The sequence below is a fragment of the Cyanistes caeruleus genome, chromosome 1, assembly GCF_971803275.1.
Source record: "Cyanistes caeruleus chromosome 1, bCyaCae1.hap1.1, whole genome shotgun sequence".
Lineage (NCBI taxonomy): Eukaryota > Metazoa > Chordata > Aves > Passeriformes > Paridae > Cyanistes > Cyanistes caeruleus.
The window spans coordinates 68,066,025-68,138,113 of record NC_141701.1 but is presented as its reverse complement, the minus strand read 5'-3'; the positions used below and the strand labels follow the sequence as shown (position 1 = coordinate 68,138,113).

General features: G+C 36.2%; 1 protein-coding gene and 1 long non-coding RNA gene across 5 annotated transcripts; one reads left to right on the top strand and one right to left on the bottom strand.

The window, feature by feature from the left end:
* Positions 1 to 15,720: 15,720 nt before the first annotated feature.
* On the bottom strand, positions 15,721 to 44,392 carry LOC147655563 (uncharacterized). The gene is made up of 3 exons (XR_015289110.1): positions 44,237 to 44,392; positions 17,015 to 17,143; positions 15,721 to 16,666 (listed from the first exon to the last, which is right to left on the bottom strand). It is a non-coding gene; the product is annotated as an uncharacterized LOC147655563 (long non-coding RNA).
* Positions 42,643 to 69,233, top strand: VSTM2A (V-set and transmembrane domain containing 2A). 4 transcript variants are annotated; one of them, XM_086897273.1, is made up of 6 exons: positions 42,648 to 42,829; positions 43,210 to 43,242; positions 45,484 to 45,650; positions 46,786 to 46,836; positions 50,200 to 50,536; positions 66,423 to 69,233. In XM_086897273.1, the coding sequence occupies exons 2-6, from the start codon at positions 43,212 to 43,214 to the stop codon at positions 66,509 to 66,511; spliced, it is 675 nt and encodes a 224-aa protein (XP_086753399.1). In that variant the 5' UTR covers positions 42,648 to 42,829; positions 43,210 to 43,211; the 3' UTR covers positions 66,512 to 69,233. The 4 variants fall into 4 exon arrangements, with proteins under 4 accessions (XP_023777583.1, XP_023777582.1, XP_023777581.1 ...); XM_023921815.2 differs by having other exon boundaries at positions 42,643 to 43,242; positions 66,163 to 69,233; XM_023921814.2 differs by having other exon boundaries at positions 42,645 to 43,242; positions 66,301 to 66,612.
* Positions 69,234 to 72,089: the final 2,856 nt, after the last annotated feature.

Genomic DNA, 72,089 nt, shown 5'->3' with positions numbered 1-72,089 from the left:
ATAAAAGATACAAAGGACATTGTAAAAAACAGTAATTGAAAGCAAACCAGAATTTTACATAGGGATACAGAGCTAAGAGCTTTCTGAGATAGGATGCTGAAATAGGATGATCCTGAGATAGGATGTTGAAATTTTGCTTCAGCTACAGAACAAGAACAAATATGAAGTTTAACAAGGACATGTGCTGGATTCTGCACTTGGAATGGGGCAGCCCTGGATATATGGACTCACTGGAGAATGAGATGATGGAAAGCAGTGCCACAGAAAGGGACCTGGGGGTCCTGGTTGATGGCAAGTTGAACATAAGTCAGCAGTGCCCTGGCAGCCAGGAGGACCAACCCTGTCCTGGGGAGCATCAGTCACTGCATGGCCAGATGGGCAAGGGAGGGGATTGTCCTGGTCTGCTGTGAGCTGGGGCAGCCTCACCTCGAGTCCTGAGTCTAGTATTTGCCACAATATAAAAAAGACATTAAACTGTTAGAAAGCATCCAAAGGCGGGCCATGAGGATCAAAAAGGGCTTTGAGTGGAAGCTGAATGAAGAGCAGCTGAGGTCACTTGGTCTGCTCAGCCTGGAGGAGACTGAGGACAGACCTCATAGCAGTCTACAACTTCCTCATGAGGAGGGGCAGACACTGATTTCCTTTCTCTGGTGATCAGTGACAGGACCCAAGGAAGTGGCCTGATGTTGAGTCAGAGAGGGTTGGGTTGGATATTAGAAAAAGACTTTTCACCCAGAGGGTGGTTGGGCACTGGAACAGAGAAGTGGTCACAGCACCAACCTGACAGAGTTCAAAAAGCACATGGACAATAGTCACAGGAACATGGTGTGACTCTTGGGGATGGTGCTATGCAGGGCCAGAAGCTGGACTCTGATGATCCTTGTGGGTCCCTTTCAGACTGGACTATTCTGTGATTCTGAGTGCTATGCTGGGTCAATTGGTAATTGCAAAAAGGATCCATCTTTTAGGAGCTCACCAGAACTTTGTTTTTTAGACTTTCAAAAGTTGTTCGTCTTTAATCTCTTGTTCTGTCCTTTCTTCTGGTGTTACATCTTCCTTGTAATATAAGCTAAGATATTTTACTGTCTAAAAGTAAAATAAAAATAAACTACATAAGCATGATTTTATGGGCAACAAAATTGAAATATTCAAATCAGTCAGTTCAATGACAGGTGTATATTTCCAAAGGACACCTAAAGGAATGCATTTTACTTCCTAATTTGTGTGCTACTTTCTGATCTCTGGAGACCAATTGAATGCTGAATTACTTTGGATCAAATAAAAAAAAAAAATATATATATTTGATCTCCGTACAAACTAAACAAACTTTTTATAAAGTATGATGGCACCAGAGGGTAAGGATCTCGATGGGAGATAATGAGCAAGTTTACTCTATTTTTCTAACTTTCACAATATGCCACAAGAGCACAAAGGAGCAAATATCTTCATGGAGAGCCCACTAGAGTCTTTGGAAAGACTTCTACAGAAGCATATATGTACACCCCAAGATGCTATATAATTGCTCTGAAAGATACTATGAACAGAAAGCCTCCATATAAAATGTATTTTGATGACCCACAACGACAAACTAGAAAAAGTAATTTTAGCCTAGGGATAAAGAATAAAATTCATGAGAACAGCCAAATGATTTAGAAGCCCATGTTGGGGCCAAGTTCCAAAACTGAAGTATGTTTGTAAGCTCAGATCCTATGGTGAATATTGGACTTATTACAGGATGCAATGAACTCAGTGGTGCCAAAACTAGATTTTGGTGCTAAAACCAGTACCTGAGCTAGTAAATTTAAAATTGTCACATCTGTGATTGCAAGACTACCTTAAGGGTTATTGACTCAAATGCCTAGTTAATTTATGAAAATTGGACATGGAATTCTTAGCTGGCTTAGACCCTTTAGAAACATATTGAATATGACTCAGCCTTACAAGGCCAAAAGAGTCTTTAACTACCATTGTCATCAGAGGAAAGTGGAAGTATAAGAAGAAAACCAGCAAAACACAAGTGTGAGAGTCAATAGAATGAAGAAAAGGGGTGGTTTTAGTTTGTTTCTTTTTAATGTAGCAACTTCTGTACAATTTTTAATATTTAATAAAATACAAGATTGATTTCATCATAAATTTATCTACAGGTAGAGTTGATGATCTTAAAGATCTTTTTTAAGCTAAATGTTTCTGTGATTTTATGACTCTCTATAAAATAGTGATTAGACATGGTGTTTATATATTTTTATATATATATGTCTGCATACATTATATATGTCTACATACATATATTATTGATGCTGCTAAGTATAATACTACAAACCAAGTGGTTAACCAGGCATAGAACCAATTCACTGTGCTAGGAAACATGCATACAATGATAAATGGACTGAATAAATACTACATATAGAATAATGTCCCTTCTGAATATTCCCAGTTACCCTAGATAATTAATTCATTGATTAATTTTTGATTCATCACATTTTACTGCATACTTTGTCAAGTAAAAGAATGTTTCAAAATATGTATGTACTATCAACATATTTCTGTTCTTCTTCAGTAGCCACGTATTGTTCAGCCTTGTCAACAAAGAGGTCAGATCAGAGAAATGCAGTTGCTTATACAGAAGCAATTTCATGAGAAAAAACTTAAAAACGGTATGTTGTGGTTGTCATGTTCTGAATATAGAAGATTTTTCAGAGCAAGATTACCTATAGTTTGCTCCAATATTAACCTGCAGCAATCATATGCAAGGATCGTGTTAAAAATGTTTCCATTTAATTTATGGTGAATACTATATCCTAATCCTAATCTATTGAAAGCAGCACTTCAGCTTAATTATAAGACTTTTCTGGGATGGCAAGGCAAAGAACTGCTCAAGAAAGTCAGGGCTCTTCTTTTGGAATTTTTGGAATTTTTGGACAAGCTTTAGCAGATCACAAGTTCTGAGTGATACTTGGACCTATTTTTCTAATTTGTTTTACCTCTTGCCCAATAAGTTTTTGTTCACAGCTGCTCCATCCTATATACTCTCCATCTGAAATTCTTTCACAATGTTTGATGCCAAATATTTTGGCTTACTGCTTGGACACTTGTGGAGTGACTTTTTTCTGGAATTTGAATTAATTTTCTGATCCTTAAAGCTGCACTAGCTTTATCAGTGAGGGGCATAATTGTGTATTATTTGGAATGGTGATTTCACAACAGTCTGCAGTAATGACTTCTGGTTTGCTTTTGCCAAGGTAGGCACATATTTTTTAATTCTTGCATTTCAGTTTGATATCATTGAGACCAAAATATATTTGCCTGGGCTCATTTAAGCTGAAGAGTCCCTTCAGTATTCACATTATTCCTTTTGTCACTTTCTTCTTTCTAATCTGTCCTGTAAGGATCTCATATATTAATTTGTCTTTCAGTTAAAATGGCACAGGTCTGATATTGCCCTCATTACCCAAACTGTTATTTCTCCCTCTGGCCTCACCGACTGTATTAAATGATGTTTCTTTTGGGGGAGTCCAGCAATGACATTCTGAGTAATGCTTTAAACAATGGGTCTCAAACTGGATTTAATTTACATTTAGTGAGACATGTATGGTATGGAAAATTAATTATTACTGACTGTTGAACATGAGTTTTGAGAATTAATAGTTAAGTAATGAATAGTATATTTATTATATTGAGGGTTGCAGAATATCAATTATATTTCTTTCCAGTAATGAAGTGCTATTTGTTTGACATAAGTTAATTATTTAGTCAGGTTTAAAAGAATAATTATCTAATCTCTGTAAACAGGCTCTGTTAATTAAAACAAATAGATTGAAAGCTGCATACACAAAAAAAAAAAATGAATGGATTTTTGTTTTTTAACTACCTTTTTTTTTCCTAAATGTTTTACTACCAGAAATTTTGAATTTCATGGCTTCTGCCAGGGTTATCCGAATTAAGTTGTGTCAAAATATATTTTTATCCATAAATTTATACTCAATCCACTATCAACAAGGGATAAAGTATTTTCAAGATACAGTTTGTAGGGTGTAGTTTTTGGTTGGTTTTTGTTTTGTTTTTTTGTTTGTTTGGTGGGGATTTTTGTGGGGTTTTTTTCTTGTTTGTTTGGTTTGGTTTGTTTTGGTTAGGGTTTTTTTTTTTTTTGAGTCTGCTTTGGTTTTTTTCCCATCTTTGGACTGAAGTAAATCTACAATAAACTAATACATTGAAAAGTTTCCTTTGCCTATTATACACTTCAGAGAAAGTTTGATTCCAGAGTTCTGGCAGCTTAGTAATTTCAATAAATAATAATAAATAATTTTCAATAAAGCATATTGGTTTGGTAATTTTGTTTGTGCTGTTTTTGTTTTTTTTAACAGTCTGATATTACAGTTTAATTTTTCATAGATTTAAAATTTCCTGACTGGCCTTTATATCATACCACTTCTACACGGCAAGTCTTTCAAAATTATATTAAAGTATTTCACATAGATATTAAATGAATGTTTCAAAAAATGTTAACTACTGGCAGTACAATGGACCTGACTGTTCATCATCTTGCTCCTTCTGCACTCATTGGCCTTTGAAAAATGAAGGTAAACAAACATAGAACATGACAAAATAATTTGTTAATCTTTACCCTACTGTTCATAGGTGTAAGTGCTTAAAGAAGAAGTAAAAGTGACCCCATCACTATAATATATATCTCTCCTCTTCCCCACTCCTGTTTGCAAAGTTGATCATATGCACTGAAGTGTAATTTTAATTCTTGTAGTTCTGTCAGATGAAAGATTTCCAAATTTTGATACTGTTTATATCCTTGAACTGATACATGTGTATGGTATTAAATTGATCTTTCTGTTTTCTTTTGTTTTGATTGGGTAGCCAGTCCACTTCTTCTTCTATAAGCCACTATAATAAGGCTATAAACAATGCAGGAGTCAAGTGACCACCCAATCAAAGTATAAAATATTGAAAAGGTCAAAAGTGTGTAGCTCACTACAAAGATTCATTGAATATAAATTAGACATTAAACTCATGATATCTCATCCCCTTGACTGAGTAGTAATGAGAATGGAAAATGGCAGAAAATTAATCCTTTCTTATTAAAAAGCTTGTAATGAAAACGTGAAATTTAGTAGTAACATAACCTGTTCTCATTACAGTCTTCAGAAAAAGATCTTTGTGGTCTTCTTCAGATGTCATAGCTGTGATTTTTCTCCATAATAAAATAGTACAGTGACTGTGGTTACATTGCATACTACTCCTTGCATAGGTTTCTGCACTGCACAACTGCCCTAAAGTGACAAAATTTTTCATTCATTGGCACTGGAATTTCTGCTGTATCTACACTTTATACCAAAATGCAAAAATACAGCTGTATAATATGCATTTTCAGTGCTGCCTAAACTAGTTAGATGCCCACATCCTATTGAATTTCTGTGTAACGTTCAGACTGAGGTTTCTCAGAGCATTTTCCGAAGTCGAGCTTGAGAGAAAATTAATAACCCAGGGATGATTATCCAAATAAATATGTACACATTGCCATTGATTGCAAATTATCAATGGGATAAACACCAGAAATGTGTTTACACACCTACACACAAACAAATTTCTGAAAGAAAGAACCCATGAATATCTATTTTCCACATTAAATTCCTTTGTGCCCACAACATCAAATTTATCACAGAGAATTTTACTGTCTTCTTGACTTTGAAGTGCTTCCAGACTTTTCCCTAACAGTATTTAGACTGTGAGACCAGGAAAAGTAATACAAAACAAAGTAATGCAACTGAAAAAAACTTTATTTTGCTTTCTGTGAAAAGATAGGTATAAAATAACTTACCTTGATGAAAGTATATTAGTTAGTGTTCATTTCTGTTCTCAGCAATTGAACACAAGTCACAGAAAAATGAGTACATTTGTTTTTGATACTGAAAAATTCATGCCAGAGCACTTTGGTTATGAAATATGAGGAGAAAAAAATATATCACAAAGTATTAAATTAAGTTATCAGAATTACCTGTTTCCTGCTCCAGAGAAGTGATGGCATGCATTTGTTATGGTAGGCAGGGCAATCTCTGCACACAGGCTCTGCATAGGAATGCCTCCTGGCAGATGGCCTCATATCTCACATATCCTGTCCTGGGACTCATGTAACAAGCATGATTATTTAGCCATAAAGGCTGGTCTGTTATGAATTTTACATGACCACATTGGTAATGAAACTAACCACAGTGAGCCTCTGCAACCCAGTTAATCCCTGATGCCATGGGAAGGGATTGTTATAAAATGTGGAAGGTTGTAATGAACTAGAGAGAAAAGCTCTTCTATAGGAGAAGAAATTCCCAACCCACTCATCCGCATACAGACACACTTGCAATATATTGCACTTGCACTTTATATATATTTTTCTAGGTCTATAAAAACTCACATGCCAGTCAGAGACAGCCAAACTGAAGGCCTTTCCATGCAAACTGCAGTCCACCATGTGCAGTGGGAAATGATGGCATGCAACTCTGTGGCTGCTCCAAATACCCTTGAGAGCTGCAGGTTGCAGAACTACCCACAGGCAACCCAGGAAAAACATCTGCAACAGCACAGCAACCTGGTCTGTCTAAATCATGCTGGCAGCAACTCTGGTTCTTTAAACACTCTACAACCTGCAAAGTAGAAAAGGGCTAATCTCACCTCTTCCCTCTGATCTGTCTGTACAAGTGTATGAAATGACTGCAACTATCAACCTACATATATTTTCTTGAGGTGGTTGGTAAGTATGTGCAATATACATATACTCATGTAAACACACACTTTCTTATGTATCCTCTCCAGGATTTCTAAATGGATTTGTTTTTCTCTGAAAGTGGCCATGAAAATGCCCATGTTTTATTTGCCATTTTTTGCAAAATTATTGCCAACTTCTAAAAGCAATCTCCTCTTCCTAATTTTTAAAGCTATCAATTTATTGAACCTTTTTTTCATTAATCAAATTTTTTTAAAATTTTTTTTCAAAAATTTCTTTCAATCAAAAATAATTTTTTTTTAATCTTGTTTTCTATTTCAGAGTTAATTTCATTAGCAAAGTATTTTAGTATATCTATGGAAAAAAAATAAAAGACTGACATTTAAGTGTTGACAGAATGCACTGCATTCTAGGATGGCAGAATTGCACTGCAGATCCAAAAAGGACCAGGTACACTGCAGATTTCTGTTCAAACCAAGGGACCCTGGAAGGAATACTGCCTGAATGAAGCCAAATTCTCTCCAGTATCCTTATGCAGCCTATGGGAACACACAACTTAGAGCAGATCAATGTCACTAGCAAACTATCAACCTAGTAGGATCAGCAAATCTACCAATACTTAAGACCAATGCCACAGATATATTAGTATCTATAATGTTCCTGAGACTTTGCTGAAAAGACCCACTTACTTGCAACAATTTTTTGTCTCTGTACCAAAAACACACTAGCATGAAAATACATGCTCAGTAGCTGTCTACCAATTTTTTGTCCCACAAATACTTCACAGGTGTTGGTAAATGTCTACGGAATATTTTCTCAAATGAAAAATTATATTTAACTTTTTTCTTTCAGTTTCCTGAGAATTAAACTACAAATTTCACATTATCCTCTGTCATGGGTATATATGATTTCCCACCTTGTATCTAAATACTCTCTTTCCAATACATATTTTGAAATAATTCTTATTTTATTCTGGTTTTCTTTATGTAGAGTCTCTGAGAATTCATCTATAGGACCAGAATTTTCCACATCATTTCGTATCAAGAGGTGCCTTCCAGAAGTGACTGCTTTACAGATATGCTCTGTGTAGTTAAGGCCTTGGTAGATGAGAGGTGAGAATAGCTCTCTCCATTGTTTAATTTCTACTCTAGTAATCACCATTCACAAATAGTATCCCTCCTCTTTGCATCTTCTGTCCTTGTAGCATCATATTCTTGCTTCATGAGGCATCTAATTTTCTTCTAAATGACCCTATCCTTGAGAATTCAGTGTATCAAAATTTGCATGGCCAATGGGAGCCATTAAAGATTTTCCTGATCTGTGAAAGTTTAGCATTACAGTTGTGCCCTTCACCCATTAACCCACTTGAGCAAAATTGATTAAACATCTTTCTCTGGACTCATGTGGCCAACAACTTCAAAAATTTTATTATTGTTTGAAAGTACAGATCCATAATTCAATGCCCTTTGCATTGAATGAAGCCATAGTTCCTGACCTGACTGTGTGAATTACTGATAGTGGTCAATAGAGCTGTGTTGCTTTTGAGTAACAGCAAAGATTTAGAGCCTCCCTCCTGAATGACAAATTTACTATTTTTAATATTATTATAGGAGAATGATTTTTAAATACATTTACAATTCCAAAGCTAATAATTGAATATAAGATTAAAATCTATTAAATGGAAACAACTTCTGCAAACTTAACTGTTTGCAGAGATAGAATGTGTTTAAGACATACTGTGCAAAGAGATGCTTGAATGGCTAACACCTGTGAGTGACTCAAAGAATACAGTGATGAAAAAATTCTTCCAGCTACTTGAATTAGTGCTCTTTGGGAAGAGGAAAAAAGAAAAGTTGTTAGACTGAAAACTATTTGTCACAAATCTCTTGATCTCTTGATCATTTATCCTGAATTTTATCATGCAAATTTCCATCCTTCCCCAGCAAGGCATGCTTACCTCAGCAGACCGCCTCAAGTAGGATTTAAACAATAATTATGCATGTGCTTAATAGTGGATAGAGAGCTAAAAAAAAACCACTTTGTGAGCACTCGTAATCTTAAGCAAGAAAGTATACTTTGTTTTAAATTTAACACAAAAATGGCTAGAACATACTCAAAATGTAGAGTCCAAAATGCAGTACAATCTCTTTTGGATCTGTAGTAGAGCAAGGATGATGACTGGATCTTCACCACCACCACCAAAGAAAACCTTTTAATGGATTTGATAAACAAAAATTTACCATATGATTAAGTTACTCCACCTGCTTCCTCTGGAAAAAGGCTCTTAAGCAAATGAACATTATTAAATTGATCTTCAAGTCAAACCTTTAAAAAAATATGCTGAGATTCTATTTTTGGGACTGGTGTAAACATAAATTTATACCACTGTATGGTGATATAGCTTTTCTTGGAACTTTCACCCATTGTCTCTTACAGATTAGTCTATGATGCAAAGACACAAAAGCTGGTATTGTTATAAAAACAATTACTACTTCAGGAAACTGGCCTTCTTGAGAACCTCTCTTTTCTGGGAAAAAATGTCCAGAGGAAGTGAACATGGTGTACTAAGGTGAGCAATTTGACAAGAGAAGAATAGGTGGTGGTAGAGAAAAGAGCAAACTATGACTATCCCACTCCCCCACTTCTGATCATCCCTGATTGTTGACTAGAAACTATCTTCATAAAGGAGAATGGAAAGTTACTCTCCAGTCTCAAAGCAGACACCTTTAGTTGTGTAAATTGTTGTATAACACAGATATACAAAAATATTTTTTTATTATTTTTTTTTTTGCCCTGTTGCCATTAAATTGTTGTTGATTAAGCAAAATTTAGAATAAAGTGTGTATTAAATGAGGATCCTTAGGCATTTGGCTAAAAACAGCATTAGCTTCTCTCAGGCTACTAATTCTCACTGTGAAAAAGGTCAGTACAATGACATTAGTAAAGCAGAGATATTTCTCAGCCTCCTACTTTGTCTACCAGGTAAAAAACCAAGAAAATTGTACACTATTCTTTGGCTAGCACAAGAGCATGACCTGTGAAGGAAAGCTGGGTTGGAAAGATATTAAAATATTTGAAATTAATAAAATCAAAACCAATCAAACAAAAATAAACAAACTTCTGGACAATCTTATTTTATTTTTAAGGTCAAATTATTCTGTCCAGGAATAAATGAGTTGATCTGAAGAAAAAGTCTGAGCATCTCATGGCTGAGTTTGGATTCTACATGTTGACAAAGTATCTCCTTTCTAGTCTCTAGGACCTCTGGTATTATATTGTTTATTATCTGCCTACTTGTGGATCAAATGGAAAAGGTCACTTGCATTAGTCAAAAGGTCTGTAATGCTCTCAGGAGTCAGAAATTATCTGAAATTACATGCTTGTTCTTTATAAAACTACTTCTTAATAGGCAGCAACACACACGAGGAGCAGAATATCATTTAGGTATTCCTACTTTACATGCTATGCACACTTACAGTGCACTACCCTGCCAAATGATTTGGAAATTCTTACTGTAATTCTTTGAATTACAATAAACCACATACCTTCATGAATGTGTGGTGCAAAGTTACTTGGCCTGAATATTTTAAAATGTGATACATAATTTTAACTCAGCTTTCAAGTAATGAAGCTGTTCTAGCTACACAAAGATCATTCTCTTAGAAACAGCAAATTTGAGCTACACTGACACTCAGGCATATTTCAAGGGCACCTTACAAATAGTCCATTGACTGTTCTCTAAGCTCTAGTTCATGAGACAAGAATAAACCAGATGCCAACTGATGATGTAGCTGGCCTGATGACAGAGACTTTATCTGAGATCTTTTATCTTTGGATTTAGTTTGGATTTTTATCTTTGGATCATTTTATCTTGGACTTTCAACTCCTCAAAATTATTCAAATGGCCTCAGCAAATACTACATTCTCAAGTTTCTTCCCTGCCGTAAGTAAGATGTGGGCAATAACTTCCTTTTTTCCATTTATTTTCTTTAAACTGAGAACAGTTGTTGTGCATTGCCTGGTATGGGCCAAGATGTGGGGGTTATGGTCCCATCTGCTCTTCCACATTCAAAAGAGCTGCCTGAAGGAAGGCCCGGGCAATAGCCCAGTAGAGAATGCTAACACACTCTCTGTCACATTTCTGGTTAATGCCTGGTCTTTGTGCCTTTTATTTCCATTGACTGCTAGAAAGGTACATTACTAACCCTGCTTTGCTGGAAGGGCTGCATTATACACGTCAACCCAAGTATTAATGTTTTCTTATATAAATAGAAACAAAAATCTGTATTGCCTGCACCCCTGAAAGCATTTTTTGAGCATAATTTGGAAATTTAGATTAAAGGAAAAAGATGTCATATTAAAGAGAAAGCCTACAGCTAACAACCTTGTCCTATGGCATGGGACCTCCTGAGACACAAAGTTCAGTGACAATATAATACAGTACTACAGTATTTTCAGTTTCTTTAAGGGGTTGCAATGCATAATGTGAACAGGTTATCCAAAGAGAGCTTTTCCACAATAATATTTTATTATTACTATTATTACTGTAATTACTGTGAATCTGTAATGATTGCTTTGTTGCTTTATATTTCCCACTCTGACTCGCAGGTACAGAAATGACAAAACACCTCAACAGATGAAAGGCTGTCCTTAGGGTATTTCCAGCTCAGTAAGAAGTGGCAAGTACAAGACAACTCACAAGAAAGCCTATCTTTTAGCAATTTGTAGCTATATTGTGCACAGCCTGAATCTTTTGAGCAGGATCTTTGGGCCACTCTCCTGTCCATTCTGAGTATATCTCCTTGCTCATTGTTCTTCTTTTTTCATTTTTTCCCCCTTTCCCTACTTTTTTCTTTAAACAAGGGTAGCTGCAGGCTGCTGCTCTAGTTTCACCAGGGCTTTAGACGTCAGTGTTAGGTCAGATCTGTGAACTGTTATGTTAGAAGCCATGAGACAAATCTTAAGTCCCTTGCAGCTCATGAGAATTCTGCCTTTGACTTCAACAGAACATAATAATTATACAGATGCTTTGTGCAAAGATCCAGGAAAGGAATAATTTATTTTACTCCACATTTAAGTATTTGACAGTTGATATTTTTGGTCTTTGGATACATAGCTCCTTTGAAATCATAAAATTATATAACTCTACAGTGTAGACTCTCTATTATATGTTTATTAATCTACTCTGCTGAAGGGGGTGGAGATCATTAGCTCTCCTTAATAGACATAACAAACAAAATGAAAGAGGCATTTACCTATGATCATCATAGTGACTGCTAAAAGGAAAAAGAGATAAGCTCAGGGTTTCTCATTTCAAGACCAGGACCTTACCCTAAGGAGCCAGAATAGCAGCCTGAGAAAGATGTATTTACTGAGGGTTCTTTCATTGTGTTAATTTAGCTAGTGAAAAAGTAATTGGTAGCTTATGCTCTGAAATAGGAGTCAAACTACTATTTCTGTGTCCAATTCTCATAAAACATATCAGATATTGCAAAAATCAAGGACTAAACACATCTAAATTTCATTCAAGTATCAAGTCCACAATTGAACTCAACAGGTAACTAGGTAACTAGTAATAATTTATCAGATGTAATTAATGAAGAACCTTTAATACAGCCAGGCCTAAGTTTCTGCATGGATCATAAGTGTGTCAATGGCTCAGTTAAACTGAGGTGCTTAAACACCCCAACAATCAAATGCTGCTGTGATTAATCCTGTCTCTAGTGGAAACTCATCGTTTTGAAAACTGGGGGCTTGCTACTACTCTAGGAGACCCCCCAAAAATTGAAAATCTATAGATTCATCTACATCAGAAGTGCTGCAGGTGCTAGAACTGACTATTCATTAGCTAATTAGTACTGACAGTTAAATGATCATTTAACCATGGTTCTGTAAACACAGTAATAAACACTAAGAGGAAGTATATATTGCATCTTTCTGACAGCAATAAGAAGCATGTCTCTGCTCAGAGCTGCCTTGTACCATGTCTGGTTTCCACTTATCAGTCCTCCACTTTATGCTCTGTTTTGAAAAAGGTATCAGTTGAAGATGCTCAAAGGTACCATTTTCCAGTCCAGTGCTTCAGAGCAAAAGAGGATATCACAGTTTAAATACATACAAAAAGTTGAGAGAATTCTATTCCTTGTGCAGTTTTTGTGCCACTCCAGAAGGATTTCAGGGAAGAAAAAAAAGGTAAGTATATTACTTCTGGTTTATTTTTATTGAGTTTATACCCAGTGAATGATACCAGTATGTTTTTCATTGGTTTCTATGAATTCTGTAGTAGAGAAGAGTTAATACATCTGGGAGCATTAAGATAAGCATTGACAGGAGTACAGAAGAGTATGTGACAGCATGGTTACAATGTTAAAAACCGTAATTTACGGTATTGATTGACTGTTGCCATGACTCACCACTGCTGTGCTGGCTGCACACAGTGTGCTGCTGCCAATATCACACTATCCTGTGTTCCTATGAGTACCCAGCTGTAATGTAATTCTGTACTGAGACGATAGCAAAAGAAAGGTAAGCACACATATATTAGAAGTACGGATATAGATTTTACAGAAAGGGTGACCTACTGGGTCAAAATTTGCCATTGGCTACTCACCTGTAACAACCACAGTGAGTGAAGAAATTGCACAGCTGAGGTTGTTGAATCTCATAAGAATCAGTTTGGCTTCCTTGTCTGTACATAGCATTTTATATTGATGCTACTCTTTCAGCCTGCACACTTCCACCTATAAATAAATACGCCAGAGTGCAAAAAAAATTAATTTCTTAAATCCTCATCTGAACTGGTAAATGTGGGTTCTGTTTTACATAACTGTGAAGGAAATGCAGTCCTTGCTTATTTTAATAAGACAATAGGATGCTTACTGAAAAAAGCCAAAAAAACTGTGATAAACAACAACCTAGGAAGAAATATTGATATGTTCTTAGATGTAGTCATACAGTCCCTCTACAAGTCTGAAGTTCTTCCTGGTTTGCCCTCTTGGATGACAACTTCATGTCCTCAAAATCATAAGACACAGCATACCCCCATGATGGGCAGACTCTTTTATGCAGCATAACAAAGAGAGCAAGGACAGACCGGGCATAATTCACAAAGCAGGCTCCTCTAAAATGCTGCAGATTCCCTCTGGCTTTGGAGAAACCAAAATGAAGGAGTATGGCAGGTGTATATAAATTCCCTACACTTCAGACACTGATGGAGGAAAACTGAAGGAGCACCTAGGAGGGACTGGAATACTAAAATTCCTGTTCTTTAGTTAATAAAAATATATTTACATTTGTTTGATCTCCAAATTTTGAGTAAGATTAGTTAAAATGATTGCAGTCAAAAACTTAATGGTTGATTGATCTTCAATTTCACTTAGTGAAAGTCAAGATAAGTTGTAGCATGAAATTGTTTTATTGACTCTGTAATGGACAAAGATCAGATTGTCCATGCTGAGTAAGAATCATTAAGAAAACATTTCTGATACTGTGGCTCTCCAAAGTAGTAAAGAATTGCCTCCAGACTTTCAAGAGAACAAATTGTCTCACAACAACTTGTCATGATTCCTTCCTTTTTTAAGAAACAACTTAGGTAGAATGGAAAAAGATACAGCTGTGAAACAAGTCTCTTGTGCAGGTTTTTGCAGATTTCCTTCAATAACAAAGTTAAAACAATTGAATTACATTAACAAGTACATACCACTACAATATATGTTCTTATGTTATGTGCATTTTTGCTGTTCAAGGGAAATAATCCAGTGCAACCACAGTATATATCACAATGTCTCCTCTGAGCCTTCAGTGGAACAATTCTGGTCCTTGGCTGAGTTTGAATAACCTGAGAGAAGAAGCTGTTTAAGACTCCAGTATAAGAAATAAGGATAGGCATGTACCATAAGATGGTGAGAAAATGAGAAGGAAACACTGAAAATATTAAGTAACTTGTTCAGCTTTGAAAGCTCAAGGTTATTTTTGTTTTACTTTGATGGGTAAGAATTCTGCTTGTGTGTCTGGTTGCAAAATCAGGAATTTTTCAGTCCCACTGCCAATGAAAGAATTGAGCATGACAGTCAAATATTCAGAAGTGTAGAGGCAAAATGTCAAAACTGAGCACCTATTCTAAGCAGAACTTTTGTACATTTCTAGAGACAAGCATTCATGATTTTTGTACACAAAGGTGGCAGGTTGGAGTATATGCTCTATATTGTAAAGACATTTTAGTTACAGCGTTTTTTAAAATAATAATTAAACTCTTAAAATAAATGGAATAAATTAGGTGACAGAATGGAAGGTATCAAGATATCAGCACAAGATAATTTTGGAAGGGAACAAAACACTGGTTGGTGCAAAATAAAAAAATAATAAAAAAAAATTAAAATATTTATTTATGTTTTGCTTGGACTTTCTGATGAAACAATCCCAAATGTTTTTGCTGGCCACTTAATGCCACCCTGAATCTAGACTTCAAAAGGTAAACAGAATTCTGATACCTGCCTCTTGCATTGTCTCCTTCACAGTCCTTTATGTCTGAGGGTGAATAATTTCAGGCTTTGTCTTATTCTTACAATGTGAAAAGCTTTGTGGAACAGCTTTGTCAAGTAACATTTCAAAGAACAGAGCTCTAATGATTTCATTAACATAAAGTCTGTTCACAGATTTAACTGTAACTGAGCCAATGTATTGCCATTGCAGTGAGATTTAACAAAATTCATTAAACCTGTATGTGTTCATTTATTACCCCTTAACTTAAATTTTAATGTAAGAAATGTACAGGACATTCATTTATTTGAAAATTTGGCAATTTTCACATGTAAACATTTTCAGAAGGATTTAATACATTTCTTTGTTTAGAAAAATTGTCTTTAAAGAGAATTGGTCAGTGTTGCATATTCTTCATAATAACATATGAAAATATAATTAAAATAGGGAAGATGATTGACAAAATTGCCTTTATTTTCTGTATCATCTGTAGAGTGAATAGCTAAGAATTATGCTGTCTTCTATTTTATTAACAAGTACAGTTTAGTCATTCATTTATTTCTTTTATGAATATTAACTGGGATGATTAAATAAAAAAGATTACGAAAGAAAAATCCATCACTTTTAAAAAGGGCATCACCTCTTTCTGACTCAAACTGTATTTCATTTGGTGTAGACATCGTACCAAACATGGCAAATAAATCCATATATGTTACTGCAGTTGTTCTAACTCGATAGTAGGTAAGAACTTCATCTGAAGGCTTTACATTGCTTCAGATGCTTTTTGCATTATAATTGTTTACATAGGTGGCTGGTAGAAGCAGCACCCTAATTCTGTGCTTCTTTTTTTACCTCCACACATTTCTAAATTGTACAGGTTTCTAGTAATCATTCCTCCACAAATATTCACATCAAGATCTTTAGAAAAGCATTAAAAGCCACCTTGAACATATGAGAAGGTTGAATTGCATCAGGTTAGCGTCTGGCAGCATGGTAGTTGATGATTCTTTCTGTAAAGTCAAAATACACTACCTGGCATCTGATTTACCATTGCATAAAGACCAGTCTTCCCAATTATAATATTTTTAATGATTTTCTAAGGCCTTGGGTGTCACAAGGAGTTTATTTTTTTTTTAATTGGTTATGAATGAAACTTTGGCAAACATTCTCTGAATTTTATGTTGTTCCAAGGGATCAGTGGACCCACCCACAGCTGCCAGCATCCTGTAGCAGCTGCTGTGTGTCAGCCTCCTTCAGCTGTTGGCTCTAATGCACTACCTCTTGCTGTGCAATATCCTTGCTGAGCAGGTCAGGAACATGCTTGAAGTGTCTTGTGTCCTTTTTATGACAGTGCATCCTGTATTTTTGCTATCCTCTTACTAGACCATCTCTTCATCCATAAATGTTCACTCTAAGTCTTTCCCTTCTGCAGTCATTTGGGACTCCTTTTTCCACAAAATCATGCTAATGCAGATTTTGGAAAAAAACAAACAAACAAACATACAAAAAAAAAACTCAACAGAAATCTCATTTTAACCAATCTCATTGAATCAATCTAGTTGGAAAAGGTTCTTGAAAAAAATCTAATTTCCCCCCTTTCACATGAATCCTTACTGAAGCTCATTTTATAATTGCCTGTCACAATAAGGTAACATTGTTTTTCTTTGGAGCTCAGAATCAATTTTTTTTTCTCATTCATACATGGGGTAGATCCATGTTTACACCAGCTAACGAACTTCTCAAGACTTCAACTGGGTTTATACTGAACTTTATCAATTTGGTCCCCCCATTTCCCCCATTTTTTCATCACACCTTTAGAGGTTCCTTTTTTATGTTTCTTCATATTCAAGCTATTGACAATAGTCATGGCGTCTTGTTTGCAGGGTAGCATGGCTGAATGGAGTTAATACCGTTCATTCTGTGCAATGAGAATCTCAGAAACTAGAGAAGAAAACAGAAATCATCATCAGTTTCTCATAGTGTAACATCTCGTTGCAAACTACTCATACTATTTATACAGTAATGTCATGGGGTAGCTTTATTTTTTCAAAAATCCATTTTTGAAAATCCCAGATAGAATCTTGACATCTTCATTATTCTAAATGTCACAAATCATAGTGACTTATGCAGACAAATGTTGTCCTTCTAATGATCATGGTCCTTCTGCTATTGTTTACACAAGAATTTCTGGGAAGTCTTGCATCCTGTAGCCAAAGAAAGCAATTCTACCATGTCTATGAGCTGGCCACTGATGCTCAAAGTCCTCAGGGCTGAGATCCCTCAGGCATGCTTTGTCAAAACTTGGGTTTTGTCTCCTGCAGCTTTGTTTTGGCATATTTAGCGGCAACAGAAATTTCTCCAATCTACTAGGTAGATATGTCTAATTTTATTTCTTACTTTTTTGTGGTATAACCATAATTTTTTACATATGTAGTAGTAACAAACAGCTATTCTAAGTAAACTAGATTGTTCAAAGCTGCAGCATAATGATGCAATGTAGAGAAACACAGACCTATTATGACAGCAGAGCCCTTGAAGTGGAGGACAAGGGACAGAATGCAGGAGAGAGCAGGCATAGGATGAAGAGAGAGGTTGACATTTGAGGATTCCGGAATTAGAAACAGTTCACCAAAGGGCAGATAAAAAATGCAACCATGGGTGGTGGGTAAAACAAATCTAAGGGTAACAAAGGGAAAAGCAAACAAGTACTAAACTTATCTAACCCACACTGTATGCAGAAGATTTCAGTGTGACATGGACTTGCCAACCAAGGAAGACAAGGGTGTAAAGCATGTTACCAATTAGCCCCATGTGGACCCTATAGAGAGGAAAAGAACACCATTGTGATTAATTTCACACTTTTTCTTAGGAAAAAAATAATAAAAAATAACATCATCACTGTCTTCCTGGTGAATAGTTTGGGGCACTGTCAGATCCTTTTAAATAAAGCCCCCTTCCACTTCCAGTCAGATTGAAGTTGCTCGTGTTAGGATTCAGAGGGTTCTGGATGGAGAAGTGTAAAAGCAGAGAAATTAAATAGGTATTAGAAAAAATGCATATAAATTTTTGAATTGTATTGTACTTATTTATTGTTGTTAAGTCTTTTTCTGTAGTAGTTTATCTTGTTTCTCTTTTGTTTTCTATAAACTAATTAGATCTGTACTAACATTTATTTCATTAGGCTTTTAAGATTTCAATGACATTAAAAATAAATTTGTAGCTTCTCATATGAGGTATGTTTCTGTTTTGCCAATACAATATTTTGAGTATAATGGGCTATCTGATTATTGTAGAAATATTCCTCCAGAAATCTATATCTGAACTACTTACCTTAAGCTTCCTTTGGAAGCAATAAAAATCAGCCCATGGTCAATGGTGTCAAAGATATAATTCATCTTAAAGCAAATATTTAAATTATATTCTGTTTCTAATGATTATAAATTAGGGATTTTCAATTTGTAGCTTTGAGAGAACACTTACACTGGGGTCTTCTGAAGTTAGAGATGTGTTTTATTTTTTTCATTTTTCCATTGTGTTTAGGACATGAAAGTTAGCACAGCTTTTGTTTTTATATTGTGTCAGAAGCTTATAGTTCAGCACACATTCAGCACAACAAAAAGAGTATAGCTTTGAAGTAGCTAATACCATGTTGCAGGGATTGAAGTAATAACGCTGCTTCAGTATTTTGATCAGTAGCAACAAAAAAATCAGCACAGCTAGCCTTTATCTGCCATATACATCACCACAGTCTTTTGGAGACCATGTACCCATATAAATAAACCTGGGAAGGCTGCTCTTTTTCTATGTTCCCAACACCCTTTTCTCTCAAACCTTCCTGCAGTTGTTCTTACAATAGCATGTCTCATAAAGTAAAATCATCAAATGTTGTAATCAGAGTATTATTGTTTACTGTAATGCTATTGGAATATTTACTAGGAAAAGGTCTGCTCTAACGTACAACATGATACAACAGGAAAGGAAAACGGTCACCCAATCTGCCATTATCTTTCCTCCTTTCCAGCCTCCTTAGCAGCAGAGCTAAGAAGCAGTTTATAGTTTCTCCATCCACAAAACACACAAAAAATTATCATTCAGTTGAGTGTGACACTGCTCATCTGTCATGGTTTTACTTCAGTTAGGGAGGCTTCCAGACCTCAAAGATAAATAACAAACAGCAATTTCAAAGTTAAAAGTAAACGTGTAATATTCCAAATATTTACAAAAAGATAATTGGTAATTCTACTCAGCTTTCCCTTCAAGAAATAAATTAATCTGGATCCTGTACGTGCTAAAGCAATCAGCATCCTCTCCAAACAGGACCAACAAGAGAACGCTGCAATTAGTAAGTGTGGGCACAGCCTTGATTTATAATGAACCATGAAATAAAATACTTTATATACATTAACACAAAACACTTTGCATTCTTGCAGTGATTTGATCTTTAAATTTTAATTTCGTGCTTCTGAAAAAGTGGCTCAGATCTTTGATTGAAAAGCTTTTTACATGCAAAAAACTTTTTTCCTTATTTTTACTAGCTTGCTTTAAGTAACCAATAAGTGTTCCTTGCTTTTCATTAACTAATGAAAGACTAATATAAAAATATTGGTGAGAAGCATATTTTGAAACTTGTTACAAGTTGGAAATACCCATCCTTGTGTATTTTATTATTGATTTGTTGCACCAGGTTACAGAGGGTGTCTTATTCTTACTGGTTAATTAGATTAAAAATCTTCTATAGGCAAAAGGAATATACCCAAGAATTGTACTGTTAGTCTGATTAAATCTCAACACAATAACCACAGAATTATTATTACTGTCCTACCCACCTACCCTCCCCTCTGCCCCTTTTGCCAAACCATGCCCATACTTCTCCACTCAGCATTTTTATCCAGGATCATACGGGTAGCACTGAATAAGCACTTATTTTTACAACTTCTATGTTATATGTCCATAAATGTGTATATATACTATATGTATATATGTATACATATATATTATACTTTATGTATATATATTCTGTGTCTACGACTTCATAACCATGAAGTTGTAGACACAGAATACTGGTACTTTCTGTTGAGGAGGATGGGGCAAATTCCCTCTTCAGGCCACCAGGCTCAGAACAAAACAAAACAGGGCTCATTCAAAGGAAGGAAGTTAAATTTATATATATTTATATAAATGTAATCACAAAAAAAAAATTACAATAAAGGATGGGAAGCAGAATAAATTGCCTGAGTTTGGTGTACCGTGCCATTTCTGAATAGATAAACAGTCCAGAATAACATAATGGAAAAACATAATTAGATACAACACATCACTATACTCCTTGGAGATAGTTGTTGGAATTAGCAGTCTTTAGGAACCTTTCTCATTTTTCTCTCAGATTCAGGAAAGAAAATAATTAAATTGTTAGTGTCTACCAACATTCAACATTCCAATGTAAGAGACTAGTAAGACTTTGGTTAGTATTGTTTATTTCTTCTGATATATTGACCTAAAGTGGTGATGGTTCTTGCTGTTTTTAGAGTCATGAAGAGTTTAAGTAGTAACAGCACAAAAATGTTGCACTCATTGTGGTTTTTCACTACAGTTCTGCATAATCACCATATGCCCAGTTCTTATTCACCAGCAGTGCTTTACTTCGAGTAATAGGACTGATTCCAAAGTATATATTCTTGGCACCCTGTAAGCAGATCCTGTGATTTTAAGCATACATGGAGATTCAGTCTTCTCTGAAATAAAATTCACACAAATTTTTTTTATTATTATTATGAAAACACACTGTTGCAAAACTTCTGAAGGTGAATCCTAGAGTCTCATCCATATACAAGTATGAAAAATACATTTACTGGATAGAAATTTAAATGGCTGGTGTCCTTAGATGAATTTTTGAAAATATGTTGAGTGGAACGACATTTTCCAGAGAATTATTACATTCAAAACATAATTAAGTCACAAATGCAATCAAGGCCCATTTTTTTCCAAGCAAATTGATACTAGCAGAACTACCATACAAAAGGACACACATGAACATCTGCTTATGCCAGGTAGGAGAAAATGTCTACTCTTCACTCTGAAAAATCAATCTAGAAAATCTAAGGCTAAAAATATTAAGCTAAAGCATGTCATGTTACATATTAGTGTTAGGACAAAATAGGCTGAATCATAGTACTTCTGAACTTCCAGAGTACTTGGGGAAGATTATGTATGTCACATCACTACAAAATCAAATTTGTACTCCAAATATAATTTCAAGTGCACCATTAGTATATAAAACTATCCTTCTTTCATAATCAATTGCTTTCTTAAGAAGAAGAAAAGTGAAGTTCACTGGCTATAAATACTTATCCGAGGCAGAGGGTGGGTCAGCGGTTATCTGCTGCTGATGTTTGTTGAGGCACTGTATTGCTTCAGGGTTTGAGTGTGAGCCTCTCCTTTGTGGCAAAGCTGGGTGTGTTAATATACCCTGCAGTGATGTTAAAAGGCTTAAAGTGGCAATGCTGTCAAACTAGCTGTGTCACCACTTTCAAAGCTTTAAAGCACAGTTACAACTTGAAAAATGGTTATAAACCCCTCATATTCCTATCTGGTAGATCTATTCCCCATATGTACATGATGTATATCTGTTAATTTTACCGAATAAAGCAAAGGTTTTGTAATATTAGCACTGCAAAACCAAGACCTTCCTGAAAGACTGCATGGGATTTCACTCTGGCTTGTGTATCACCATCAAAGTTGATAGATGAATTCCAGCTGAATAATATTTTTTACTGATGATGATATAGAAGACAGGAAGAGCAGAATCGTAGTTTAATTTGGACAGCAGGCAGTTATAAAAATGAATATTTTAACTCTCTCTCATACACACACACAAACCCCAAGCAAATCTAAGTAAACAAAACCCCCCCAAAAAACCAAAAATGCAATCAGGCAATAACTATGGGACAATGGAGAATATTTATCCCACTAACTTTGGTCTTGAATGTCAGATTTCTTCAAAAGAATGAAAGTGGGGAGTTCCAGTCCTCTGCCACTCAATGACAAAATGTAGTTGCCTCTGAGGAATAGGGAATGTGTGTGTTTTGTAAATGTAAGATTTCAAATTAGATATTTATAATAACCTTAAATGTGGAATGTGAATTTATACCAACATTTCTCTTCGTTACTTCAACAGTCTTTTTCTGAAGTACCAACGCTGTTACGAATGGGGGAATTTTCACACATTTTACACAGGGGAATTTTTTTAAGCATAACCTTCCTTACCAAAAGGACTGACACTTTTTCTGTGTACATACTGATATTAGTTTCTGAAGCTTTTTTTAAGGCAGTAGCACATATTATTTCAATAACTATCTACTTATCTACCTACCTTCCCATAATTTTCAATTCCTTCTTAGAACCTGTATCAGGCAAAATCACTCTGCCATTATAGTTTTACTGGAGTTTAGACTGTTTATTACTCTTGCCTGTTTGCTCCTGCATGGTTAACACTATGGTCAGCTAAAGAGATATAAAGGATATGGATGCTTTGCATGTCCATATGCAGCTATTTCTGAAACTCTGGGCAGCACTTTACAAGGCAAATCTCAATACATGTTTGTGCAGGTTCCTCAAATCTGGGACCTCGATGCACTGTACATAGGTTTTTGTTCATTTTGAACTAAAACCATGAAATTTATACCTCTGTACCTTAAAGAACCTTGATATATTTTATTATCAGGAACCATGGCAAATCAGTAGCTCAATAGTCAAAAAACCTTAAGTTATATGTATATAGTCCGCTTTGCAATTCTCCTTAATGTGAAAAAGTGCAGCAAGTTTTTCTTGGACTGATGCAATCCACAGCTGAGACCCAAGGACTTAGTTGTTCTAGCTACCTCATTTCTAACCAGTACCACTAATTGTCATATGAATGAGATTAGATAAGAAAGCTACATAAGGCAATGACTCTTTATAGTCAGGAAAGAGATACAACTGCTCAGTATAAACTCTCTTAAGAGCTTACATGTCAGATTACAAGCTCAGAAGAAATAAAGCACACAAAATAAGGCTGTAGACAACAAACCTGAGGAAGAAACCAATGTGTATCCCTAATCAGCATCAGTTGCTTTATCTTATACTGCTTCCATGAAGATGTAATTCCAGCATCTGGAATTCAGGCTGTTCCCAGTTTAAGTCAAATCTGCTGGTCTTTGGAGGGTTTTGTGAGATCAGATCTGTCTCCCAGACATCAGTTCTCACAGTGACCGCAAGATCCTGACAATAATATTTTCTCACTAGAACCAATAAATTTGCTGTGCTGCAGGAGGAGGTTTGTGAATATGGATCACAGAATTTGCACAGGTGCTTGGCTGAGAAATGACTTTTTATTGCATTCAGCACTAAACACAAAATTAATTTCTTTCACCAGACACTAAATACAAAATTCATTTCTTTCAGCTGAGCTTTCTTCCATCAATTCCTCATACATGTAAATCCAATAACCCCTACCCCTTACCTCCAAAAAAATCAATCTGTCTCTCCCAAAGGATATAAAATAAAAAGGATTGTTCATTTCTGTTTTAAAATATTAGGTAGGTTTTAAGGTATCAGGACTTAAAAACCATGAAGATTAAAAGAAAAAAGACACTGAAGCAAAGGCCAGAATCATCCACAAAATTTAGATGGAACCACATGTTTTCATAATGAATACCAGAAAAAATACATGAGTGATGACTATTCAATGATTTTTATTTCTTCCTCTTCTTTTCATTTTTTCTTTTCTGTAGGCATCTGACTTTTCTACTCCTATTTTATAGATAAGCAATACACAATGTGACACATGAAGGAAAGTCAATGGTTTATCTTTAGAAACCTCTTAGCTCACACTTGACCAAAAGTCCAGCAAAACTAAAAAAAACAAAATGCAAAATACAAAGGCTATTTCTTACTCTCCTAATTGGCTATTTCAGGGCAATGCAGAATCTTGTGGGTCTGAATATGTGCTAGACACATGTAAAAAATCAGAAATGGTGTTTACACAATTCAATTTGGAAAAAAGATTAAAAATATTTCCAGCAAACTGACATAGCTCAGAAATTTATCCTAAATCCCATGTACAAGCTACATCACACCTTTCTTCCTTAGGTCTTTTTCCCTGTTTCTGATTCACTTACCCAAAGTACCCATTTTTGTCTGGCACCATCCTTTGGAAGAAAAGGCATAACTGTTTTGCTATGGGTGTCCTAATTTCTCTTTTGAAGTACATTCTGAGGCTACAGAAGGGCTTATCTAAAAAACATCAGGCAATCTGTAGAAAATACAAGGAGAATATTCTAATTTTTTATTACCTCTGAAACTAATGGAGAGCACTCATTGAGTGCACCATATCAAAAATTTTTGACAGATGTCTGGTGACACCAGGAGACTGGGATTCTACCAACTCCAGCAGCCACCATATAATTTGTTGTTGGTAAAATGACTGTTAGGAGCATGGCCCTCAATTAAAAAATTTTCTTGTCTTTGGATAGAATCAACAAGAAAAAAAAAAGTGAGGTCACAAGTTTTCTTAAGTCATTGAGGATAATAATAATAATTGTGAGTATAGTTCATTTTCTTATTAGCTTGTATGCATATTCCACACATATGCCATCTTAAGAAACACCCCCAATGCCAGAAAATACAAGCAAATTACAAACATGCAGAAAAAGTCACCTCTGCAGTGTTAACTCAGTGTTGTGTTTTTATTACTTGGTCAATCCTTACACGTGACCCCCAGTCTTCCTCTGTAAAAGGATGAATTGCATTCAGGAAAGTAACGAGGTGCTCCAGTTTTTTTCTCTTCTTTTTCTGTAAAGGATGGCCTTTGGTCTTGTTTGCTCTACATTATTCAAACTCTGCTTTGAAACCCTTTATTTAGACTTTTTTGTGGTGCCCATGACTATATTCCATGAATGGCAATGCCTTTAGTTTTACAACTGCCTATAAAGTATGACCACAATATTATCCTCATTTTACACTGGGTACCTAAAGCACCAAGATTTAGAACCATTGATTTTGGGAACTCACTGTCTGGAATGACTCTGACTTGAATGTTCTGCCTGCTCACCCTGTTTGAATCTCACCTCCCAAAGACTGCAGCCTCCACATCAGTCCATGAACATCTGATGCTTTGCTATTTGGGGAACTCCTACCACCAAGCATCAAAAGCAGGTCATAGAGAAATGGGAAAGGTCATTAGTCAGCACTCTAAAAAATGCATTTTAATCAGCTTGCCTAGCATCAGGCAAAAATTCTGCAGCAGTATCAGGGACAGAAATAAAAATCAGCTTTTCAATGACCTCATCAGGAGGTAACCTTTGTAGCCTTGCTTCATGCATAGTACAAGTTCCAGCTTCTGTAAGAGAGAGCCAGGGGGCCCTGAGGAAGTAGCCTACCTCATACTCCAAGGAATTTCATTCTGAATTTCCAGTCTGCCCTCTCTGAGACTGAAGTTGGGTCCTGTAGTATCAAAGAATGCAGAGATGTGTCATTAACTACGTAACGGGACCCATATTGGAACACTCAGTATCATGTCTAACAATGGTTAATAGAGGTTACTTAGAAGAAAACTGCAAGAAACAGTTGAAATATAGACTGATATAACTTTCTACCTTGAAAAACTAAGAAGCTTAAGGTTTCTCTCACTCATACACTCTTTTTTTTTTTTTAAGGCAGAAGTTGCATCCAGGCTAGTGTACTTAACAGCCACCAACGAATATTCATTAAATAAAGCTGCCTAATTAATTTCTAAACATTTTTGTTTCCTGCACAATATCTTACAACAAGAACCTTCATAACTATAAAATAAGTTTATCCAAAATAGTTCACAGACTCGTTTAGCACATTGTCCTTGTGGAGTAGAATTGAACATTTGAAACTCTTGGGTTCAGAAGAGAAATTATCCTGAATCCTGGACATTAAAGGATGAGTGTTTTAACCCAAATGTACAAATCAAGATAGTGATTTGCCATATGTAACCCAAGACAGTGAATGCGTCAGGCAAGCTGTTTGAATGTATAGACTGCTCTGGCACCCCAAGTCCTGTTACAGGGGGGAGTCTCTCTGTTACACACTGTCTACAGGAATAATTCTTGATTAATGTCTTTCAGAGTTCCCAGCTAATACAAACACAAGGTGTTCACAAATATTCAAGGAGCATTATAGACTCAAAAGATGATGATATCAAGAAGGCTTTGCTGATATTACTTAATACACCTGAATGCCCAGTACAAATAGTCCTGCCTACTTTCTCCCTTTGTATAAGTATACACATTTAAACACAGAAATTGCCTGACCATATTAATACTAAAGAAAGAGTCTATTTGTCTTTGAAACAAAACTGGAAGATGTTAAAAAATTATTTTAAAATAATATATATTTTTAAGTCTCCTCTGCAGAAACATTAGATGCCATTTCACCATATAATGAAATGTTGAGAACTTCACCTTGAATTTCTTTCATGGAGTCCGTGGAGATTGCTAAAACACCAAACTCCAAATAGCTTAGGAATATTCAACTCTTATGATTAGAAAGGTTCTGCTATGTAACCTTGAAGCATGTATATCTTTCTGATAGATCAGAGTAGTAGCTGTATACGAAAACCACACAGGTATCAGTTAAATGAACCAAAATTCAAGGAAATTATGAAGGACTGACCTTTGTCAGGTAGTCATAAAAAGGAAGAACAATTATATATCAACCCCAAAAGCTTTGTTTTAAAATTTCAGACTGTTCAGTCCACAATAATTATCCTGACTTAAAAGCACTAAAATGTTTAGTGGAACAACTTAGGAAAGCAGAATCTATGAGAGAAATTAGGCAGTTAATGGGGAATTGCTCAAGTTGTAATTTACTAAATATTGTTGCAGATTCCTTGTATCAGGTTGCAATAAAAGGAAGACGTTACTAAATTAATTTATACTGGTCAATTAACTCCTAGATAATAACTAACTATGCTTTTTTGCAATGCAAATTCAATATTTTAAGCCAGACACCTGAGGTTAGACATCCAAAGTCTCATAGTACCAGTTGCATTACAGATCTTTAGCTTATGCATGGACTTAAATGGCTAAAAGCAGACAGCCACATTTGAATATTGCTTTGTCACAACACTGCTGTACTGATTCAACAATTGATACGATCTCTTAGTTCATTCTGATTGGCTCCTGTGTATCTGACATACTTGCTAAAAAATTTGTTCCCTGAAAAATGAAAGTAAGGATGAAAAATGAAAACTGGGTTGTATGTGGGTTATTATAAACACTGCCCAAGAGTATAGAGGAGCGTAGTGCATAGTTATTTATTTGAGTGGCACATATTTACTTGAGAGTGCTGGACTTTCTTCAATAATGCATATCACCTCAAGCTAGGAAAATGTGACTAGCTAAAGGCAGAGATGCAAATGATGCTGTGTAAGCTTTTTCTTCCTTTCTTCAGTCTTTTATTTGCAATGAGGAGGGAGGCAGAGGGAGATATGTGGAAAGAATTTATAAGAAAAGGTTTGGTGTGCTACATTTGCTGTCTGGACTTGCTCCCGCTGTTTGCCTTTAAAGTGGTCTTACATTGCTGTTGCTCTAAGAATAAATAAATAAAAATAAGTAAAAAAAAAAAAAGCCACATTTTCAAAGAATTTATTTTGTGAAAAGCCTTGACAGATTTTTAGAACTAGCTGTGGAAAAGCAGCAGGAACAAAAGTCACACCTGCACCCCAGATTCAAAGAGAATCCAAGCCAAGCTGTAGTTAATACTGAAAAGGTCAGTTTTGCTTTTTTTGGGGGACACCCATTTTCCTGTTCATTATCCTCCCAAAGTTTGAAAGAAAAAGTCCCTGATAAAAATATTTTTTGAAATTCTGCAGGTAATTGTCTGTCTCAGCGCATTTTTAATACTAAGACTCTACAAGATACAAACTGAAGCAACTCACTGAAGCTGACAGGTCTGAGGATGTCACTTATGTCACTTAAGGTTTTTTCATGTTGCTCCTGTAACATATGCACTCCCAGGAAGGGCAGTACCATTCCAGAAAACCTGAGTTAGACCCTGACATTACAACATCACCTTCAGAGGAGCTGGGAACAAAAGGTAATGACACAGTGTTACAGTAAGCAGGCCATTTTAGTGAGTGACCACTGAGAAGTTAGACCTAGTACCAACACATTAGCTTTCATCTGTGAATTCCAGAGTTCTTTGGACAGAATTACCATCTTTAATCTAGACAAGGACTTCTAATTCTATGCAGCATTTCCAATGCAGGGAAAGTCAAAGCCAGAACAAGGATCAGAGCTGAACGCCTCTGAATTTTTGCCTGATAAGATGTAACCAGCTGGCTGGACTGCAGGCTTTTGTCAAAACATGATAAAATTTCATTTTGATGCAGGGGGAAGAAATTCACATTCTTGGTTGATGTTTCCTAATACTTGCTAGGCATTTCAGACCAATCTGGAATGGAAAATGCTGGGGTGGAGGCTGGCCCTTTATTTTATTTGTTGGTCAGTGATAAACCAAAAAATCTGTATGATTTCACAAAAGCCCTCACTAGTCACAGTGTTAAAGTCAGCCTGCTCTCTGCCCTGCATCCTTCCTGTGAGCTGCTGGTGGAAAGCACTTCTGTGCAAGCATCACTTTGTGGTTTTCCAGGACAAGGATGGAGCCACCTTTGTTTCATAAAGCAAGGGTAGCTGCTGCTCCTGGGCAACTTTTAACTTACTTATTGCTCTTTGCAGTACCTGCAGAAATGAAACCAGTGTGTTCAGAAGAAAAGTCCATCTTTCTTTATTTTGTGCTTTCACAGTCCTTTACAATTTACTAAATGCTCCCCAGGGGTCAACTTGTGTAGCAGTGCTGTGCATTATGTGGTAACTGCCATGGCAGTACTTAGACCGGCACTGGAGAGAATTACACCTGAAACGTTCCCTTTGGTTTTATAGTACAGAGCAGTGCCCTCTGCAATACCTCCAACTTTAAAGTACAAAGAACTAGAATGATTCACTGTCCTACTTCAGATTCAAGAGAAAGCAGACTTTTTTGCCTTGCTATTAAGGAAAGAAAAAAAAAAGGAAGAAGAAAAAGCTTTTAGGCATCTCCTGTTCCAGCTGTAAAGATGTGGCAGGCAATGTAAATTGAGCATTCTTGGCAGGTATCTTCTTCCTAACATTTATGGGTCAGGTTGTCAGACATGAACAGCAGGGTCAGCCAACTTCTTTCCTACAATAAGTGACACACATTTTTACTTGTAGAGATCTAAGCGATTTTGTGCTCTGGGCACTTTATCCCTGTTTTTGTTTACAAAGTAAAATTTTAAATGAACTTTTTAATTATGTCTTAAATTATTTTCAATCAGATGGGTGTCTAGATGCAAAAGACATTTTATTTTTTTTCTGCTTCAAGTACTGCGCCAATAATTCAAATTTTCTTAACATCACTTTGGAGTAATAAAAACCAGCCCTCACCAAACACATTTACTATTTGTAATTAAAAGCATTTAGTAGATGGGAGTTTCTGAAGGAGCCTATATAGAGGTATGAAATCAAAGTTCATTTTTTTCTCCAACTTGAAATGGTTTCTTCAGCTTCTGAAATTATAGAAGCAGACTATTAGGAGTGCAAGACACCCCCTGAATTCATGGTGAAACACCAATGATATGACAGTCTCCTGGCACCAGGAGACAAAGCTTTTTCAAGTTTAAAGAGATTACTTTTTCTTCCAAATCCCTAACAAAATCTTCCTGAGGAAAATAATTATTATATTTTTAATCTAAGAGAGACGTCAGGGAGAGTCATTTGATCTCAGAAGGCAATTTTCCCAAAGCTTTCCTCTGTTACCAAAGCTTAATACCATACATTTGTGCAGAGAACCAACATCATTCTCAGAAAATATTATTTCCATAAGGAATTTGTTTGACTTTTCATTGATTTCTGTATCTATATTTCATCTTACATTTTTTCATCCCTGTAAGTGATTATATTAGGATAGATAAATGTTAATGTCTTTTTCTTGGACATTTATTTTATGGAAGAATGAACAGAACCCTGGAAATCTTATGAGTGCCTTGGTTCACTAAGCATATGAACCTTGTGCCTAAATGACACCTTAGGATATACTAACTGATATCTAGCTTCACTCTCAAATGGATTTAGGATCACCTGTCATGAAACTGCCAACCATATGTCAACACCTGGGATAGTCTCAGAAACCTAGTAATACCAGTAGACACCTTTAGGATATGCAGCTGGGTTGCTCTCCTATTTCAGAGAAGTGTTAAAGACTCAGGTACTACCAGTAAAACATGACTTAAGAGTTGTTACTTTCATAACCCTTGTAATGGCAATGGCAGAAACAAGGATGAAGTTTGAAATACGTTCTGGTTCTCCTTTTAAAATACAACTCACGTAGTCAGAGGAAAGCCCACTGTGACACAAGCTAGGTCCCTAGCTAGAATTAGAGAATTATCTTGGACAGACATCTTTTCACTCTTCCAAATGCTGTATTAATTAAATTCTCTTGTAATCTTCTGGAGTGGCAGCAAAAAGTGCTGTTGTGGCAACCCTAGAGTTGTCCCTCATGAAAAGGCTCATGCTGAAAAATTCAATTTGCAGTAGCTTCTTCTAAATAGCTCAGATACATGGGCTTAACTGGTATTGTAGTTTCCAGAGTAATTGTGACATTTTATTTGTATGACTGCAGAGAAAAATATAAATATTTCAACAGAGGGATGGAGCCAGTTTCCATTTAGCTCAATTAATATTCTCAGTTTTTTCTTCTGAAATTATATCAGGACCCTAATAAATAAAATGTTATTTTTCTTAAATGGAATACAGGATGGTAGTATTCTACAGAAGATAAGAGTCATCTTTTTTTGTTAAAATGCCTGTATCTGCAGTTTTCTTCCATTTTCAGCAGATGCATTACCTTCATTTCTATTTTGTACTTAATGTCATAATATGATATTAAAACCCCCAACCCTAGTTTCTCATTATGCTGAGCTTTACTAGAATAATTATTCTTCAGGCTTCACTTAATTATATGCCCCTCCATGTGTTACTTTTCAACATCCTAAGTGGTACCACCTTATTGCTAGGAATATTAAACAATGAAAGGCAATACTCTTTTGCTTGGTCACACAGCATGCTGTGCCTAAATTCAGCCTCCTTGCATATATGCCCCCTCCTATCTTCTGTATGATATCCTTTACAAGGTTTCAAAGAAGGGTACTTCCAGTCATACTTGCTCTAAACTGTTAGGATTTGCATGTGGTTTTTTTATATTTCCTGTATCCCTGATATTCCCCAGTTATTCAGAAAGAAATTTAGAAATTAAATTAAAAAAAAAAAAAAAAAAGTAGAATGGAAAAAAAAATAAAATTGGAAGGAACTACAGAGATTTAGAAGCTTTATTTTAAGTCATTTTTTTCTTACCCTGTCAAAATGGCAAGCTGGTAATCGAGGTGGAAAATAAAGCATTGGAAAAACTACTTTTCTGCAAGTGGTATTTCTTAGATACCTAACATTGTATTTACTTTAAAGAATGAAAATACTTAAGAATAAATAAAAAAAAAAAAAGAAGAAAAAAGAGAATGATTAAAGAGAATGATGAAGTTCTTGATCCAGTTAAATTGAATCATAGTATCACAGAATCAATTAGGTTGGAAAAGAACTCTACAATCATTGAGTCTAATCTAAGACTTAACATCTTCAACTCAACTAAACCATGGTAATAAGTGATATGTCCAGTCCTTCCTTAAGCACCTCCAGTCCATCCAATGTTTGATGGGAATTCTAATCAAGATTTTTATATTCCCAAAGTTTTTTCATTATCATCCAATGATATCATGATATGATTGTCATCCAGAAATGCAGAACCTTCCAACCACACAAATGGTAAACATTGACAGTTTGACTAACCAACCCAGAAATGCTACCTTTAAATAAGTGTGGTTTTTCCTGAGAATAATTTTAAAGTTTGATTTTAAGAAACATATTGACAATGTCTAAATAAGTGAGACAAATAGAATTTTTATATAGTCAACACTCTTCTATGTCATCCAGAGAAACTGGGAACCCTAGGCCACTGAAGGAAAAAAAGGTCTCCCATTAGTTAAATCAGCTTTTTGGCAAACTGAAAATGAGGAGATATTAGTAGTGTCACAAAGACAGAAGGCTATTTTAATAGGTTAGCCCAAAAAAATGTTAATTTTGTTTTATTTTGTGGCTTATTTTCTTTCACAATATTCCAAGTCATAGTTCTAAAACATAACCTCTCAAAAAACAAACAAAAAAGGAGATCAACCAACCCCCCCAAAAAAAGCTCAAATTAAATCTTACTGATAAATCATCCTGAAAAACAAAGTAACCTGTCAATCATTTCCAATCAACAAATCCTAACATTTAATCACAAGCATATTCACACTTCAACATGGATCCACTTCTGTCTTTAAGCTTCTAATTAATAATTGTGTTGTCAAAATGCAGAATCATGAATAGTCCTTAAGGCTTTTCCTGTACAGAAGATGATGAATACTTGTACTTAGCCAATCAAAAGTTCATTTAGTTGTTAAAGAATATTTGTCTTTAAAGTAGAATCATTTAATTATAAAATTATTATGGTTAGAAAAAGCCTTTAAGATCATTGAGTCCAACCATTAACCCAGCCCTGCCAAGTCTACTTAACCATGTCCCCAAGTAGGTTCAAACATTCAAAATTACAGGCTTTTTGCCATTTTAAACGTAATTTTGAATGTTAAAGAAAGTGAATATCTAATTAATGATTATTGAAAAAGGCAGTTCTCTCTAGGCTGTGGAGTACTGTTCCATGAACCTTGCATAGAACAATGGATTTATTGTACCAGGGTGGATACTATGGGGCAAAATATGTTACCAATACTGACACTTCATATCCTGAATATAATTTTCTTTACAGAGTGTAGATGCATGAAAAAACAGTGGGAAAAAAAAAAATCTTATTTATTCACTGGATAATGAAGAATGAAGACCCTATATATGTGTGTGTATATATATATATATATATATATATATATAAAGAGAGAGAGAGATAACTAGATTGTTTCTAAGGTGAGTATGTCAAATATTGTATAGTTTCTTTCTGCTAAAGTTCAGATGAAAATTAATCTTTGACAGCTTTCTTCTTACCAGCTACCTTTGAAAGAAAAACCTTTTCATTTCACAATGATCTCTGGAGCTTCCAGTTTCCTCTTGGCTTCTTGGCCCTGCATTGTGAAGGACCTCCCAGTTATCAAATTTACTTGAAAACTGTTGTCTCATAGGCAGGCAAATGCAGTAAAATAATTCCCAAAGACAAATGTTGAGGCTTTTTGCCTCTTAAGAAAATTCCTTTTACAGGCTGGAACTGCTATGGTAGCTGTTTCATTGATCAATATAAAAATTAAAGCAAAGGAAATACCTGGAGTTAAAATGATGGAAGTGAATTTATTTACTGAAAAATACAGAATAATTTTGTATGCAAATAGCTGAAGCTTTGCCAGTGTTTTTCATCATCGCCTCGCTGAAGTTTTCCAATGTGTTAAAAAGGCATTATAGTACACATTTTGCATAGTCATTGGCTTACCTCAAAGGGATATGCAATATCCATTGTTGACACAAACAACCTATTTTATTTTGAAATTCTTATATTTGCTCTCATCAGCAGCATAATGAAAGATTACAGTTTTATTAAATCAGAGATCTCTCCCTTTTCAAGCTAAATATCCTTCACTACATTGGTTTATGAAGCATGCTTTTGTTTCTTTGTTGTTTTTAAAATTAAAAAAAAAATGCATAAAGGTATTTGGAGAATAGCTAAAAGGAATTGAATTCTTTAGCTGAAAAGATTTGTACGTGCCTCATGTTTTCCCGGATAAATAATCAAGAATAGTGATCTTGTCCTATCTGATCATAGACAGGCAATGATCAAATGGTACTTTTCACAGACTGTCTTGTTTAGGAGTTGTGCAGACTGTTTCAGTTTCCAGTTTCCCAGCTTTTGCTGAGAAAAGTTGCAGTAACCTGTTCCTATCCTCCGCTTTCTCTTTAAAGAACTGTCCACAAGAGGGCTAGGCATAACATACATTAAAAACACAAAACAAAATTCCTTAAAAATTTAATGAAGACAGCAATGTCATAATTTAATCTTCATATGGACTGGGATTTTTCTAAAATGCAACAGTCATTGTAGAGAGAAATTCATAAGACTGTAATTTGGTTAAATTTGTACAACTTGTGGATGTTCATAAAGCTTAACTGGCAATTGAAAATTACAACATAGTAAAAATGACCACAGAGCAGCATTGTTCATAAAGACTTATGTGACTAAGATTTTGTTCCAAAACCAATCAAATAAAAGATACTATGAAATGACAGAAGTATTTTCAAATGCTAAATAGGGAACTTGTCTTGCAAGGAAACAGTTTTTCCCTAAGACTAATCTCTCCCTTAATGATTTATTGTAAACCTTCGAACCTTCAAAATTGGAAGAAAAAAATAACCAAAAAAACCCCCAACAACAGTGCCAAGCAAGCAAAATAAAATTAAAAAAAAACAAACAAAAAACCCCAAAGCAAAACAAACAAAAAAAAAACCAAACCCAACCAACCCAAAAAAACAAAAAAAAAAACCAAAAAAAACCACCCCAATGTGACATCTATTCTGCTTTCTTTGCTGCTTTTTCAGTGTGCACTTATACCCAACATGCTTGTGCCAGGGAAGATGGGAAAAAAGATAAATTAACAATGTGAAAAATATCATTTCAACAGGATTTATCCATTTGTTACTCCTTTAAGAAAATTAAATATGCTGCTTGAGCCCTATGAGAACACATTTTCCTTCATCAGACTGACAGGTCTTAAGGAATCAAGCAAATTTTTGAGCCAACTCTAAGCACAAAAGAAAATATAATTCTTTCATGGACAGAATGTTGTTTGCTTTAGCACAACAGAAGAATAAAATTCAAAGAAGGGAACGAAGTTTTCTATCTGACCAGCCTGATAGTTGTTTCCAGCCCTCCCCATTTTTTTGGATATGGTGAGCACCCCCTTCACCACAGCACTCTAAACAGCATGGTCAAAACAGCCTAGTTACTGTCCTGCTTCCAGTGTGCCTTCCTTCCAAGAAACACTCCCAATTTCCATTTTGTTTGGGACCAACACTCTCAGGGAAACCAAGAGCTAAAAAAGGGGGATATCAAACTGAAATATCAGTGAAGGTTGAATTGAGAAAAATTTCAGTCAATATTCATAATTCAGGCAGTATAAAATCCTACCATAGCATTTCTGCATCTAATTATTTTTGTTTGGTTTGTTAAAAAGTTCTGATCATACGATTCTAAGCAACTTAGGAGTTCCAGGTTTCAAAAACTTTCTTAAGTCAAAATGGATGTATCATACTGCAAAGATACTTCTACATTACTCTGGGTATGAACCAACTGGGGAAAAAAAAAAAAAAAAAAAAGTTGAAGAAGTTTAAGAAAAGGAGGATGTTCATAAGAAGAGTAATTACAGCATCAAGGTTATCTGTATAAAAAGCTTAGTTTCACATGTTTTCCATAAGCTCAGGGTACAGACTATGGTTGAAACAGTTTTGGGTTTTTTTTTTTTGCTTTTCTCTTATAAAGCCTAAGAAAAAACAGGAAAAAGCATTTGGATTTATGCCTAAAGTATCATTTTAAGGTTCTGTAAGCTTTTCTCCCAGCTGTCTAATGGTAGAGAGAGACAATGGTAGAGAGAGTGCTATAAAATGTTCTACTATATGTAAATAGCTGTACTGAAAGACCATTTTTAAAGTTTCAAATCAAGTACTCAAGAGACATCAAAGCAAGAATTAACTCCCTCCCTTCATATCCAAAATCATGTAATCTTTAAATATACTATGACACAGGGATTTTTTCTAGATCCTCCCCCCACCTCATTATGGGTATGTGAAAAATGGAATTAAATTAATCAGCAGGTCTTCAACATTTTGCTTATTTTTATTTTTTAGTGTGTGTGCCTAGGCCTCACTCATGCACACCATTCAAGCACTGAGCTGAAGACAGAATTATTCATTCCCTTCTGGCCTTCCCTATGGTGCTCATCATGCAAAGCTCTGAGAGTTTCCTGAAGGTTAATTTATCTTAACAAAACCTCTCCGAAGTGACAAGGTAATATATTCCACTTTACAGACAGGCAGCAGAGACACATAGACAACAGTCAGTGCTGAGCTACCCAGGGTCCACGTTGTGGGATTTTGTCACATTTTATAATAATCTGCATCTTCAATCACAGCATCCATTCACTTTAATTGCAACTGTGACTGCTCAGTGCTTCTTCATCTGAGCCCTCACGGTCCTGAGGTGGGCATTCAGAAATGAGCAAACACACTGTTATTGACCCTGTTTGAAACATCTGATGTAAGGCATAGAAGAGTCCCTCAGGAGCTCTGATGGTCAGAGACAGACTCTGCTTCTAGCTGGAACTTAACTGCCCTGAGAGGAAGGCATTCATTCTCTTCCAATGAATGTAAAGCATAACTACCACATATGACAACATCCTTTACTTTCCAGGACTAACCAAGAATCCATTCTTAGGATAGCAGAACTTTGTCTAATGAGTGAACTATGAATCCAGGTTAAAATTAGGAAGGGCTCACCTGAAGTAGATCATAATTGCCTGGAATAAAAGGAATAGATTAAGATAATGGACAAACTTCATTATGATATTTTCTAACTTTCAGCCCTTTCATTGATGCCTCATTGTAGTGGTTTAGATTTGCCAATTTGAGTTTCCCAGCCAACGCACCAAATAAGGTGGTTGGTTTTAGCGCTAACTAAAATCACCAGGGTACTTACTCATTTCTTGCTGTGAGATATGGATTAGGAGAAGGGCAAAACAGGCTTAAAACTTAAAAGGAATAAAAAAACTTTATTAACAGGACTACAAGAATAAGAAACCAGAATAAAACCTCCAGAAACCTTTTCTGCTCCTACCCAACTTTCTCCTCTCCCAACTGATAATGTAGAGACAAAACTTGGGATGTTAGAACAGTAACAACTATACAATAGTCTTCTATCAGTCCTTGGAGGGAGAGGAGTTTTCTCTTGTAATACCATGGAAACTTCTCCACAAGAAACAGTTTTCTCGTGGCTTTTCATTTCATTGAATAGCAGCCACCCAAGCAGAAATTCTGCCATTGTGACATTTCCTCCCATTTTCACAGCCCTCCTAGAGGTGTGTCCATGGGCCATGAACTCAAGGGGTATTAATTTGAGTTATTCAAAGTCAAAGGTTCTCTCCATCTGTCTCTGTGATCATCTCTAGAAACAGAGATTTTCTTCTTATCTCCCTGGTGGCAAAAGGTCTTCATCACTCTCTCTGTTCAAGCTTCTCATGGGATCACAGCTACTCTAACATCTGCTTAGCTTCATCAATGGATACCTTTACTCAGATCAACAGCTTGAATACTTTTTTCCCCCAATACTCATTCATGAATTAAAGCAGGTATTTTCAGTATATCATTGTCCATCTCTATAGCCCTACCAAAAGAATTACAGCCCCATTCGGCATGTCCTCATTCCTCTTCCATCTAAGGCTTGACTCCTTCTTTTACTGGCCTTGATGTTTCATGTTGTCTCTTTACATGTCAATTGCTCCATCTTTTTCTCTCCCTGGAGAGAGGATTGAGGTTTGCAGGTCTCAGCTGTGTAGTGAAAGGGTGAGATCTTGCCCAGGCCCATGGATGCTCATGTGATCTCTGCCAGGGGCAGCGGCTGGAGCTGTTTATGCCGGATGATTTTTTGGTGGCTGCACTGAGATCTCAGCAGCCAGGCCAGCCCGGTGGTGCCACTGTAAAAGGCTTGCTGGGTTCCCTGGGAAGAGCTTGGCCACCCTGGGAAGGGGCCCCAGCTACCAGAACGGGACCTGGAGGGTTTCCTGGGAGGGCCCAGAGCCGCAGCAGAGCCTGGCCTGGGGTCCCCCGCAGTCTCCATCCCCTGCCCAGGAGCTGCTGGGGTCCTGCGCAGCAGTCCCCAGAGGCCACACAGGCCCGGGTGAGCAGGGCCGGCCCCATCAAAGCCCCACTACCTTTCAAAGCCAGAAAAAAAGAGAAATAGTTCCTGGGCTTGTGGTTTTTAAAAGGAGGTATTCACAGAGGTGGACCTAATTTTCAGTGGTGCAAAATGCTGTCAGTTCTCAGAAATAGCCCACTATTGGCCTTTCTCAGGCACAGAGGAAGCTCCCAGCTTTCTTTTATCTTACCTTTCTCCTGTTTCTCCAGATTCTAACTGCAGGGGAAGTTGTGCAGCTAGTCTCTTTGTATGTCTGTTCACTCTGTGAAAATGTCATCTACACACTAAGTCAGCATTCAGGGCTTTGAGGAATTCAGGTCCCATGAATGAACACAGATTTCTACAGGATGTGAGCTGCTATTGGGCATATGCAACCCATATTTATTCACATTTTTGATAATGGCTGGCCAAATGTGCAGGAATTTTCACAGGAGTGAAATGTACAAACACAATTGATACCTCTGTAAAATACCATGTTTCTAATCTGAAGAAGAAGAGTGTAAGAGTATTCAAAATAAAAGATCTTAAAAGTAAAATAGAATTAATTTCTAAATTTTTTATAGTCCTCTCCTCTTCAATTGCTGGTTTCAGAGATAGTTGATATACATTTCAGTAAGTAGAGAAGACCCAAAGGTAACAACCACTACTTGAAACCCTAAAAGGCAGAAATAACATAGAAACATTACAACCCAAATGTAAAGTTTCACAAAGTATGTATCTACAAACTATGAGTATGGATAGTGTTTACACAGAACAAGCAGTCTCACGGAAGTAACAAAATGCATCACTTGGCAAGTGTTCTTCGAATTGGCAATCATCCCAAATGCTACTAGTTTTGAAGGATTCTACATTTATTCTCTGTCATGAGTAAGATTATGATGTTGCTTTCATCATGAAATAGCGCTCAATTGTATTAAAATTTCGGGGAGCCCATAGCAACATCATATACAAATGTGAGTAATTCTTGTCCCCAAAGAACTTAAGTCATAAAAATTTGTTTTGATTTTCTCTCTTTAAAGATCAAAAATTCTCTAAGTGTAGACAAGGCTCTCATTGGTTTGGGTACTAATAATTCTATGAGAGTGTTATCTCCTTTAACTGAATAAATATGCAATTGTTTAAGAAGTAAGATAATCTCAGGTTTCACAGTTAACCCTGCACAAGTTCTTTTCCAAATTTTTAGCAAAATAATTACTACTGAGTTATTGTGCTACTTCCAATATATAATACTGTTGAATAATACCGTTGAAATACTGTGACATGCTGGGAGAGGCTCATGTGAGCACTTGGGTTAACAAAACTGAAGAGCAATCCTCAGTGAGGAGAACCAGCCTCCATTTAAACTTTTATAAATCAATAAAAAAATTGAAATTGTAAAGAAATCTTTGAAATAATGATGGAAAAAGAAAAGCTGAAAATATCAAACAGTCAACAAGAAAAAAATATAAAATTAATAATTTTTTGTTTTTATTTTTAATTTAGCTTGTTGGATTGCGATAGTCATGGTCCCAAACATCAGCTGAGCAGTTTCCTGCAGGGCAAGGCAGCCCATATCAGTCCATGTCTTTATGGGACCAAAGCACTCCAACCTCATTTCTGTTTAGATGAACAATAACCTTAATTTCTAACCTTTCCTGAGCTTGGAATCACTACCTCCATAATCACTATTTTTCCTTAAGGGTTAGAACAGATGCATAGACCTGGGATCTGTAAGCTGGAAAGAGTGACAAACATGCAGAGCTACTAATGATTTTGAAGGAGCATTTGATCTGTAACATGTATTGAAGTTGTAATAAGATACAGAAGTGATTTACATAATGCAGCTCCAAGGCATCATAAATGGGTCTTCCATTATTACATTCCATTGGCATGTTTGAAAAGTAATTCTACTGTGAATGGACACTTTTTTTCCTGACCTGGGAGGATGTCCAGTGACGTCTCATCTGTTACAACCACTGAGAGGGAGGAAAAAAAGGCATCAGGAAGCCCACATGAACTATATCATCAATGTTATAAAGCACAACTGATACTTCTCACTTAAGTGAGACTACATTAAAACTCTACAGCACAAAAAGCAGAGATTTCAAACACGATGACCAGAAAAATTCACTGCCCAGATTTACACAACATGGTTGATTGTGGAGAAGTCACACACATCAGGGTGAAATTTAACATTCATATAACAAGGTGATTATTTCTGCTTTCTGTTTGAAGTATTTCTTAGAGTCATAAGGATTGTTGCAGCACATGAATAAAATAAAAATAATAAACATGTAACTAAATAATAGGATTCTTTCCATTAAATCCATTTTCTAATACATCCTCTGTTCTGATATTTTAATAACTATATATATTATTTTGTACATCCCTGGGACAGTAATTTAAGATTTCATTAATTCCATTGACTACAAAGTATTTGGAAGAATTATTTTTTTCTTCTAAATTATAAATTGATAAAATTAAATTTACCTATCAAGTGTCTTGAATTTAAATAGGAAAATAAAAGATAAAGAAGTGATATGTTTTTGTTTTCTGCTTTCCTTCTAAACCAGGTAATACTGCTTAGATCCTTTTTCCTCCTGTCTAATTTACATTTAACTTGACTGCTGATAATATGTCTCTAATTTGTAATTTCGACTGATTACTGATGACGTACATGGGTTTGAAGTGAATCCTACAATCAGCCTTCATTTTCAGGAATGACTTAGGATTTTGGCTACCCATCTGAAAAGGAACTGATTTCTTTTATAGAAATTATTGAAACATTCACCATCTGAACCTGCAAAGATCTCTACTGTGTGTATTTAATCATTGAATAACTGACAAACCTTGACTATTTCAGATAATTTAGGTCTACCACCTTTAAGGACTGGTGCTTTTCTTTTGTTTAATGGTCTTTCTTTGGTTTTGAATATATCCATCATAACCTCCTTTAAAGTAATTAAATATCTGTGCTAATAGGAAATCTTTCAAGTAACACAATTGTTTTCCCATTTGGGGGATCATTTAAATAATTTAAATTATATAATATTTATTGTATTAACTTTTTACTTATCATTATTGCTAAGGTTAAGTTACGATATGAGTGGAATAGGCTACTGCCATGGAGAAATGGCTCCCTTATTTTCATAAATAAAAATGGGAACTCACACAATTATGAAAAAAAATAAAGAAAAAGCTAAATTTAGACAAAAATATTGTTCTCCAGTCAGATATCATTAGTTATCTGAAAGAGCTCTCTGTAGCTGTGTCAGATGTTTTGTGTGCATTCAGTAATTTGGCTAGTGCAGTGAGTAAGGTGAAAGTTGCATTTTGTGCCATTGTGCAACCACTGTACTCCCATTGCTAGGAATGACAGAACCTGTCCTGTTCCAGAAAAACATACTGCCTGTGTAGTTAAAATCCTCTTAATTTGGTACCATCCTGTAGCTTTTTTTAGTTTGTGATTAGCAGTTAAGTTCAGCTATTTGCCTTTCTGAGTGATTATCAGGTGCTCTTTTCAGTTTCTATTTAATCTTTGTCTCAGCCTTCAGAAGGTATTTGGTGATTTCTTAGTTCAACAAGCACTTTCTAGATGGCTTCTTACTACAAGCAGCAGGGTGATTTCAGCCAGAGAACTTCTCTCAGCGCAGATGTGTTTCAGGGTGTTTTGAATACCTAACACAGTCAAGGTTAGTCTCTTATCTGAACATTAAAAATATACATAGGCAGAAAACAGGGAGCAAGGAAGAAAAGATTCACTGCAGGAGAAAGCATTCTTTAATATACTTAAACACCTTCTCTGGTGTACATAAATGTATACATGAATGTGGGTAATCTGTAAGATATGAAAATCCATTTTTATCTAGTTAAATATTATTTATGTAGATATGTGTATAATGCAACCTAAGCTCACTTCAAGTATCATCCTCCTTATCTGCCTTTGAAGCCAAAATGAAGTAATTTTAATGTAAGATGCCAGAAGCATAGTTATTTGGAGCAGGAAAAAGCAAGTGCGACAGGATTACTGGGTAACTATTTTCCACTCTGATCCTGTAAGAGGGAAAGAAAAAGGAGAAAACAAAAGCAGCTTAACTCACCAAAAATCAAACCACTGCATTGCCCTCTTAGCCACTGAGTGTTTTGGGATGAAAGACAGAAGATTACATCAGTACAACAAAAACTCCCTTTATCATAAACTGTACACTATTCAAAAAATAACCCCAAAACCCCAATGAAACAAAAGAAAACCCACCAAAAAACCCGCAGATTTACCCCAGCATCAGAGGCAGTAGAAGTTAGAACAGGTAGAGGTGTAGAGTATGGGGAGGGAGAGGGAAGGGTTAAAGGCATTATCGCAGCCATTAGAAGGAAAAGTTGTAGCAATACAAGCACACTAGACTTCTCTTTTTCCCCCTGCTCCCCCTCCTTTTCTTTCCCCTACTCCTCTCTTCCCAAGCTGGATCAGTGTGTAGGGAGGGCAGTCATCACACCATCCTGAGCAGCAAGAGCTGACGTTGGACGAAGCTGCCAGGTAGCTGAAAAAAGGCACAGAAGGCAGCTGATACCCACTTTTCAACGGTTTGTGGTTTTTTTTTTAGTCTGTATCTGGACTTCAAGCAACACAGCGCCCGAGACAGCTCATCTGAACCACACTGTATTGCAATACTCGCTCTTCTCAAAGAAAAAGACTCCACTGAGCAGCAGAATGCTGTCAGTGTTGCAGCCAGGGCTACAATACAGAGCCTTTTTGTAACACTGAAAATTTCTTTCTGTTCAGATATTTGAAATATATACATACACTTATATATCAGTTCTTTCTTTTTTGAGGACACCTTTGGCTTGTTTTGTTGTTTGTTTTTTTTGTTTTTGTTTTTGTTTTTTTTTTACCCTGATGTGACTTCTTCATTTTGGAATGATGGGGATCTTTCTAGCTTATATTGGATTCATTTTCTTTTCAGTTATGTATATTCAACAAGGATTTTCTACCCAAGGTAAGATCACTTATTGTCAAATATGTGTGTGTCTGGTTTGCTATGCTAAAACAGACTGAGAACAGGATTGGGGTGGGGGGGGGAGGAAAGGAAGACAGGGAAAAAGAAAGAAAACAACTAAAATGTGTAAGAGATGAGGACACCAGGCATCAGGTTTACATTTAGTTTGTACAGATAAAACTGTCTGTAAATAGGAAAAGAAATGAGAAGTTTCCCCAAAGTAGAAATATAAAAGGCTTCCTTTACTTAAGTGCAAAGAGGGAAATAACAGGCACCTTGCAGAGGAGTGAAGGGGTGCTGGGGAATGGACATGCATATGTTTGGGTTATGCATGTTGTTATACAGGCATGTTTGCATACAATAACACCTACCCGTGCATGCATAATTGTTACATTCAGACCAAATACCGGCTGGCTAAACCTACTGCTTCTCTTAAAATATTGCAGTCTCCTTCCGTGCTGCCTTCCCCTTCGTTTCTTATTGTCCTGCAACCCTCAGTCAGACCTTCATTGCTATTCCGTGAATATGTGCTTTTTTACCACTCTCCCCCAAATAAACAAACAAACAAACCAAACAAGAAGAAAAAAGGGAGAAAAAGACAAAACCGACTTCTTTGAATACCTCCCCCACCCCCGTCGGCTCCTTCCCTCCCTCTCCGCTGAAAGGCGCGCCTTGCATTTCAAGCAGCCCCGGCGCTGCAGGAGCCGGTTGTTCGGGACCCCGAGGCTGCGGCGCCGCCGTCAGCACCATGGACAGATCGAGTCCGCTTCCCGCTGCCCCCTCCTGCTCCTGTGCCCGCTGCCCCCTCCCACCGCCCCTGCCCGCCGCCCGCTGCTCGCCCTCCCCTGCCCGCAGCTCCCCGAGGCTTTGCGCTTGGCGGTGCCACCGGGGGGATGCCGGCAGTATTCCCCTCCGTGTCCCCACGCCGCTCACACGCACTGACCAGGAGGGGACAGAGGGAGCAAATCGGAAAAAAACCCCAAAACAAACTTACTATCCCCGAACACACAAAATGCACGGTCCTTTTGGCAGTTTTAAGTCCGCGACTAGCAATGGCTGGCTGGTGGGGGTGGGGGTCAGAAAAAAGGGCACCGTGGAATATAAAGCTAGCAGCTTTGAATTTGTTGCCAGGCACAAATGTAAGGGGAAAGAGAAGTAACACTGGTTACCAAATTATCCCACCAATTCCAGGTTGGCTAGGAAGACTATAAAGAGGGGAAGAGGGGAGGAGACAATGAGCAATATTTCTTTCGCATCACATTTCCTTCAGATCATAATATGCTTTAATCAATCTGTAGCAATTCATAACAGAAAGCGACATTGCAGAGTCTTTCCAGATTTACCTCTTCTTGAAACACAGCATTCATTTATTAGATTGTTTGTCTGCAGTCCCCCTCACTTGACCATCATGATTCACTATGTTGCACAATTTTAAAGTGAGTGATAGGAAGGATGAGAAAGAAGTAAAGACAGAGACTTAAAGAATTACTGATGTCTTGGACAGCGTCTATCAGCACTAGCTTTTATACCTAGCAGTGGTAAACTGAAATGGGTAGATCCTGTTTGTTGAAAGACTGAGATACAAATATGAAGGTTAATTCTAGAAAGTGTCTGCTGGGACTGAGAAACAGAAGGTGAATTGATTTTTGGTCTGATTATGCAAGCAGAGGTTCTCAGAATCTAAGTCAGGTAAACCCTTTGGAAAGGACATTTGACGAGTGATTGTAACACTCACTCAGAAGAGTACCCAGAGGTGCCTGTGCCAACAGCTGCTTCAGCTGGCTGTGGAACATTTAACAATTTACAGGACTACAAAATACAGTAAATCAGTCTGATTTTTTTCCCTCTTCTAAAGTGGTCTCGTACAAAATCCCTCAGTGAGTCTGATGAAATTCTGCATTCTGCCCAAGGGTATTCGGACCTAATTATGTGAAACTTCACCAGCTTGTGGGAGCAAGCTGGGGGATCTATAGCATTTCCCATGAGCAGAATTGAGAGTGTAAAGAGGGTGGATTTGCGCATAAGAGAGGAAAAACATACCTGGGTGTGAGAAAAAACAGAGGAGATAATATGTGGGAAACTCGGGGCCGGGGGGAGGCGGAATTATAAGAGTGGGAATAAGAAAAGAAAACAGTTAATTTAAAAAGAGGGGTATGGGGGATAAAACCATAAAAAAAAGACAACACAAGAAGCAGAGCGTAAATGATTAGTAGGTAGCAACGTTATGCATTTGTTTTACAGCAAAATTCACAGAGTTTCCCCGAAATGTCACGGCCACTGAAGGGCAGAACGTGGAGATGTCTTGTGCTTTCCAAAGTGGCTCTACTTCAGTGTACCTTGAAATCCAGTGGTGGTTTCTGCGGGCAGCTGAGGACCAAGAGGCTGGAGCTGAGGTGACAGGCACTCAGGTACTGATCCTCTGCCATGGGGACCCAAAACCATCCGGAGAATGCTGCAGAAAGGATGGGGAGGAAAGAGGAGAAGGAAAGAAGGGAAGAGCAGAGGGAAGGCTCTGAATCTTCCTAGGGATTTAATTTTGACTATAAAATAATAGAGAAGGAACCTGAAGACAAAAATTCCCACCTCAGGGGATAGTGCTTTTGGTGCCTGACACTTCATGATGCAGCTAGGGCTGTTCACAAAACCACACAGATTTTCCGAAGTCTATTTCCCCACATGCCTGCCTATCTATCTATCTATCTATCTATCTATCTATCTATCTATCTATCTATCTATCTATCTATCTATTGTTGTTTTTCCCTATTTCATTTTCCCTTGGAAAGCAGATGTTCCAAGATAGCTCCTTGTGGGAATTTTGTATTTCCCATGTGACGAGATCCTACACGTGCCTTTCAATGTCCAGCTATCGCAGTCGAGTTGGCAGCCCTAACTCCGTATGCAGCTGCCACAGGAGGGCACACGCAGAAGGGGGAGGCAGGGGGGAACCAATGCCCCTAAAGAAGTAAAACCCCAAAATCAGTCAAGAGCGTGATTTCATCCTTCTGAGCGGAACAGGAAGGGCCATGTCCACACACACTGCCATCCAGGGATGCTATGGTATCTCCTTACCAGGCTCGGCAAAAGACTCCCAGTTCCAGGCGGGAGGGCGGAGGGTCCGCTGGTAGGCTCCCCTCGGCCGCCGGTGCCGGCTGTGCCCGGCTATGCCCGGCTGTTCTCCAGCTGTGCCCAGCTGTTATCCGGCTGTGCCCGGCTGTGCCCGCTTGTTACCCGGCTATGCCCGGATGTGCCTGGCTATGCCCGGATGCTCCCCGGCTGTGGCCGGCTGTTCCCTGGCTGTGCCGAGCTGTTACCCGACTGTGCCCGGTTGTTCCCGGCTACGCTCGGCTGTTCCCCGGCTGTTCCCGGCGCGGCCCGTAGGTGGCAGGCGCGGCGCGCGGCTGCGCGGGCTCCGCGGCGGGGCGGGAGCGGGGCCGGGGCCGGGGCCGGGGCCGGGGCCGGGGCCGGGGCCGGGGCCGGGGCCGGGGCCGGGGCCGGGGCCGGGGCCGGGGCCGGAGACCCACGGCGGCGCTACTTTCCCTGCAGGTGGAGCTCCTGCCCGAGCGGGACCTGGACAGTGACGGCACAAAGATCAGCGTAAGTGTCGCCGCAGGGCGTGGGCAGTCCCCGCCGGCCCGGGGTCCCTTCCCCAGTCAGGGCCCACCCCGCCTCTGAGCTTCGCGTCTGGTTCTGCCTCGCATCTCCTCCCTATCCGCGCTGCAGACTGCGGGTGCTGGCAGCCCGCAGTTCAGTGGTTGGATTCGATCGTCTTAGAGGTCTTTTCCAGCCTAAATAGTTGATTCTATAATTCTGTGACTACTTCCTTGCCGGCCCTGGCAGAAAATGTCAGGACAGCCTTTCCCCATGTTGCCCCCCACACCCATGGACATGGAGGCATCGACCGTCCCGGCCGAGGCAAAGTCCATTGGCAGACCCTGTGCAGCCTGCACCCATCCTTGCATTTCTTTTCTGGGTAACTGCTGAGTCTAACTTAGCACACCAAGGTTGGTTTTAAGGCTGAAATCCGCCCGTGAAGCTGCACTTCCCATTAGTCGGGTGTGCAACTGCTTAAATGGGTGTTTTCTCAGGTCCATACCCGCTGGCAGAAGGCAAGCTCAGAAAGTCTTTGGACAAAACCTCCCCACTGGGAGCAATCAACTTCTGGCCACCGAGACTCTGTTTTACGAAAGTGAGATTCTAACACCAGAGTTACCGATCTGCTGCTTGGAGATTAAGCCAGAATCTTATCCCAACAGATTTATAAAGCAGCGTTGCTCCATTTCCCCTCCAGCTGTTCCCTACAGGGAGAGGATGCCTTCCACAGCCGACTCGTGTCCTGAGTCAGGCACAGCCAAAAGGCTGCTTCTGATCTCAGAATAGGTCAGATCCTCCTCCCTCAGCATCCCAAGAAATGTGTGGTGGTGGGATGATGTGTGGGTGCTCACTGCAGTGGAAAGACACAGACACTTAGCAGATACTGCAGCATGAATGTTCCCTTTGAGCCCAGAGGGGTTTTCCCTTTCTGTGACACAACCGCTTTGGAAGTGCTTTTTAGCTGCAGACAAGACTTTAAGTACTAGCAAAGCTTAAAACAGCAACAAATAAAGGGGAATAATTTCTGACAAATCCCTTACTCTGCTGTTTTTTGATGCCTACAAATAACAAACCAAATAATTACAACAGGTCAAAGTGCACTTAAGTATAGCTGGAGGGTCTAAATGAGAACTCAGGTGTGCTGTGTTCAGTACAATACATATTATATTATATAATACATATCATATTATATTTTCTGTGTTACTTCTCACCATTGACTAGAAACAATTTATGACATGGACCATATCTTCAGTTGCATTTGTAGACTGTCTTAGAAATGAGGCTCACATGTGGTCCTTGGATACTATTCCACTAAACATAGGGCTAGCAGATAATTAGTTCCTTTTCAATAATGGCTCATTTGAAATCCCTGAAATAATCCATAAGAACTGAGACACAATATAGACTGTAAAGCTTATCTGATCTTTGAAGTTACAAATCTCCTTCATTATGTATAACAATAATTCATGAGAAGGTATTTACAGTGCTCCTATAAGTTTGCATAAAACATTTATATTTGTAATAAAAATAGTAAACATTATGTAGATGTCAACTTCTTGGAAATGTACCCTTTTTTTTTTTTTTGAAGGCATACACAGATCCATTAGTACTAATGTAAATCATCATCATGAAGAGAAAACTAAAGTACATTTAATAAATATTTTAAGAAATGGTAGATGTGTGCTGAAATACACCATTTCTATCTGTTCTAAATGATAAAGCAGCATGAACTGAAAACATGCATATGTGTTGCCTTCAACAATTTCTACATTTCAAATGCAAAGTTGAAAACAATTCCGTTTCTCACCAGGGCTATGCAGCACTGTTAACTTTGTGGCTATTGTGTAGGAAGAAATGAAGGCACAATATGACCTACCAATCTTCTTTCCATTCATATGAATCTTCTTTAATCATTTTACTGGACATGAATTGTTCAGTAAAGATATATTATTATTGAATATAATTTGAATAACTATCCAGCACTTTCTGTGCAATTAATATTGCATATGTTATGCCTGTAATATGTAAATGTATGTAATCCATACTTTCATGTTTTTCACGTATAAATTCAGAGCTGGGTACAACACAACAGGCTATAAAGTCCATCCAGTACCTTAAAGCAATGACAAATTTTCAAGTATTACTCTACAATTTATCAAGAAGGCAGAATAGGTGCCTTGCCAACACTGGTTACTACAGTAGGCCAAGCTGTCAGAAGCACTATATTGTACAATCCCCAAAAATGTATGTCTAGCTTCAATCTAGTAGTCCTCTGTTTTTGTGATCTACCACGTATTCATCATCTTGATGTGTCCTTATTGGCTGTCATTGATACAACACAAAGCAATCTTTGCATTCAGGTTATGTAATGGTGGAAGTAAGCCAGGTTCAGAAGTTCTTCAAAGTTGAAGATTTATATCCCACTGAATACCTTTTAACTGGCTTCCTGTGAGGCAACAGATACTAATTCAGATAGAGAGTCATAGGAAATTAATTAAATATAAATTCTCTAAAGCAGTGAACATACGGAAAGGAATCTGTGTTAAGTTTTCTCAAAGCATATTAATACATACCACACATTTCTGGATTTTAATTTACTCGTATGCTTTAATTATCTGAAATAAAAATATTCTGCCCTCAAATATTAGAAATAATTAAAAATAAATCAGGAGTCTTTTTTTAGTTGACAACTCTTAAAACAGTTCTGAATATGTGCTTCTAACAAGTACACAGATAAACAAGACAAAAGAAACAACCTGACATAATATGTCTTGTTACCATTAACAGAAAAAAATACCAAATGTTTAGACACATTTAAAGGAGGAAAACTGAATGTAAAATACAGTTTCAATGTAGTGAAGAGTACAAGCTAATCTAATAAATAGGTATTAACATAGTTTAAATCTTGCCGAGTATCTCCAACAAAATTGTTAATGTACTAGTTCAGAAACTGAATTATTCAATAAAGTCAACTAACTGGAAAGTTTTAACCAATGAAGTGCACAGATACTAGGTTTACATAAGAAAGCTCATTAAGAATGTTCATGATCTTAAGCAATTAATTGGAATGAATATGGTAGTTTGGGGTTTTTCCTTGAGGCTAATTAGATTTCAGAGCAAACCATCTAAGCAGATTTGGAAAGAAGATGTCAGGCATCCTCATAGATACAATTAGCCATACTCATCCTTGATGTTACTTCCCTGCAGTAAGCACAATCACACCATTGAGTAAATTGGTGCTATGTCCATGAAGTTTTTCCCAATAAAGAATTTATGTTTTTTTCTTTTTTCTTTTGTTTGTTTTCTTTTTGTTTGCTTGTTTGTTTGTTTGGTTTGTGGTTTTTTTTTCACCTGGAAAATCTGCAGACAGTGAAAGTACAAGGGAATGACATCTCCCACAAGCTGCAGATTTCGAAAGTGAGGAAAAAGGATGAAGGCTTGTATGAGTGCAGGGTGACCGATGCCAACTATGGAGACCTTCAGGAGTACAAGGCCCAGGCATTTCTCAAAGTCAATGCTAATAGCCACTCTCGGCGAATGCAAGCCTTTGAGGCATCCCCAATGTGGTTGCAAGACATGAAACCTCGTAAAAACATCTCAGCAGCTGTTCCAAGTAGCATCCATAATTCTGCCAATCAGCGTGTACGTGCCACCTCCAGCCCTGAAGCAGCAGCCAAAATCCCCAAACAAAGTCCACAATCAGGTATGGTAAAGCATTTTGAGCTTTCATTTGATTGCTTACCAGCATGTAAAAGGAGGCTAAACCATAAGGTAACCAGGAATTGTGACTAGGAAGAATATGGTGCTCGTTTGTTCCTCCTTCTCTCTGGTTCTATTCTTCCTGCTATCTCTTTACTTCATAAAATCTGAAGAATAAATTTATGAGCAGAAGAAGCAAAAAACTTTAAAGTTCTATACTTGGATTTTATCTCTGCCAGTTTTACCCACCTAAGGCTAGGTCTCAAATCAAAGCTTAGTTTTCCCTGTAGTGCGTATGGAGAGACAGGGGCATGTAAGCAAATGACTTATCTCATTTTAAGATGTCTGTGCATGATAAATTAAATAAAACACTCATCCAGATGTGTTTCTTCCTAAGTTATTTTACACCAGTCACCTTATATCTTCAACATTTGTTAAATTAATTTACTTTTGCTGTCAATACTATTTTCATAGGGAACTTGACTTCTAAATCTAAACAGAACTTAGATACACCAGATAGTTTCTCTGTTGTGTAGGCTTTAGAAAGACCATGGGTGTGTCACAGAATGTGTGTTTGTCATCTTCAGATGCTTGATCATTGGCTTTGAATCAAGGTTAAAATGGCAGTTCCTCCGTTGTCTGTCATGTAGAAATTAACATTTTGTACATTTTGTTGGGATTTTGTTCAGCACTGCATACATAACCTATAAACAATATCAGTCTTCATTTTCTACATTGACACTGTAAAATTCACAGTTATGTAAAGGTACATGAATATACAGGAAGTGCAGTTCTATATGAAGGCAATAGAGAAATGGACAAGATAAAAATGGAGATATTGTAAATTATTAAATATCCTCTGGAAAACAAACAGCAACTTTTAGGGTTTCTGAGTTATTTCTGTTTATACCAAGGGCCAATGTAAGACACAAAATCACAACCTACCTTAAAATATGTAATGGAAGCTAATTAACTCTGATGCATCATTTTTCTGCTAGTATGTTGTTAAATCAAAAACTGTGAATACAGCAAATTCCATTGCACACCTATTGTGAAATCACTTCAAAATTACAGTCAAGAAAACTTAGAAAGACTTTTTTATAAGGAAAATGCATTTCCTTACAGATTGGAACAATATGATTATTAATATAAAAATTTTTATTGCTGTTAAAAAAGGTGATGTGTATACTATCCTTATTTTAACTCTGTATACACTTTTTAAAACTTATATAAGTTACATTCAGTTTTCTTTCCCTGAAATGGAGCTGCTACTTTCATTTTTAAGCTCTTCCAAAAATATTTAAGCTGTGAGAAGAAAATAAATATTTAACTTGATTTAAAACCACCATTTTACAATGGCTTTCCTATCAGGTAAAGGTATATACTTCTTATTTTCCTTTGGACTCATACATTTCAAAGCAGCTGACTTTTCCATAAAGGGAAAACTCTGCTTTCTATTCCATCCTACATGAAATTAATTTAAAAAATCCAAAGTTTAGGAAATATGTAGCAACAGACTATACTGCATTGCACCTGAAGTGTGCACAAAACAGCTAATCCACTCAGTCATTTTGTATATATAATTTATAGTATTGCTTATGTCCTTAGTCCAAGCTTATGTCCTTATGTCCTTAGTCTGATTACTTGACATTTCTTATTTGAGATCTTATAGGTTATTACATTAAAAGATCTCTGTTAAAAAAAAACCTTTAATTATTTAGTTGAGCAAAGATTAATGTGGATCAAGTACAGACAATCCTAATGAAAAATAATTTAAAAATTGAACAAATAAAACATAGTTTAGTTTTTTTAGATAATTTTTTATGACAAAACACAGACAAATACTGCATTCATCAGAGGTGTAGCTTATATTCTGAAGAAATAAAAGTGTATCAGGAATCACTTGTATGCTTAATTTCAATTTAATGGTCACTTCTACACAAATAATTGGTGATATTTTTGACATCAGATTTTAAACATCAGTTCAACTGTTGAGAACCAAGCTTTTCTTTTCTTTGCTTGAAAATATCTTGGCCTGGCTCTTCCAGCTGTGGTGAGATTTGGATTTTCATTCCATTTTACAGTTGTTCTACAGTAATAGAAATACCCACAGAAGCATAAGGAAATGGGGAGTTTTAGCTTTATCTAACTTGGAGGAGCAGCTTCAGCTGAGGGATATGTCAGTCATGAGACCTCAAAGAAAGCAGAAATGAGGTGTCATAGAAGTTAATAGTCTTTTTATGATACAGAATCTACACAGCCTGGCTTACTTTATCAAATGAGAAAGTCTTCCCCTCTTTAACATCATGCTAACCATATTTATGCATGCTCAAGGCTGCTGTGTGATTATATTATATTATATGTAAGCAATGTATCCATCCAGCCTAGAACTTAGAAACATGTTTGTATGATACAAATGTATCATAATTAAGTACATATTTGTACTTGAAAGACATACAGGTTGTGATGTTTGTTCATGTTGAGTAAAACATTGACTTCAGCACTACTGCTTGAAGAGAAAAGTACTATTAACCACTGGTAATTTTATCAAATATTCTCCAGTATAGAGAGCTGGTATGTAGTTTTTGGCAAACAATAAATTTGACTGCTATGCTCACAGATTAATGTGAAATACATTTACAACAATGGGAAACCTGACACTGTGGAATTATTTTGAATTCTCTATTCAGCTACTGCTGAAGAACTCAGCTAATAATATATGAAAAATTGACTATGAATATTTTGTCCCCAGAATGTAGTTTTAAAAGGTACATAACACTCTGCTCAACTCCTTTTATCCTGAAGTACACTGCAGAATTTTGTTTATTTCTCAACAGTGTATATATTACTATGTAGCTCTCTAAAAGCATTTTACAGTCACTACCATTTTAAAACATCAGCACTTCCCAACTGAAAGATATTTCTGCTATTCTCTGACTTTGCTCAAAAGTAAGAATATCTGTGATAACTGTCATGGAACTCTATAGCCACAGCTGACAAATTAAAGTGCTACGAAGCCCATTCAGTATCTTGCACTGCTCTGAAAAGCATTATGTGAGTGTGAAAAAAAATAAATTTATTACTGTAAGCATAATGTAGATTCAATACAGGAAGAAACAGCTAATGAGAACATCTCCCACAGAGAGTATTCATATAATATAGTAAGAAGCACTAAATGACTATCTCAAAGTCAAAAAGTCAGGGAAGCAGAAGTCAAAGCCAACATAGCTTGACCCTTTCATTTCATAATTATGAGCTGCAGCAAATGAAGTAACCCATCACAGCTTAATAGGAATTAATAGTTATTTGACAGAGTAATCTGTATACATCCAAAAAATGTCCTATGCAGGAGGAGTGAGATGCATTTTTTTTCCCTGAATAATTCATAACAACCTATCTTTTTCCAAAGGTAAAAGTACAGAGTTATGAGAAACCTTTGCAATTCTAAGGAATTAAATGGGGTCCAAGAGCTAAAATGAGTTCAGGTGAAAAGAATCTAAATAATCTCCAAGCTGCAGCAAATGTCATTATTTCACGGATACAAATCTAAAGTAACTCTACTGCCTGCATTCAAATCACTCAACATTTATAGCAACAAAACCAGCTGAAGAATTTGTTGTGCTGAGAACGAGTATATCCCCCAAGCTCTTCCTGTTCTGCCAATGCTCTGTTAAAGCACTCAAAGCCATTAGTTGCTTTTCAGACTCAAGAAGATCAGTCTCAGAGAATTATAAATGAAGGAGTGACAATTAGGTCAATTTTCTGCCTGCTTATATACAGACTCTGCACATTTCTAGCAACTTTTCATTCTTTCATGAAGTAACAAATTCATCTATTCAGCTATCTACATGCCAAAACTTCTGTGATGATTGCAGAGTTCCAACAAGTGACTTGAAAAGGAACTCAAAGGAGAAGGTGGTACTTACCTAGGCGGAATGACCTGGATTTCTGGCATCATAAACCACACTGAGAAGCTTATCATCAGGCATGAATGCAAAACAAAGAGGATAAAAATTTTTCCTTCAGTCTGTTCATACTGATAAACTGAGAACATTACTTCCTGTCTCCATTTTTATCTACAGAATCAGGAAACTTTTATCATCAACCTATTTTAAGCACAAATTTTATGTCCAGTTTGGAATCTTTTAGGATATAAACCAGTTTCCATGCTGGGTTTTTTTATTATTTTTATTTTTTTACTATAAAAAAACTATTTATTATTCTTTTATATTTTTTACTATTCTTGTATTATTTTTATTCTATTTATGTTCCATCTCCTCTCAAAGCAAAGGCACAAAATGTCTGCTCTAGTTTCCACCAGGTGGAGGCCACAAGGTGACAGCCACCATTACTGCTTTCTTCCCTAAAAGAATCTTTGGCTTTCATAGTTACTGTTTTAGAAACTGAGTGCCCATAAGGTTGGGAGGCACCAACCATTACTGTGATTGTGGCATAGCAAAAAGTCAAGTCCTTTGGACTTCCTGAAAGCAAAAGCCCAGTAATGGTTTTGTTCTTGTTCTGAACATTATTCAGCTGTTCTAAGAATTACTTGCAAAAACACTATTCCAATTTACAGCTGTATAGAGTGCAACCTCTTTTTTAACTTGAAATATACACTTTGATTCCCTCTTCCTGAAAAGATGCCGCTCTACTTATTTTAGCTTCTCAAAATAACGGAATCAATTCAAACCATATTAGTTGATGTAGCCCTAATAACTAGTTAGCTCTTGACCTTGAAACTGGTAACATCTTTTGAGAAATGCTAATATGCTCTGAATAAATTCATTGACAAAGCATCTTTACAGTAGCTAACCCACCACTCTGTTTTCTTAAGACCAGGATTTCCAATGCAAAATCAACTAAATAATGTCTTATGTTTCTTTTTAAAAACCCACATACTAATTTCTTATATGTGTGTACTTACTGAGAGAACAGAATGCATACAAGTACTTAAAATCCTGTTCCTAGTGCTTAGTTCACCTTGACCCAGAAACAAACTCTTCTTGTTGTATCTGCAATTCTAACTCCTGTCACAAGCACATTACCTACTTTTTGTAACCATCCCTCATTGCCATTGCCAATCACCATTACTATACCACTGCCAATCTCTATTCATTTCTATCCCTCTTATAAAAACACAGGTTTGAGAATTAAGAGGAGAAAGCAATCACCAGCCACTACGTGTTCCTTTTTCTTGTTCTACAAGTTTGAGCAGTTGTGCAATCCCCTATGCCCATACCAGACTAAGTACTTAGGTATGCCTCATTACAAAGATATTCTTTCTGAAATCAGAGATATTATTTTCAACCTTAGCTATGCCCATGGTTAATCACTAATATTAAATCACAAGAGAAAATAATAGTCTTCTAAAATTTCTTCAAACAATAATGGGATTTGTTGTTAGATATGTGACAGCATCACTGTAACTCATATTTCTGTAAAAATTATGGTATTTGCATGCTGCATTAGTTATTTTTCTATTATGAAGCCAGTCATGAAACAGTTGAAACTAAATGTATAAAGTCTAAGAAAATAATTTTGCCCTTTACCCATCTCCATTGTAGTTTATATAATGCACATGTACTGAGATCTTTCCTATTCTTTTAGTAGCATTACCAGTGTGTTTCACTGTCTGCATTGCTACATATGCACTTAATCATATGTCTTCCTTTCTTTTAGCTGTTTAAAAAGAAACCTTTCAGACTAATCTCACATTTAGAACATACAAGAATCTGATAGTTCACTCCAGAGCTCCTAGAGTAGCAGAATCACAGTAGTTCTGTTTCCACATGCCTGATACATCTTTTTTTTGTAAATATCATTAGACATATTGCAGGTGGTCACATATTCAGTAAACAAAGAGAAGAAAATAAAGGAAGAAGAGAAAAAAAAAGGGTGGGGGGAAGCTGTATATGATTTGTTTGTCAGCTCACTCAAATTGCTTTTCATTGCTTCACAATCAGACAGATTGCACTGGGTCATCAGAGATTGCAACATATGTGACAGGGCCTGCTCTTGAAATAACTAAAGGGATTTCCTTGCTTCAGAACACAACCCTTTTATTACTTGACAGATATACAGCAAAGCAGAGGACATTTTTGCTTTTTTCAGATGAGAAGCAGGAAGTTTCCCATCTCTGGTGCCCTACTTCATTATGCCCCTTTGCATCACATAAAATGAGAAGGAATGTGTGCAATTATCTGCTGGCTAAAACGGATACAACTCTGCTGAAGTCTAAAGGATATCATTCATCTAATAGCAAAAAAAAAAAATGGCTAAAGGATAAGGATGAAGATGAATTCTCTTTTACTCATAATGTGAGAGTGAATTATGAGAAGAATTGAAGCTTTGCTCTGATTGTACCACCTGAAAAATTTAGGACAGTGAAGGTTTCTGGGAACTGAATGAAGGGAAGGAAAACACCTGAAAACTGCTCTTTTCAGCTCACAGATTTAGGGGGAGAGGGCATTCTTGATGGTGGGTTTTGTTGCTTCACTTTTTTTCTGTGTTCTTTTTTTTCCATTTTGATAAACTTTTTTTCTAGTGTTTGTCTTTGAAACCTTAGCCTAGACTAGCTAGAAAGCTCAACAATTTCCGTATCTTCTTATTTCCTAGAGAGGGATTTTATATTGGATTAAATAATTTAAAAGCTTCAAAGATATTCCAGAGACTGTTACTATATTTACACTACAGTAATAATCAATTAATTCTTTTTTGTTGATGATAAAACTGGATGATATTTGAAGAGCAACTAGTGATCTTGTTGCCTACCTTGAGGAGAGAAGACTCCAAACTCAATTTTTTCCTATCATAAGGAAGTTGCCACTGTACTTTTTGGCAGTGCAGATTGTTATCCTGTCTGTGTGTGGGTGTTCTAGTCAGATCCATCTCACTGAAATTTGTTCCCTCATCTACTCATGAATGCTGTCTTGGAAAAAAGCTGCCTAATTTTCTGTGACTAAAAATGTGAAAGTTAGTTGCACAGCCTCATTTACAGTGGTTCAAACATTCAATCTGTGTGTTCATCAACCAACAAAAATACAAAGAAAAAATCTGGATGCTACTCTGCTGCTATTCCTATTTCTACTGCTGTTATTACTTCAGCTGCTGTTGTTTCCTTTGACACCGACTGAGGATTTTGGCCACCAAATCACAGCCACAGGGCTATAAGGATTATAATTATAAAAATGACTTCAAAAGACTACAGAAGACAGTGTATCCACCTCCAGTTCATTCTTTGCCACTGAAAGAAAGAGTTCAAAAGACAAGATATTTTGTCAAGGAGCAACAATAAATCAATCATGAAGCTAAGAACTAACAGTAGATCTCATTCAGAGGGTAATGGGGCAAAATGGGTAGGAGCTATGCATTCAGAGGGTGCAAGGCCCTTTAGTAGAGTTATAATGTTAGTTAATATAACTACAGAGGTTTGTGCTTGTATGAAATTTCTATCAAAATAACAGGTCAGTTACCTATTTTGAACTTTTCTGAATTATTACCACACATTCAATATTTACCATTCAGTGACCATCTTTTACCTGAAGAGTCTTCTGATTAATGGCATTTCATGCTTACGATTGATCCCTCATATCAGATGTATTTGGCACAAATACTTTGAGTTTCATTCTCACAATCCACAATTTTGAAGCTAGTGTACTGTGTTTGTATGAGTGGGGTTTTTTTTGGTTTTTTCAATCCTTTTTTAATTTTTTTCCAAAACGGAAATAACAAGGGTAAAGGCTTTGGATTGTGAGCACCAATTTAGCTCTAGCAGTTTAAAATGTTGCCACACAAAGTATTTGTCTTTTCCAATAAGAAGTTATTGCCCCAAAACTGGATGGCAAGGGGAAATAGGTGTCCACTGCTCAGCTTTCCTAGTTCGCAGGGTCGAGCCTCTCTGTTGTCATAAAGTTATCTATGACAGCTGATAAACTAAAACAGAGCTCTTAAATAAAAATAAGTGAAGAGATGGCATGGGGTTTGCTTGTATCACTTCTACTATTGGGAATTTAATTTCCATAAGAGGGGGAGGCAGAGAGATGGAGCCACTATCATCTTAAACTGCTCCAGCTAAACCCATTAAAAACTCGTGAGTCATAGCTCTTAGATAGAAGCACCTTCTGTTAGTCATAGACATTGTTCTGATCCCTGTAACAACTGCACTATTCACCAGGCAAACAAAGGAACAGAGGAATGGTCCCTGCCTAAAAACACTTACCATCTAGGAATCAGAAGAAAACACACTCATCTAGTGGAAACATAGCTGAATTCCATGAAAATAGCTCTTATATAAATGATGTAAACAGAAGGAGACTGGATTGACTGTATGTCAAATATAAGCCTGAGTGTCAGGTGTGAAAAATGAGAACAGGGGGACTGCATGTCACATATTGAAGTATTTACCAAAAAAAATCATAATTTTTATTCAGTCAGTGTTATAATGCCCTCTTTGTATATGTTTTTCATGATAGAGCTGTTGAAGATGACAGTGTAATATTAAGTATCACCCAACTAAATTTTCTTTCCACTAGATGAAAGAATTAACGAGTTACAAAAGCAAAGGGGTAAAAAGACACATGCTATTCTCTTTTTCTTCAAATAAAAGTCCTGTTGTAGCTTTATGGTATCTTTCAAAAATGGCTCCATTAAATTAAATTTGGCATATATGAAATATACACACATTTATATACACATTACAAAATGCTGAGCAGTTTTTGCTGGAGCCGTGTTTAGTTACAATAAGCACAAGCTGGCTACTAAAAAAACAGTCAATTCAAGCATTTTGTTAACAGCCTAAATTCCACCTTCATTCAGTATAGGGCATAATGATATGAAAGTACAGGATCAAGATGAGTTACCACAGAGCAGTCAGAAAAAAACCTGTATTTGCTTTGGAATCAGCGATTTCATACAGATAAATACAAATGCACCAGTTTATATTTTTTTTTCTGTCACACTTAAAAAAAGGTCTAAGATATTTTTTATCCATGGTTTTGAGAGATAGGATGGAAGAGAAGAATGAGAGGGAAAAGTGCCCATTGCTGATAAGAGCAGTCAACAAACCTACTGCCGGTTGTTCTGAAACAAGACCAATTATCATTTGTACTTGGTTAAGCTTGCACATTCCCCCCCCACACACACACACCTCTGCTTTGAACTAGTGCAACAGGCATTGTTTCCTGGACTGCTTCTCACACAAGTTTTATTTAAATAGCTAACACATTTCACAGACTATATGCAAATACCTCTTTTAGCAACCATTTTCCCAAAAAGTACTCTCTCACTGAAGTAGAAACAGCTGAAGTCAATGCATTACTTACACATGTGAAAAAATATTTTAAAACTTTGCAAGTTTTAAAACCAGCTAAAGGAAGGAAGATAATTAGGATGTCTGCTACAAATGGCTGATGTTTGGACATTTGTGGCAGTAGGCAGAATGACATTCTCCTGAGAAAGTCAGGGAAGGTAGAGAAATTGGCTAAGTCAAATACACTATCCAGTTAATCTTTCTGAAAATCTGTGTTTAAACTCAAGTCACTTTTGGCTATTTTCATCAGAAAAGTACAAACATCTATAAATGTTGATGAACTACTCATTTTAATTATATGTTTAAAGGTCTCACACCTCCCTCCTTTCTGTTCAAGAGAAAGGGATGACAACGTTGAATCATTTTGGTGATCTCATTTTCATCTGTGACAAAGACATTAGAGATTCTCTTAGCTTTTTCATAGTGCATGATGGTCCAATTAGGAAGCCTGACTCTACTCATGAGGCTAAAGAATGAGATATGAACAAGAGCACTTTTTTAAGAATTAAACAGGGAATGATGACTCTCAGATATGTTCTAGTAGAAAGACAAAAATGACAAGAATTAAATTTTTCTCTAGGTAGGAGTTAATGTCAGGAATTATGTAGAAAGTGATCTGAATGTAAAATTCTAGGTTATTTCACACCAGTATACACTTAATTTTACTTCTGTCCATCTTGGCATTGTGAAAATGCAAAGTCATTCAAAGTCCCATTCCTCTTTCTTTCCCCTTTCATACTGCAATCTGTTGTCCTTTTATTGTTTTACTATGGCTTGTTCTGGACCTCTGCCTGAAGCCAAGTATCATTTTTCCTACATGCTACCAGTAGTTGAAGTCTCCTCTAGTATTTTTCTCTTCCATGTATTTCCATCTCAAATTTGTATTAGGACCTGGGGTGTAGCTGGCAGCAAGGTAAAGGCTGTGATATGCCTTAGCCCAGAAAAGGGCTCTGGAAGCTATTGTGGCTCAGATTTCTGGAAGAACTCTCTCCTCTGATTAGGGTTGGAAAGTTGTAACTTTTTTTGCCCCATTACAAGACTGAACACCTCTGGGTGCCTTACCTAGTAAAAGCTAAGGATTAAAAATCCATCTAGAATCCCATCTCTCTCATCTCCTCTTCTGGGCATCATTAACAGAAAAGGAATAGACATCAGATCATAGAACAGAGCTACATGCTGAATGCCAAGTCTAAGTAGACTTCAGGAAAATTCAGTACATAACCTGTTCTAAATATCTTCTGTTGTGTGAGACAAATTAATTTGCCCTCTGCAGTGTGTGATGAACAAATCACACTCTTTTAAGCTGATTTCTGCACAGCTAATGGAGAAAGATGGAGTAAAAGCCTAAGCAAAAGGGTCTTCATTGAATGTATTGAATGATACTGTTCATCTTCATTCAGTCACTCAGTTCCCCAATATCAAACACAGATGATTGAGCCCTAAAACACAGTTGAGAAGTCATTCCCCCAGAGAGGGGAAGGGGGATTTTACATTTGTGGATAAGAAAATTTCTTTGTGAATGGGTATATTTGTCCCATCACTATAGAAAAGATACACACAATTGTGATTTATGCAATTCAGAAGAATAAGAATGATAGCAATTGGTAGGCCAGAAGGGAAGAATCTATTTATTGAAAACCTGTGTGGGACATACTCAAAGAAAATTTCAAATGAAATCAGACATACTTGGTTTTACCTTTCTTTATGGAAATAAAATTGCAAATATCCTCCAGGTAATCTTATAGTTCATTTATGTCCCCAGTAAAATTAAGGCAGGTATCACATGAACTTTTACTTACTCATGAATTTTTATTTACTTTGCATGTAAATAATGCAAAATTATGATTTCATGTGGTTTCAACTGGGGCTGACAAGAAGAATATTTCAAACCTAACAGTATAAAGCAAAGCTATATGTTGCAAAACCAGGCACATAAAGATAGAAAACCTTGGCACAAATTCCTGAAAAATGAACTTTAAAGGTTTCAACACCTATGCAATTTCAGAAATCAGTAGAAAACAAAATTAACTCATACCCAGCACAGCCCAAATATAAGTCTTTGAAATATATGTATTGATATTTTGGCCTAATGTAATACATACAGAGAATCTGGGGTGAACTTTTTTGTGACTGGTTGTATTTCTCCTGTACTGGTCAGCACAAAGTCAGGACTCTACGAAGGCATTACTCTTTCTTGTGATCAGTGGGTTACTACTTAAATGAAACTCAAGGGTACCTTAACTAGACTTGCATGTTTAGTAAAGTACTAAGGAAAAGCTGCTGAATTTTCACATTCCTTCTGTTGCTTGTATGAGAATACACTGTGCATCGTACATGCACTTATAAGAGACAATTTAAAGAGGCTCTGACAGGTATTGAGGCTCAGAATGCTGGACTCTTTCACATCCCAGAGAAATCCTAAACCTTAGTAAGCACAAGGAATGTCAAACTTGCTAAACTTCAATTCTGGCAGATGCAAACTGAGACCCAGGGTGGTTTACCATGTAAGGCACTCTTACAAGTAGAAGATGCTAACATTTTAGTTCCTCAGGAAGCTGCTTTGTTTACAATTCAGTGTTTCATCTAGTTGTGAAAAATATATGGGCAAAATTATTCAACCATCCCTGCTTGCATCCCCAAGTACCATGTATCAGACAAATTTTGTCTATTCAATATTCTTGTGATGGCAAGGGATCATGCCTGATTGTATTCAGGCATGGAATGAGTAACTGCCTATTTGACCAGATGCATTTTACTAAGACTTTATAATTTCTGGTGCTTAAGTGTTCTAAATTAAATTCTTTAACAGAGCAAAATTGATGTTTAGTTGTGGGGTTCATACACTATGAGCCTTGAAATACAAGAATTTGTGACAGAGACTTTTTTTTTTAAACACTAGAGTTACAATTATTTATCACCATTTTTTTCCTTTGTGTTCCTAACATTTAAGTAAATCATAAATTCAAATAAAACACAATTTCAAACATGACATGAACTAATCTTTCATGCTGTTACACAAAAACTTATCATTTATCAAAACATGCCTTTGGCAATACAGCATTTGTTTACAGGAGAAAGCTAAGTATTTCAGGGACATTTGCCCTTTTGGATATATGTTAGGAGCAGGAAATAAGAGACAACTAATGGGGATTTACATATCACAAGAAGAATTTAACTGGATCCCTGTAGCTGAAAGGCTAAACTGAGGGTGGTGAGAAAGTCTGACCCACACATCAAGTGGAATTTAACTAATAACATTGAAATAATACACACATATATTACATGACAGCTCTTCTTCTGACTGTCTTTGAGGATTGCATAATTTCAGTCCAGCTCTATCCAGTGTTGTTGACCCGCAATAAAATTTCTTTTCTCTCATTCTGTTAATTAGAAAACAATGCTTGAAATGGTGGGATAATGAGTAATCAGTTTAGCAAATCCACAGCCAGATAGACAACTTTTAACTTACATTAGCATGCTCACAGTTCAGGTGATACTATTCAAGTCCTAGTCAGAATGGTAGACTAAAAACACACCTGCATGGATATCTGAATTTGGATACAGTCAAATTCTCTGATTTAAGCGTCTTATGACTTCCAGATTCTAAATTGAAATGAAAATTTATTGATACTTTTTGTCACTTTTATAAGATGAAAAACAAAAAAATATGACCAAAAATGGCAGAAGAGAAAAAGGAAAAAAAAAATAGGAAAAAGCTGCTTTCAGATTTATGTTCTTGTTCTTCTTTTGCAGCTTTCACTCTTGCAAAATCTTAACAAATACTTAGGTTCATGAAAGAAAAATACAATTCTTTCTCTCCAGAAAAGAAAAATGAAACCTGAGTATGGTTAAACTTCAATTTTATTTCATAAAGCATCACTGAAAAGATGAGAGCACACCTAATAGCCATATATGTCACTGTATATTGTAAGTCAATGTGGGCTGAGATATGACAGAAAGTTTCTCTGTTTGGATTAAACAGCATTTTGGAAACCATTAAAAGATCTAATAACTAGTACCCAAAACCTTGCAGAGCACACTGTCTATTACAGTTTTTTCCAACAATCCAAATAGCCCCTTTCTTCACATAGAAACTGAAATTGTTTGTTATTTCCCCTAATTTTTTCCAATATGTTCAGAGTTGCTTTAGCTTGCTGCATGTACTCTAATCTAAATCCCCTGCAAGATAAACAAACTTGCTGTTTAGAGAAGAACATGGATGTAGAACATGTGAAATGAATTGGAGGGAAGCCATGATTTATGCAGAAACTGATCATTATAAATAAAAAAGTTATGTGTATGCATTATATATTACCTCCTAATTTGGGACTTACAGATTGTCTTATTGAGAAAAGTGAAATGAAAACAAAAATCAGAGAATATTTGATCTGCAAATATAGTGCTGCTTTTCCCACTGTGACATATTTTAAGTTAAACTTATGTTATATCATATTTTTTCTCTTCTGCACATTACAGCTTTACAATTCTCAAACTGTAACATCATTAATTGTTAAAAAACTCTTAAAATACATTAATGAGATTCTTCCAAGTTCCATTATATGTATTTTGTGCAGATGAGGTGTATCTCCAAAGCCCTCTTTAGAGCTGTATTGAGACATATTTCCTTGGTTCAATCAAGAAGAAAAAAGACTAAATGGAATAAAACAAGTAAAACTAATTCAATGCATCTAGAAATGATCTAACACTGACAAAGATTCTAACTAAGTTTTGCTAACCTCATTAGGAAAAGAAAAGTCTTCATAAAAATCTGTCAAATGACAGCTTTTTCAGAGAGAGAGAACAGTCATGCTGCAGTAAAACTAAAACCTGAAATTGAACTCTTGGGTTCAAGATCATAAATATTATTTGTGTGAGAACAACACACAGGAAAAGGTTGCAGCAAGTTTGCTTGTGTATTTGCTTGTTTGTACTACAGAGGAAGTGTCCTGAGAGGCACAGCAAACTATGGGAGTATAGCACAAGTTATGTTTTCAGACGGGCAAGAGAACAGTAGGCTTCCCATGTCTTCTTTCAGTAGAAACTAAACTCAAAGTTCCCTTGGACTTCTCTTGGAAAAACATTAGTAATATATTTTAGACAAGTTTTCATTTAAAAGTTAATATTTATTTAGCAATTCGGTTCACACATGTATAATTGAAATGTCATTATTGCTTAGAAGGTCTTATGTATGTGACAGAGGACTAAGAGTATTTCATGGCAACCACTATATATGTAACATCTCACACCATATATTTACCAAAGCAAGCAGTGTTTATCTAAAATCTGTGATTTAGTTTAATCCCCATTTCAAGAAGGAAAATATTATGAAAGACAGGAACAGAAATAATTCTTGCTTCACTTACAATTAGCAGATACAGAGAACAGTGTTACATCTGAAAACTTTAAAAAATGAGTGCTTGCTTAGATTTCTTCTTGCTTTCATTCTGTGTATTCCTTATGATAAGGTACATTTTGGGGGCTCCAATGAAATCCATAATTTAGTTTACTATTAAGTTATTTACAAAAATATCTTATACATGATTAATATATTAAAAAAACCCAACAATTTATTACAGATCCATAATTATAATGGATTGTCATTGTTACTTTGTTATAGGACTGATGCATCTAACCATCAATAATATTTATCCTTTTCAAATATATGACACATTATAAAATCTATTAATCATGCATCAACCTGTTATAATCTAAACTACTACTTACAGTGCTACCAAATCACATTTATATTTTTGACCTCAAGTAATTAGTTTCAAATTCTGAATGTAATTCTAGATGATAGGGAGTTATCAAGCACTGAGACTTGGGATATAAGACAACTAAATACTCATGCCCTTGGTGTATGAACATTTCAGTTTAATCAGTCTATCCCCAAATGGTTTTATTATGCTAGCATACTAAATATAAAGTCTTGGGTTTAGAAATAATTATATGGACCACTGTTTTCATAGCTTTTCAAAAAGAAAACAAAGTCTGGTATAATATAATTTCTAAAAAATAAATAGTCCAAACCTTTTGGCAGTCTGTTTCCCCCTTGTAAATAGTACAGCCATTTGCCTGTATGTCCTCTGGTTTACAAGAGAACACATTTTAGTCACTAGATGACTTTTTGTTAGCAGTCAATGATGTGATGCTGGAAACGATTTTGTAAAGAACAGTCTGAGGTGGAAGGTGTTTGGCTTTGTTCCTCTTGGTTTATGGTTTCATTGGGTAATATTGTTTAAAAAGACAAGAAAAAAAAAGGAAATCAAAACAAAGAAAACCTCCCTGGGACTGAAATACTTTGTATGTGTTGTTATTTGCAGTGCATGCCAAGACATTCATGGGCACCAGAGCCAACCTGGCGAGCTAATTAAATAAATAAATGTATATGTTTAAAACAGCCTTATAAGGAGCATTGGAAATCTGCAAGATGAGCGAATATCTTATAACTTCTTCCGCAGGTGCGAGGATAGCTACAAGCCATGGACTTTCTGTCCTGCTTCTTGTTTGTGGCTTTGTGAAGGGTGCTTTGCTTTAATCTAAAAGTGCTGACTTTTTCCAATATCACTTTCTCTTCTTAAAGCAAAGAGCAAATCGCCTGTAAAATCCACGGAGCGGACAGCAAAGTTGACCCTAACCTCCAACCACCACTCTGCACCCAATGTACTCTAAATCTCTACACAAGGAGCACCTTCTTCAGGAAGTACAAACAAAATTACTAAATAAATAAAATAAAATAAAATAAAATAAATATAAAAAAGAAGAGGATACCACATGTTTTCTTGATATATCTTATTTTCTTTGGCGTATCACTGATATTCTTTTTGAAGAGAACTGGTGTGATGTAATCAAACATTTTGTAACAGCAAGACCTAGTTTCCTTTTCTTTCGGCAAGGAGAAGCCTCATCCTTGACTTCTCAGGGGTTGGCCTGCTAGTCTTCAGTATTACGGAATTAACCATGGATGACACTTGGTTTCCTATGCTGAAAGAACCGTTCCAGCCTGGGAGCAAAAATAGGCAAATAATGAAAAAAAACATAGTGATTTAACATAAATGGAATACATACAAACTTTATCAAAAGGCCTGTTGTTTTTTTTTTTTTTTGTTTGTTTGCATGAGGAATAGGAAGGAGAAAATATATTCTACAAAGCAGCTCAGCAGATGAGGGGAAGTTGTTTCTGAAAAACATATGAGGCTGGTTTTTTTTTGAGATTTTTTTTTTCTTTTTGCTTTTCAATATATTATCCTTTTCTCCCTTTGAGGTTTTTTTCCTGTCTTTCTGTTTATTTCTTGTTCAATGGTGGCAAGTACCAACTTAGGCCAACCCCTGATGACTATGTGGAGGTTTATATATATACATCCTGGTTTTTTTGTGTGTGCGTTCTATATTTCAGTGTGTTTTATCTAATTTTGCAACTCCTGTATATGCAAAACTAACTTAAATTCTGTAAATTGCTTAAAGTCTATGTGATATAACTTCAGAGTAGACATACTTTGGTCCTCATGCAAGCCAGTTTTTAATATTATCTGTATGTTGTGCCACCAAGAAACATCTTTATTTCCTTTTTTGATAAAACACCACTTTTTAGTTTGTAATTCAGTAATGTGTGGATTTTGTAATGCATATCTTCACTTTGACTGGTTTGACCCCCTTCAGCCCTCTGTTTACTCTGTAAATGCACATTAAAATTTGTTATGGTCTCTAGACAATGAATTATTTTAGTTTGTATGTTGTGTTGGAGTTCAGATGCTGAAAGCTCTTTGAACTTGTGATGTTTATAGAAGATGAAGTGATTCAATCACTAGAGACTGTAAAATGCAGGTATGCAGTCAAATACTGCACATAAAGGAAGGTTAGAAACAGAAAACAGACAAATAAACTAGAACATGTCTTTAAGGATGTTCTTTTGGTAAAAAGTTATAGGAAAGTGAATTTATTACACTGATAAAATATATTTGCATCACAGCTCCTTCTACATGGCCAAAGAAGTGTCTTTGAAAGTGGATTGTCATTACTCATTGATATTACTAATTAAAATACTTTCTGTCTGTGAACTGAATGTGAGAATTTTGCTGTTGAATGATGTAATATGTGTTACATGAATTACATTCATTAATGCAGGAAGCAAAAATTGCTACCATTTGCAGCTGCAATCAGGAAGGTTTTTTTCTTTTTCCCGTCATTCCACTGATGCTGAAAAATTCACACCCTTTCATTTATCAGCACAGACAATCGCATACACCACATGCTTATTATAATCTATTTATAGCAGCATTAAGTAGCTGCAGTGTGGTCAGCTGTGTGATTTCTCCTCACTTTGTAAGTACAGCAGAAGAAATTTTAAAAGTAGTTTTATTATCTCTCCAGTCTGTGTTCTACAGTCCTAACATTTTATTTCCAAATGCTTATAAGTCTGATGTCTTCTCCCATTACTTTCAAAGGATAAGGAACAAATAAAGGCAGAGAATTAACATTTTGTTAACCTAATGCTTCAGAAGAGGATAACATATTTGTGCAGATTTAATTTCCCATAAATTCTGTAGTATAAGCTTGACTGGGAGTAGTTAGTCTTCTGTTTTAGACAAGTCTTAGCAGTAATAAAGAGCAGAAGTTTGGTATAATACAAACAAATCAGGGGTAACCATCAGGAGAAAAAGGTCAAAATTTCTTTTATTCCAACACAAAATTTATGACCCACTTGCAACGTTATAGATTGAGAAAGTTTTTCTCTATACTTTCAATAGTTTATCAGACTACAGACAAAGAAATTAAAAACTGTTCCCATTAAAATATTCTGAATCAAAGCCAGTATTTTGGATCAGAGAGGACACAAAGAGCAAAACAACTGTCAAGGGTCATAGCTTTTCTGACGTCTCGCTTTCTGGATACACCTGTGAAACCAAACTTTGAGAGTTCTGAAGAAAAAAATCTCCATTCTCCCTCTGAAATGGATATCTATGACTGGATGATGTGAGAATCTCCTGATTGGAGCTTGGAAACTTCAGTTTCCATTCGTCTTAACTGGAACCAAATGCTTAATGTCACATGTGTTTCATTTGTTTACTGTATCCATAGATCTTGTGTGAATATTCCATGTATGCACATAGAGACTGCCCATCATGACATGTGGCGTTTGACAGCACAGTTTAGCCTCACATTGCTAAAGCTGTTACTGTGTTAAACTGATACTGTGTTCTGCTTTATGCTGTTAGCTGCTTGGATATAAATCACCATGTACTAGGAATTCAGATTAAAGAACGAGCTGAAATTAAAAGCAGAATTCTAGACCACTTGGATTAGTGTAATGCAAGCCAGAAGATATTCCCATATTGTGATCTGCTAGTGTACAAATGTGTCAGCAAAAAAGAAAAAAAAAAAAAAAAAAAAGAAATCTGTAGGACTTTTGGAAAGCCTTTAAATTTACCATTAATCCTAAGAGGACACAGAAATTCTCCTCCTTCCCCTCTCAAAACAACACACCCAAATTCTTTAGATGCAGCTGATCCAGCCCTTCTGGTTGCAGATCTAGAGCACAGCTTTAGTTTCTGCCAGTCTGTGCAGATGCAGCAGCAACATCTCCTAACAGGAGCAGGTATTACATTTCTAAATTTTAAACTGTGTCTTAAAAGCTATTCTTCAAACTGAGAATCTGCCTGGAGCTCCTAGAATTTCTCAAAATGGAAGTTAAGATACAGTAGACACCCTTGTTTCTAAGAATCCTGTTCTGAATAATATTTGGCATAAGAATGAAACTACTACAATTTTCTGCCAGGTGCAGTTCTAGTTTGGATTTAACACAAATAGATTAAAAAAAAGTGGCTTAATTAAATCCTGAAAAGCTCCCTGTTGAGTAGAGTATCTAGAAGGGCATTTTGCATCTAGCAGTCATAACGTCTCTCAACTTGATGTTCTTAACCTTTTTAAAAAAAAGTGTCCAGTTTTGAGGTGTTCTTTTTCACGACTCATGCCTCTCAACTTATGTCCCCAAAGTCGCATTGCATATGGTGACTTTCTTCAAGTTGTTCCAACAGGTTTTGTTTTTAATAGAAGAATGAGCATGGGTGAGTATGAAACAATTTTTTATATTTCAAGGTATGTGCCATCTACACTCACACATTTTGAGATCTGATGTATCATCAGGCTAAAAGAAACATGTTCCAGCCCCATGAGGTGTCAATGACAGCCCTTGTATTACACGGAAAAAAAATCTGTGGCATTTTGGTACTACTACAAGGGATTAGTACTGCAACAAACCCTGTCTAAAAAAATCTCCCTTTCAATGTGTTACCAATTTTAAGCTCAGGAACCTCCTGCATAGAAGTTGCTACATAACATGTTTGAACATCTCTTTCTTAATTGTATTTGGTAGACTTTGCAAAGAAATTTGTGGAGCATGAGGAGGGCTCAGACCACGGATTTAAAAAAACTTGGCAGACTAATTTAAGAGGGACAGTTCCTCAGAGCTCTTATTAAGAAAGGTACTAAAAATTTTGAATGGTAAACACTGAATCTATCAGAAGTAATTGCTACTTCTTTTTCATTCTCAATATTGAATATTTACATTACAGCACTACCTGAAGGCAAAAATCAGAAGTAGGTATGAACATGAGACACCATGACAAAAATGATAGCACTGTTTGAAAGTTCATACTTTTTCATCTAATTCAGTGCTGCTGTGATTCAAAACCAGAACATACCCTAGAACCAGGTTTTTTTTTCATTTGTTCCTTAATGTCAATTTTAAATTCCTCCCTTAAAAAAAAATAAAATAAAATACAAAAAATATAAAAAATTCAAACCTTTGTCATTTGCAGGGTATGGGAACATTTGTCCATGACATTACTATTGGTAAATGTCAAATGTTGTTTATAGAGCTAAAAGCATTAGGAACCAAGAATGGGATCATCATACTTTGTAATATAAATTTTTAAAGGTTAATCTTCCATGATTAGCTCAGCTAAACAATGCTAAGCACACAGTAAATTGATTAATGCAACTCACTATAAATGCCTTCAGTCTTTTGTTCTGAGCTTCCTAAATATTGATTTATTTGATTTCACAGTCATAAAGCTTGCACATACATTGACATAGCTGAAAGATTATACATAGTTTTTCTAGTGTTATTCATCCCAAAAAAATGTGAGAAGAAAGCTAAATGCGTCTGTAACAATGAATTACAATCAATTGGTGAAGATATTTGCAAAGAAACAAGTGTGTTTTATTGAGAGTCAAGTTTAATTGCAATTCATTATTTAAATTGTTCTTTTTGTGCTATTCTTTTTTTGCCAACATTTCAATCAACTTCTAAAAGAATACTATATATCTTATTACTTACTATACTTACTACTACTCGTTATTACTTAGAAGGTGACAGGACAAAATAATTTCACCTTTGTTATGAAAAATCTAGAGGGGAAAAACAATCTTTTAATTTAACAACATTCTAAACTCTCACTGTCTACGGTGTCCTATCACCTTAAAATATCTTGATATCTATAGATATAGATAGATATAGATAATTTGATATGCATTTCTATTATGCTGATAATAGATATGGCCTTCAGATGGAAGCAAATGAATTTTTCAATTATTGAAATGTTCCTTTACATTGTTATTAAAGCACAGAAAGAGGTCTTATGTGTATATGAGACTGTTTACTGAGTGACAGCTCATAAGAAAGCCAAAACATACATAATAGACTATTAATTCCTTTCTTGTGTTTATATGCCATGAACTTGAAAAACAAGAGAGGAGATTGCATTTGACAACTAGCTGCTTAAAATAAACTATTTCATTCAAATCTTTGAAGAAGCAAATTTCTTATTAAAATAACTTGTGTAACTATAACCTTTTAAACTATATGGGGCTTAGATTTTTAAGAAAAGCTAAATATATTACATATAATATACTTGTATATAAAATTGGGAAGGAAGGAGATAATAACTTATTTTGCTACTTCTGACAGAAGATTATGTTCATTGCTGCTGACTGTCTTCATGACCAAATGATTTAAAAGACCCTTTAAATCACTTGCAGCCATACTTTTAAAAAAATTAGAATCCAATTTTTCTGATCATCTACAATGCGCTTTAGTTTCTGGATATTAAACAGCATGGGTTCAGGTTTTAAAAATGTTTTTTCAACATAATAAAAAAGAAATAATCCATACTTTATTAAAAATAAATGTCAACATGTTTACTAAACTACCTTAATGTCTTTTTATTTGGTAACTTGGGCACAACATATA

Bases quoted from the DNA above. Each gene is read 5' to 3' on its own strand.
- VSTM2A (XM_023921813.2), top strand. From the start codon at position 43,164: ATGATGGGGATCTTTCTAGCTTATATTGGATTCATTTTCTTTTCAGTT. The intron at 43,243-45,483 runs GTAAGATCACTT...TTTGTTTTACAG, and splicing joins ACAAGGATTTTCTACCCAAG to CAAAATTCACAGAGTTTCCC. The intron at 45,651-46,785 runs GTACTGATCCTC...CTTTCCCTGCAG, and splicing joins CTGAGGTGACAGGCACTCAG to GTGGAGCTCCTGCCCGAGCG.